At 33.3% G+C, this 72,089-nt stretch overlaps 1 long non-coding RNA gene across 1 annotated transcript; it reads right to left on the bottom strand.

The window, feature by feature from the left end:
* Window positions 1-23,662: 23,662 nt before the first annotated feature.
* LOC132730212 (uncharacterized) lies at window positions 23,663-27,947 on the bottom strand. Its single transcript, XR_009625730.1, has 3 exons — window positions 27,517-27,947; window positions 24,011-24,079; window positions 23,663-23,758 (listed from the first exon to the last, which is right to left on the bottom strand). It is a non-coding gene; the product is annotated as an uncharacterized LOC132730212 (long non-coding RNA).
* Between the last annotated feature and the right edge of the window lie 44,142 nt (window positions 27,948-72,089).

Here is a 72,089-nt window from a genome sequence, read left to right as displayed (position 1 = left end):
AAAAAAATGTTGAAATATGTACGATAGACATGACAAATTTTGATGAAAAAAACTCACCTTTAGTATTTGACAAGGTGTCTAAAGGATATAAAGGGAAAAACCCGGGAAAGCTAAAAATTTATTAAGATAATTAGCTTAAGTGTATTAATTGATCAAAAAAGTGACCCCTAGATATTTTAAAAGGGATTTTTTTCTCCTGTGACCTTGTTTTTTTATCCAGATGACCCCTGTCGAACTCATCAAGAATTACCCAGAAAGCACCCCGACCTTTTTGATTTGAGTCAAAAGTGCTACTAGAGTGTTAACAAGGTTTTTCTTTTTTTAGCTCCCGTGACCCCAGTTTTTATCTGAGATGACCCTGTTCGAACCCCCGAGCTTTTTCAGACAAACCCTGACAAAGTTTCATGAAATTGAGGGAAAAAATTTACTGCTAGGTTTAACAAGGTTTTTTTTATTTTTTGTCCTGTACCCGTTTATCATCCGGATTACCCTGTTCGAACCATCCCCATTACCTATAAAGCATCTGTAAAATTTGTGAAAGATTGAGGGAAAAAATTGAAGCTGAGTGTTTAAGAAAAAAGTGTGGAGGACGACAGATACTACATTCAACAATCCTAAAAGCTCACGCTGAGCAGTAGGTGGCTAAGCAAACAGGGATCCTGGGTAGTGGGAGAAAACAAAAAAAGGGCCAAAAATGGTTCTAGATTGTCACCTGACCCCTCTCATCTGAGCAATTATTAGACAAACATCCTGACATTTTGATGAAAACTGATTCAAAAAAGTGACCAAAAAAGCGTTAACAAGGTTTTTTTTTATTTTGGGGTTTAAATGTGACCATGTTGACCCAGGGAACCCCTATTCAAAACTTGACCTAAAAATCATTGACACATATTTAGACAATATCCCGGATTTTGGGTTAAAAAGAAGGCCCCTAGAGTTTAACAAGATATTTCTTTTTTTTGCTTCTGGACTTTTGTTTTTCATCCAAGTACCATTTTGGAATTATTAAAGCATTTAAATAGACAAAACTCCCACAAATTTGGGGCAATTTGGGCAAAAAAGTGACCAATAGTGTTAAAATGGTTTTTCCTATTTGGCGTGGGGCCTTTTTTTTTTACCCCCGGTGCCCCTATTCAACTTGAGCAAAAATCAAAAAACGTACTTTCAGACCAAAATTTTCCCTGATATTTGGGTCAAAAAGTAGAAACTACGTGTTAAAAAAATTTTCTATTTTTTGTCCCCGAATGACCCCTGTTTAATCATTCTGCATTACCCCGAAAACTTCCTACAAAATTTGATGATGATTGAGGGAAAAAATTTGTGATGTTTAAAAAATGGTCGTTGAATTTCAAAATTTTCACTGAAAATTTAATCCTAAATTTTACGAATGCCGGTTTGGGTTTTCCAAGCTTTTTGCCTTTCATTTTGTAAAACATATTTTTTTTTTATGTGGGGAAAAAATGAAAAATTGCTAATTAGATTTTTTCACATTTTTTTTAGGCTAAGTTGTATGATTACTTATTGGCCGATCAAATTATCATCGCGAAAAAAAAGGTTATTTTTTATTATCTGCGATGTCATTTTTGTAGATTAAAAAGAGCGATCAGTGATCACATTTTCGCCTCATAATGGCAAATTTTATGTGGGGCGTTTTTGTGACAGACAGCGGACAGTGCACAATAACTTGTATGATCTTCCCGTAAAGTTTTTGGATGAAAAATTTCACAGAGATTATGAAGGGTAGTGGGGCAAGCTTTTGTGTATCTGGAACATACAGAAAAAAAACCTTTTTATCAAAGGGCCATAATCGGCCCCAAAATAAAAAACCGAAAAACCTGAAAATAAACAAGGACTTGAGCTACAGATCAAACCTGTAAAGTTTCAAATTTAAATTTCATTGTGGGGATAAGAGAAGTGTCGGACAAACTTTAAAAAAAAAAATTTTTAAAGGGTATAAAACTTCAAAAAATTGAAAACCCAAAAATTTACAAATGCACACAAGATTGGGACTTCATTTCCCGTAAAGTTTGGTGAAAATTTCCCCAGTAGTTTTTTGAGGGTAGTCCGGACAACTTTTTTGTATCTGGGAAACACAAAAAAAAACAAACCCTTTTTTTTCAAAGGGCCATAACCCGCCAAAAAACATTCCCGGAAAAACCTGCAATATGCGCAAAGGGCTTGGCTACGATCAAACCGTAAAGTTTCACTGAAATTGCATTAGTGGTTAAAAAAAAGTATCCCCGGGCAAACTTTAAAAAAAAAAAATTTTTAAAGGCCATAACTCGACAAAAATCTTTTGAACCGGGAAAAGCTAAAAAATAGCCAACAGATTTGGTACGACATTCTTAAATTTTTGGATAAAAATTGCACCGTAGTTTATAGGATACCCGGACAATTTTGGAGGACAAGGGGCGGCAGACAGACGACGGAGAAGTATCCCCGTAGAGGCGACACAAAAAATTTTGGTTCCCTTTGGGGAAAAACCCAGAGTTATGAAGCTAATAGATAAAAGGTTGCCACTTAACTATTTGTTTAATTTTTTCATTAGATTTAAGAATAACCAATGCCAAATTTTCCCCGGAAATCCCTTTATATTTATTTTTGTAGAAAAACGACCAAGAGAAATTTATCAATTTTAAAAAAAGTTTTTTTGGTTGTGTTTTTAAGCATCTTTCACTTTAAATTTTGGGATTAAAGATTTTTTGACAAAAATCCGGCTGTTTTTCATGAAAATACTTTAGACAAGATGGTTCTTATTTTGGCACTACTAATTTTAAAAATAGTTTTTAATATTGATTGGTCAAAAAAAGTAGAACCCTATTTATTTGGGTCACAAGGCAAAATCACAGGGGGCCTCAAATTCAAAGGTGTCTTCTCATTATTTTGGTAACAATCAGGGCAAAGTCTTCATATTTCACATAGATTGGCAAAACTAGTAGATGACCCCTGATATTTGGGGGTCACTGGGTCAATGTTCTAGGTCACGGGGGCCTTAAATGTCTCTTTACTCTTGAAAACTATTTATCACAAAGTCTTCATTTTTTTTCTTTTTTCCATAAATTGAACACTCCATGTACCCATTTAACGCAATTCTACAACAAAATTACCAATTATGTGAGTCACAAACCCATATATTTCACACATTAATTGGTCATAACTAGTAGATGCCCCCTTTAAAAGATTTGGGGTCACCAGGTCAAAGGTCAAGGTCACAGGGTTTTTAAATGGTAAAAATGGTTTCAGCTCTTTAAATTGAAAGAAATTATCACAAAGTCTTCATATTTCACAAGTGTTTGGTCAAAACAACAGATATCCGTTTTGCTTTTGGGTCACTAGATCAAAGGTCAAGGTCACAGGGGCCTTAAGTGTCAGAATGGTTTCCACATAAAATCTTTAAGATTTTTTATCACAAAGTCTTCATATTTCACATACTGATTGGTCATAACTAGTAAGTGACCCTATTGATTTTGGGGTGGCTAGGTCAAAGGTAAAGTTCACAGGGTTCTTGAATGTTAGTATGGTTTCTGCTCATTATCTTGAAAACTATTTATCACAAAGTATTCATATTTCAATATTGATTGGTCCATAACTATTAGATGCCCCCTATTGATTTGGGTCACTAGTTCAAAGTTCTGGTCACAGGTAGAGGTGTAACGCTTCATCGCAAATCTGCCCTGTCCTCGATGTCTGCATCGTAATGAAATTACAAATTCCAATATTTTTGCGATGCAATACATATTTCACCTCCCGAGATCGATATAGGGGGAAAGTATCACAATACACTAACAATATCTTTCCAGAATATAAGGACAAACGTATTTTTTAAAAAAGACTGGGGAAAAGAAAAATAGCTGGGATGAAAACAATGAACAAGGCAACTATTATCATATCATCATTGTCATCTCGTTTCCCCATGTCCGCAATAATTTAAAAGGTAACTAACCAAGTTTAGCAATTCCATATAAATGGGGTTGTGTTCTTTGAAGTTGTTTATAATAAAAAAAATTATTTTAGATCTATGCGTTTTTAAGAAAAAACAACAAACAAACATGAATTTGTAATTTTATCTAGTCGCACTTGATGTCGAATTAAAATAGTGATGATGACGACATTCCCATGTGATATTCGTCATGTATTTATACTTTCACTTTCCCTTGACATCATTTTCCTGTAACAAACAAAAAAAACAAACAAACAGAAAAAAATGTACACTGCAAAATATTTAGTTAATCCTCCCTGGTCATATAATTCACGATTTGGGAACATTGTAGTTTGATAGTTTTTTATAATGTAGAAGACCGGACGTGGAGTCTAAAAGCGTGTCAAAATTAATATGTTTACAGATTAGTCATTTAATGCCCACAATTACATTGCTGATATTTTGAATCTTCAAGAGATTTTTCTTTGATTTTAGCAGCAGCACCACCACAATTTAAGCAGTTTCGATGATAGACTGCAACAAATATCCCACTAGAATCAGTCAACTACTACTTAAAACTACTATTACTATCAAAGTTAATCGCTAGTATGGATCAAACGTGTTAAACTACTGTACACAATTCAATCATTTTGTTATTCTGCGAAAGTATGTGGGATTGAAAGAGAAAGAGATTTGGAAAGCGAATATTAAATGAGGTAAACATTTTAACACAAATGCTATAGATGGTATCTACCTTCTGATGATGACACGAATGCCTGTACAGTCTTTAAACAACTGATATGAAAATTGATACAGGTGCTCAGGTCAATATTCTCTTAAGGTCAATATTCTGATCATTAGGTAAATAAGAATTAGTACTTCCAACACAAAAGTAATAAGCAATTATCTAAGTATAACTATTGCAAGCAATACACCAAAGTCCCCAACAACACTCTGAAGGGCCATGTTCAATCAATAGGCTTCGATCTGAAGGTAACAGTGTTCTTAAAATAGATTTTACCTAATCACCACTCCATCACCTGTACTGACTTTATGACAAGCGATTAGGGAGTAACAATATACATGATGTAAATCAGCGGATATTTGCAACTTTGTTAACATGCAATATTTTAAGAAATTTTATACAATTGTAGAAAGCAAACGAGTTGGAAATAGAATTTAGTGTGAAAAGAAAAGGGACAGCTAAACACTACTTTTAAGTTACATTTAAACATATGTCACGATCTGCTCTGGCCTCTATAGGGTAAACTAATTTTAAGTCGGACGCGATACAGAGTTGGGACTTTTTTACGCTTTTTTTACAGAAATTTTACTCATTTGGATCAAAAACAAAACCTTTCGCGATAAAAAAATTTTCCCGCCCCTTTTCAATACCCGGGAAAACTTTTGGGTTTTTTTTAAAAGAAACACAAAAAACCCACAAAAGCGGGGAAAATTTTGGGAAATCGTTTTCAGGTAAAAATAAAGGGTTTTTAAATCTTTACTTTTACAAAATTTTCCCTATCTTTACAAAAATTTGAAGATAAAACCAGGTATATTTTAAAGTCATTTTTTTTTTTAAAAAAATGACTATATTTACCCAAAATTTCTTTTGGGGCAAAAAAAAGTGGCGTGATTTTTGTTAAAATTATATTAATATTTTAAGGGGACAGCAAAAATTTTAATTTAAAATGCAGAGTGGCACTGCCCGGGTCAACTTTCATTTTTTCATATTTAAAAAAATTTTGATAGTTCAAAAACAAAAAAAATTTAAAGTAATATTTTTTGTTGTCCTATTCCTTGCAAAAATACATAACCCAGATAACTATAAATATAGCCTAGATATATAATCTTGTTTAACGTGACTTGCAAAAATTCGAATTAATGCGTAACACTATTTGAAGCATTTAATTCTATTATAAATTATTTGAAATATTAACTAATACATTTAATTATGATACTAACACTTTATTTAGTTTTGGTCAATGAATGAAGATTTGTTTTTATTGTTTTAAAAACATTAATTACTTTTAGATATGCATTTCCTAAATCAGTCTTCTAATTCTCAGATAAATATGATATTCAGATGTTTACGTAACAAAAAAGTTACTGAAATAATGCGTGTTTATTTATTATTTTTTTTTAATACCGCTGACTTGCGTTTCCGTTGTAAAATTAATATAAATTCAATTATTTTTGTTTTGGCGACATTTGATTTGGAAAATGCTCAAGATACAATGTTGTGGGTTATTATATTTTAAATTTTATGTATCAAAATAAAACTTTTTGAATGTTGCCTATATAAAAATTTAAACTGTTTCTTGTAAGGAGTACTGCGCTTTTTCATATGATAAGAATAATTATGTCGTAAAAGTACGCAACTTTTACTTTATATTTTTCAAATATTTCAGGATGAAGAATGTTATTATCCGTGGTTTATTTACTGTTGGTATGCACCATTGGGGGAGAAAAGAATTAGAAGTCGGGATTCTGTATTATTGCAAAAAGGAAATTGATAATCCAAAAGACCAAAACGCTATTGCCGTGTCAGTGACGTAAACTTGCAGAACAAAGTGGGCTATTTTAATTAAAGAGGATGCATCTAAACGTTGCACCAGTTATGAACCTCATCTCTGGAAAAAAATATATTTAAGAGCAAAATTTGCTGCAGAGAAGTTTTCACGCTTCAAAGGTCCCAAACAAAACTGTAGTATTTTGGATTTAAATGTTTCTGAAAGTATGGCAAACTTTATTGTAGAGAACCCTTGGTCGTACATATGAAGTAAAAGTCTTTTAAATCGATATGTAAATACAATTACACCAGAGTTATCATTGTAAAAGACAATATTCCTTACATGAAGTGATCTTATTGTGAAAAAATGGTTTTAATGATTTTGATTGTTTGCTTATGATTATATACATTTTTTTTTCCAGCAGATATGAGGGACTGGTCTGCGGAAGCTATGTCGTCGGCATTAGCTGCCGTTCGAAATGGTATGTCTTTAGAAAGGCGTCAGAGAAATATCAGGTTCCAAAATCTACGCCTGTATGATAGGTTAATGGGTCTGTCGAGGAAGGAAGTAAAATGGGGCAACGATAGCCATTTTAGTAAAGAGGAAGAAAATGAAATGATAAATGCCGCCGTCAATCGGGCTGAGAAGGCTTGGGGATTTTCGAAGGGTTTCGTTTCTAAGGTTTGTTGGAGTTTATGCTGGGGAGAAGGGAAACCCTTTTAAGAAGGGCAAACCATCAGACATGTGGTGGCGGGCCTTTTAAAGTCAAGACACCCAACCTTTTCCTTTAAGATCTCCTGAAGCTTACCGCAACCAGTCGCCATAATGCCATGACTAGGGAAAGGATTGCAAAGTATTTCAAAGACTTGAAGGAAGTCTATGATCATACAGATTTGCATCATTTCCCTAGTTCCGAATATGGAATATGGATGAAACCGGGATTAATCTTCCCATAAGCCATGTTAAAGTTTTTGGCAACTAAAGGCGCCTAAAACAGTACATGGTAAATCGATGTTTCACGGGAGACGATAACAGTTACTGCCTGTGGAAATGCTGCTGGTCGGGCAAGTCCCACCACACTTCATCATCCCAGGTAAAAACTTCCAAAAAGTTGCATGGGTTTGATATTGGAAAGTGTTGAGTGTCCTGACTCACCTATTAGAGGTTCAAAGTTTTCTGTAAAAGACTCTGGGTGTGACAAAAGTCGGTATAGGGAAACTTTGGTTGAAAAGAACATATTACCAGTGCATTTGGAAATGAACGCCCACACATTGGATTTTTGATGGCATGGATCACACAGTAAGCATAGAATTTATGAAGCTTGCAAGAGAGGAAAATTTATATATTGGGTGAGCTTCCAAGTCATACCAGTAATTGGACACAGCCAATTGACCGTGCTGTCTTCAAGTCATTTTGAAGAAGCATTTGGGAAGCCGAAGTTGATGACTTTGTTGAAGCAGCAGGTATATCTTTAGGTCATGCTCAATTTCCTGCGATATTTGGTAAGGCCTGGAAATCCTCCCATCCCGTTCAGACAAAAGTAAGCGGAATTTAAAGCTACTGGCATTTTCCGTTCAACCCCCTGAAGTATTCCAGAAGCAGCATTTTGCCACCAAGTGACCCCCAAAAATCAACCATCATAAATACATTTTAACACAATCCGGAACCGACTCAGAGGGGAACTGTAGCTGTTTCATCAGCATTCATTACAATCGGTTTTCTCTTTTAACTGAAATCAGGAAGGGCACACCACTTACAAGAAAATTAGCTCGGACTCCGTTCCTCCCCCAGTGTACGATATTAATATTGAAATGAACTTCGAACGAAAAAGCCGTTTCCAAAAATTGATCTCCCATTAACTCTAATCTTTTAAAAACCCGGAGATAAAAGGAAAACATGGGAAATCCAAAAAAAACATTGGGTTTTTGACAAAAAAAAACACTTAAAGTAATTTAAAACGCATTACCCCCGTACATAGCCCAAAAAAGCGCAGCCAATTTAGGGGCATTTCCTTAAAAGCCAAAATTTTAGAAAATTGGAAAAAGTATAAGTCAAAAAATTTAAAAGAAATTGCCCCTAAAGGGCAAACAGCAGTAAACAAGTCATGGAAAATATTTTTCCATTTTCCAAAAACCAGCAAAAAGCAAAAAAAAGCCCCGGGAAAACCAAACTACTGGACAAAAATTTTTTTTAAACCCCCGAAAAAAGTTTTAATGGAAAAAAAATTAACCCGTTTTAAGAAAAAAAAAGAAAAAAAGTTTTTAAAAAAAAAATAGAAAACAAGAAACGTGAAAGAAAGAGATTGCTTAAAGCTATAGACACACACAAAACAAAGCTAAGAATTAACAAATCAATAAAAAAAAATGAAAAGTAATTGTTGTACGACAAACGAAAGTATCAACATTATAGTTCGTCACAAAGTAATTTAAAGTTTTGTTACTTAATTAAGAGTTTGTTAGATAGAGAAAATTATTTGTTTTACTTAAAATGGACTAACTTTTTACTTGGGCGTACTTACATACTGTTACTGTTACAATTTTAGTAAAATGATATAGAAAAATATATGGTTTATAACAAATAAAAGAAATTAAACATTTATATCCATATAAATGTGTTTACTGTTTTCTTTTTTCTTAATTTTTTTAAATTGCTAACAATTATACGATACAAGTAACAATTACATTTTATAAATAAAGTACATGTTTACAGTTAGACCTTTCAAAACTATAGATGAAAGTTTTATAAATACTTGCCCAAATTGCATGTTTCCATTACCAAATCAGTTTATCGAAAGGTTTTGAATGAATTAAGAAATGGTCCATACCAGGTCCGTCGTCATGATTTTGCGATTCGTGCTGCAAATTTGGTGGTTCGAGAGGGTTACGGGGGCATGCTCCCCCGGAAATCTTTTTATTCTAGGATGCTCCCAGGAGCGTTTTCCAGTGTATTTGGCATAGTTTACAGTCTGCCGTAGAACATATTATTTTGGCATATGTCACTGATTTTTACAAAGATGTGCGCGTCGAAAGTTTAAAAGAGTATAAGGTTGACTACCGATCGCATAACTGACGGACAGTTGTATACATAAAATATGAATAATTAATATTTGACAAAAGAAAAATAAACATTACCGGTAATTGATGTTGTTATAATTCTTCATTTTTATCTGATAATTATAAATGAACAAATACAAGAAATATCACATACAGGAACAGAATTTTTAGAATTTTTTACAATATGTTAAAAGCTTTAATTTTAAATTTTTCAGGTATTTGTAAATTTTTTCCCAAAAAAATCGCCGCCCCGTTTTGGAAAAGAAAATAATTTTTTATTTATTTGGGCGATGGAACGGTCGAAAGTTGATAATCTTTTTAAATTTTTAAAATGTTGTTAAAAATTTTTCTAACAAACTTATAAAGGGAAATTTTGGGGGTTTTAAAATTTTTATATAAAAAATAAAAAACGGTTAAAAGTTCCACCCCCTGCCCTTTTTTAAAATAACCCTTAAAACTTTCGTAGGGACCCCGCATTACCTTTTTCAATTAACTTTTTCCCGGGGCCGACTTTTCCCCTAAAAAAAGTCCCCGGGGACCATCAAAGGGGGTACCTGGGAAAAAAACGAATATTTTTTTTTCTTACTTTTTCCCGATTTAAGACTATTTTCGTATTTAAGAAAAAACCTTGGGTGAAAAATTTTCCCGGGAAAAAACCCTTTTGTTTTTAAAAAAAAGATTCCCGGAAAAAACCGGGAAAGGGGCCGACCCGTTTACCTTTTAAAAATGACAAAAAGGGGGAAAAAAGCACCATAATTGTCGAGATTTTTTAAAAAAAAATTTTTTGGAGACAATATCCCAGGGAAAAAAAAAATAAAAAAAAAGGAAAAATTATTTGATTTCTGTGCGCAGGGGCTTTTTAAAGATTTTTTAAAGACCCCGCCGGGGTGTTTAAAAAGTGAAAAACAGTTTTTAATTTAAAAATACCCTGCAACAGCCAAAATTTATCTATTAAAAAAAAGCTAGAATCGGCCCTTTTTTTTAAATAAAAAGGGGAAAAAAAATTTTAAAATTAAAAAAATTAAAATTTTTCGGGCACTTTTTGGGCATCTCTAAAACTACGGGATTTTACATAGAAACAAAATTTCGTACGGTATATCTGGGACAGAAAATACACTTTCATTTTTAGTCCCAAATTCTTAAAATCATACAGTATCATCTCACCATTTCAAATGTTGATAAATAGTGAAACGAAAACAAATTGCCAAGCGCCGGCATTTTTCTCAAATTGACATGCAGGGAAAGTATAATGTCCAAAAGTAGATCTAATTTCTTTTTCACCATTCTTTATTTTCCAGATGTTTTTAAATCATCATCGTAGTTGAACATAAGAATGCTTCTCAATCATGCTTTGCGCAAGTTTAACTCCAAGAACATCATTTTCATTGAGAGAAATGTGAATAAAAGGATTCGTAACCAGTGTCTTGTATAATCTACATGTAGATTAATCCAGATTCTTTATCCGAAACTTACGATATGTGGCTATTTTTAGAACAGGTCTCTTTTCAGTGACGTTTACGACGCTTATCTCAGATCTTTGCCTATTATACTATTGTGGAAGACATAGATGTAAGTTCAAGGGTGGCATAATTTTGGAAATAGTCAAGGCTCAAGCTAGAGTATTGAATCTTCTCATACATGATTTCAGTAATAATAAGAAAAACATACTTGAAGTTTGAAGTACATACCTTCAGAAAGAAAGAATTTATAGAAAACAAGATTTTTTCATGACAAATTCCAAGGACGATAATTCTGATAAATTAACATAGGTGCCTGAATTATGAACACTTGTCGCATATGATGTTGCTGATGGTAAGAAACATATATTTTAAATTTGAACCTAAACCAAAAGGAAAGCTTGCGGCAAGCTTGCTGCAAGCTTGTCACAAGCTTACATTGGCTATTTATGCTTGCTGCAAGCTTGCCAGAAGTCTCGTACAGTATTCTGCAAGCTTGCAAACTTACCATTTCAATGGTAGCCATAACAACGAAACAAGAGGGCCATGATGGCCCTGAGGTCGCACACCTGTATAAAGGCACCCGGAGCGGGGCCGGTTTAAACCCCAGGGCTTTTATTTAAACAAACTTGGAAGACACCCATTAGAAGATGTTTCACGATGTTAAAGCTTTTACTACACACATATAATGAAAAACAACAATCTACCCCCTCCTTCCGCCCCCACCCCCTTGGCAGGGCCAATTTTAACCCAAGGGCTTTTATTTGAACAAACTTGGTAGACACCCATAAGAAGATGTTTCATGCTAAACATCTAAGCTCTAGCTCATTGGGTTTTTTTAAAAGAAGATTTTTTAAGTTTTTACTATACACATATAGTTAAAACCAATGACACGGCTGGGGCCGGGCCAATTTTGACTCAAGGGCTTTTTTTTTTTTAACAAACTTTGTAGACACTCACTAGAAGATTTTTCATGCTTAATATCTAAACTCCAGCTATTTGGGTTTTTTCAAAGAAGATTTTTAAGTTTTTGCTATATACAATATTAGAAGGAAAATCAATGACCCCCTAGGACACGGCCAATTTTGACCCAAGGGCTTTTATTTGAACAAACTTGGTAGACACCCATTAGATAATGTTTTATGCTAAATATCTTAGCTCTAGCTCTTTGTGTTCTTTAAAAGAAGATATTTTAAGTTTTTACTAAATGCATATAGGGAAAATCAAAGACCCCCTGGGGCGGGGCCAATTTTGACCCCAGGGCTTTTATTTGAACAAACTTGGTAGACACTCATTAGAAGATGTTTCATGCCAATTATCTAAGCTCTAGCTCTTGAGGTTTTTTAAGAGAAGATATTTAAAGCTTTTACTACATGCATATAGGGAAAACCAAAGACCCCCTGGGGCGGGGCCAATTTTGACCCAAGGGCTTTTATTTGAACAAACTTGGTAGACACTCACTAGAAAATGTTTCATGCTTAATATCTAAACTCTGGCTATTTGGGTTTTTACAAAGAAGATTTTTAAGTTTTTACTATATGCATATAGGGAAAATGAATGACCCCCTGGGGCGGGGCCAATTTTGACCCCAGGGCTTTTATTTGAACAAACTTGGTAGACACCAATTAGAAGATGTTTCATGCTAAATATCTTAGCTTTAGCTCTTTGGGTTCTTTAAAAGAAGATTTTTTAAGTTTTTACTATATGCATATAGGAAAAATCAAAGACCCCCTGGGGCGGGGCCAATTTTGACCCCCGGGCTTTTATTTGAACAAACTTGGTAGACACTTATTAGAAGATGTTTCATACCAAATATCTAAGCTCTAGCTCTTGGGGTTTTTTAAGAGAAGATATTTAAAGTTTTTTCTTTCGGTTGCCATGCAACCAGAGTTCTGCATGGAATTGAATTCTTTGAACAATTTTTAAAGGTGACCACCAAAGGAACATTCCTGTGAAGTTTGGATGCAATTGGCTTAGTGGTTTATGAGGAGATGTCATTTAAAGTAAAAGTTTACGGACGGACGCCGGACGAAAAGCGATCACAAAAGCTCACCCTGTCACTTTGTGACAGGTGAGCTAAAAATAGAATTAAAAAAAAAAAAATTTGTTTTGCATTTCTGATTTTTAAAGCAGAAGATTACACTTTATAGATTTTAGAAAGTAGTAAGTTTTAATATCATGAAACAAGAGGGCCATGATGGCCCTGAAGTCGCTCACCTGTATATAGGCCCACAGAGCGGGGCCAGTTTAAACCCCAGGGCTTTTATTTGAACAAAATTGGTAGACACCCATTAGAAGATGTTTCATGCTAAACATCTAAGGTCTAGCTCGTTGAGTTTTTTTAAAAAAAAAATTTTTTTAAAGTTTTTACTATACACATATAGTTAAAAGCAATGACATCCCTAGGGCAGGGCCAGTTTTGACCCCAGGGCTTTTATTTGAACAAACTTTGAAGACACTCACTAGAAGATGTTTCATGCTTAATATCTAAACTCTAGCTATTTGTTTTTATTCAAAGAAGATTTTTAAGTTTTTGTTATACACATATACATGTACATGTATAAGGAAAATTAATGTCCCCCGGGGTAGGGCCAATTTTGACCCCAGGGCTTTTATTTGAACAAACTTTTAAGACACTAATTGGAAGACGTTTCATGCTTAATATCTAAACTCTAGCTATTTGGGTTTTTTCAAAAAAGATTTTTTAAAAAGTTTTTGCAATACACATATAAGGAAAATCAATGACCCCCGGGACAGGGCCAATTTTAACCCCAGGGCTCTTATTTGAGCAAATTTGGTAGACACCCATTAGAACATCTTTCGTGCTAAGTATCTTAGGTCTTGCTCTTTGGGTTCTCTAAAAGAAGTTTTTTTTTAAAGTTTTTACTATATGCATATAGGGAAAATCAATGACCCCTGGGGCGGGGCCAATTTTGACCCCAGGGCTTTAATTTGAACGAATTTGATTGACACTCATTAGAAGATGTTTCATGCTAAATATCTTAGCTCTACCTCTTTTGGTTCTTTAAAAGAAACTTTTATAAGTTTTTACTATATTCATATAGGGAAAATCAATGACCCCCTGGGGCGGGGCCAATTTTGACCCCAGGGCTTTTATTTGAACAAAGTTGATAGACACTCATTAGAAGATCTTTCATGCTTAATATCTTAGCTCTAGCTCTTATTGTTTTCTAAAAGAAGATTTTTTAAGTTTTTACTATATGCATATAGAGAAAATCATTGACCCCCGGGGCAGGGCCAATTTCGACCCCAGGGCTTTTATTTGAACAAACTTGATAGACACTCACTAGAAGATGTTTCATGCCAAATATCTAAGCTCTACCTCTTTGGTTTTTTTTAAAAGCAGGTATTTTAAGTTTTTTCTATTGGTTGCCATGGCAACCAGAGTTCTGCATTGAATTAAATTCTTTGAACAATTTTTAAAGGTGACCACCAAAGGAACATTATTGTGAAGTTTGGATGAAATTGGCTCAGCGGTTTATGAGGAGATGTCATTTAAAGTAAAAGTTTAAGGACGCCGGACGGCCGGACGAAAGCGATCACAAAAGCTCACCCTGTCACTTTGTGACAGGTGAGCTAAAAAAATTCTGTCAACCTACATTCTACCTAAAATATCAATATATTTATAAATAATCTTAATGATATGAATTGTATGTTTATATTTAGCACAATATTTATTCAAAACTGTACTTAGTTAAGCATTTCAGTGACTTAAATAAACTTTAAGTGGATGATTAAAATGTAAAATTTTAATAGAAGTTGAAATTTTGAAAATATATGTAAATTCTTGGTCATTAAACAAACAAGAGGGCCATGATGGCCCTGAGGTCGCTCACCTGTATAAAGGCCCCCGGAGCGGGGCCAGTTTAAACCCCAGGGCTTTTATTTGAACAAACTTGAAAGACACTCATTAGAAGATGTTTCACGGTGTTAAGTTTGTTAAGTTTTTACTACACACATATAATGAAAAACAATGATCTCCCCCCCCCTCCAGTAGGGCCAATTTTCACCCGAGGGCTTTTATTTGAACAAACTTGGTAGACACCCATAAGAAGATGTTTCATGCTAAACATCTAACCTCTAGCTCATTTGGTTTTTTAAAAGAAGTTATTTTAAGTTTTTACTATACATATATAGTTAAAACAATGACACCCCTTGGGCGGGCCAGTTAAGACCCCAGGGCTTTTATTTGAACAAACTTTGTAGACACTTACTAGAAGATGTTTCATGCTGAATATCTAAACTCTAGCTATTTGGGTTTTTTCAAAGAAGATTTTTAAGTTTTCGCTATACACATATAAGGAAAATCAATGACCCCCAGGGGCGGGGCCAATTTTGACCCCAGGGCTTTTATTTGAACAAACTTTGTAGACACTCACTAGAACATGTTTCATGCTAAATATCTAAACTCTAGCTATTTGGGTTTTTTGAAAGAAGATTTTTTAAGTTTTTGCTATACACATATAAGGAAAATCAATGACCCCCTGGGGCGGGGCCAATTTGACCCCAGGGCTTTTATTTGAACAAACTTGGTAGACACCCATTAGAACATGTTTCATGCTAAATATCTTAGCTCTAGCTCTTTGAGTTCTTTAAAAGAAGATTTTTTAAGTTTTTACTATATGCATATAGGGAAAATCAATGACCCCCTGGGGCGGGGCCAATTTTGACCCCAGGGCTTTTATTTGAACAAACTTGGTAGACACTCATTAGAAGATGTTTCATGCTAAATATCTTAGCTCTAGCTCTTTGAGTTCTTTAAAACAAGATTTTTTAAGTTTTTACTATATGCATATAGGGAAAATCAATGACCCCCTGGGGTTGGGCCAATTTTGACCCCAGGGATTTTATTTTGAACAAACTTGGTAGATACTCATTAGAAGATGTTTCATGCCAAATATCTAAGCTCTAGCTCTTAGGGTTTTTTTAAAAGAAGATATTTAAAGTTTTTTCTTTTGGTTGCCATGGCAACCAGAGTTCTGCATGGAATTAAATCCTTTGAACAAATTCTAAAGGTGACCACCAAAGGAACATTCCTGTGAAGTTTGGATGAAATTGGCTTAGTGGTTTATGAGGAGATGTCATTTAAAGTAAAAGTATACGGACGGACGATGGACGGACGATGGACGAAAAGCGATCACAAAAGCTCACCCTGTCACTTTGTGACAGGTGAGCTAAAAATGAAAGAGACTGGTTTAAATTTGACCAACATATTAATAAATATTACAATATTATTTGATAAATACTGAAGAAGTATACTTTGGGGGAAAAATACATGCCCATCTGCTTATATATAATTTTTATGTTTGAATATGTCAATTTCTCAATTACTGTCAAATGTGTTTACTTGAAACTGGACCTTTGAATTCATATTTATTACAAACAAGAGCAATCAGTGATCACATGTGTCGCCTCATGATGGCCAATTTCATGTTGGGACAAATTTTGTGACAGACAGACAGTGCACAACTAGACTTGGTACTGATCATTCCTGTAAAGTTTGGATAAAATTGCACCAGTAGTTTATGAGGAGTAGTGCGGACAAGCTTTTGCGTATCTGGCAACACACAGAAAAAACACCTTTTTATCAAAGGGCCATCACTCAACCAAAAATCATTCAACCAGAAAACCCGTGCAATATGCGCAAGGACTTGAGCTACCGATCAATCCTGTAAAGTTTCATTGAAATTGCATTAGTGGTATAAGAGAAGTAGTCCGTACAAACTTTAAAAATAAAAATTATTAAAGGGCCATAACTCTAACAAAAATCATTGAACCGGAAAATGCTGACAATATGCACAACTAGACTTGGTACTGATCATTCCTGTAAAGTTTGGATGAAATTGCACCAGCAGTTTATGAGGAGTAGTCCGGACAAGCTTTTGTGTATCTGGCAACACACAGAAAAAAACACCTTTTTATCAAAGGGCCATAACTCGGCCAAAAATCATTCAACCAGAAAACCTGTGCAATATGCGCAAGGACTTGAGCTACGGATCAATCCTGTAAAGTTTCATTGAAATTGCATTAGTGGTATAAGAGAAGTAGTCCGGACAAACTTTAAAATTAAAAATTATTAAAGGGCCATAACTCTGACAAAAATCATTGAACCGGAAAATGCTGACAATATGCACAACTAGACTTGGTACTGATCATTCCTGTAAAGTTTGGATGAAATTGCACCAGTAGTTTATGAGGAGTAGTCCAGACAAGTTTTGTGACGGACGGACAGACAGACGGACAGACAGACGACGGAGAAGTGATCCCTATATGTCGCCACTACTCCGTAGAGGCGACACAAAAATAGATGAGAGGTCAAAAAATCATTTGCCTTGATTATTTTTTAATGTCAAACATTACATGTAGTTAATTAACCATCTGAAAAAAATCATCGTAAAAAAATCAAAACCATAAATGAATACATAAATTTTCTATCCTACTGATATGTGATGTAAGATAAGTTCAAATAATAAACCTACTTCTGTCACGGTTTGATAATGAGATCCTTGTTCTTGAGATCCTTCAATAGCGCATATGTATATACTGCCCGATCACCATTAAATTTGACATTGAACCAAGATGGATATCCTGCTACCTGAAATATGCAGATGGAAAGTTAAAATTAACATGAATGGATACAATGTTTTTGAAATGCTATAAATAATAAAAAAGAATGGATAATAAAATTTGACTTAAAATTAATTAAAAGAGTGTAGAAAAAACCCAAATAGGTAAAATTATCATTGTTATTTCCAGTTATTATCTATGACTATAGATAATTGTATTTCCATCTCAATTTTCATTATGCATTACAATTATAATATTATTCATAAATGATTCTTAAATGGATAACCATGCAATATATGAAAACAATTATGTGCAAAGTAAGTGAACATATGTATATTAGTGTGATGTCTTTTTATCATAAACATGTTGCATTCATTAAAAATGCCACTTCAATTAATCAGTTCATTATAGTCTATCATAAAACTTGTTAGTATTTGTGAAGTTTTTTCAAACACCATCATCATTGTGAGTTTCTTCCAATCACCTGTGCCACAAAAATTGTCATTTGGTTTGTTTTCCATGATACCACTGAAACTGTGATTTTAAGGTCATTTATGTCCCTTTTACATATTATATTTAATCACACTGCATTCTATAAGATGTTGGGTGTATAATTTGATGCTTTTTTCTTCTAAATATGTACCTTTGAAATAACATGTTCTTCAAACCACTGTGACTGACCATCATCTAGCAAGAAAGAAGTTCATGGAAATGTTTCTTCCAACAAGCACTACTTCATCACTGTCATTTGATGGCAATGTTAAAGCATGATGGATCAGTGTTTTCACATTCGTAAGCAATTCTGATAGTAAGTGGTTTGCTTTTTCCATTCACTTTTTTTGACAATTTATATACATCTTTGTTTCCAGTGAGTGTTTGATGTAAAACTTTTTGACGAAAATGTAGCTGAGCTTTCAGTGCCTTTTTCTTATCATTCTCGTTTTTACACAAACATAAATTATTGTCTGCCTGTAAGTCTGATTGCCACAATCCGCATTCTATTATGTCTTCTGTGTGTTTTTTCCAATTTTCTAACTTTTCTGAATTTTTCTCCTCTTTCTCTCTTATTTTTTGTTTCATTATTTCTTTCCTTCTCTCTTCAATCTCTTTCCTTCTTTCTTTAAACTTAATCCTCAGTGATTTCATTTCTTTCCTACACTCATTCAAGATTTCTTGTTTTTTCTTCATGTCCATTTCAAGGAGCCAGTCTCATATTTCCGTGGTTCCCATATTTCCAAGGTATTAGGCTTAAACAGTCCAAAGTGCCTCCTAGACTTCACGAACCTGCCAGTAGTTTTACCTTTACTATTTTATTGTATTTTTATAGAAATATTACATTATACGACTGGAAAAAAATATTCTTTTTATTTAGATTCTGAGCAAAAAAATATTCTTTTTATTCAGATTCTGAGCAAAGTACTGTATTCCTAGAAATGTTCACAACGTCGGCATTTTCGCGGAGACAAACTTTTGCGGATTTGCAGTAACCGCAAATTTGCGAATATTAAGTCGCTACGACCTAAATTACGGTTTTTGGTACGACCTAAATTACAGTTTTTGAAGGCTACGTCTTGGATGCATGACCTTGCCTGTTGGGTACTTTTAATTATTTTATTTTTTTTGACAAGTCGCGCTTTAGAGTCGCGCCTAAAGCGCAACGTTACTCGATACCTTTTTATCTATTGACTAGTCGAACACGGACGGTTGTTCCGTGAACACTTTCATATTTCCTTACCTTTTTCACTATGTGATTAAGTAAGATTTAATCAGACCCGTTAGCTTTTATTCTCATTTGAATCATAACTGACTTTATCTTCAAAATGTCGATACGTTTTTTTTACACAGTATCGGACTGTACATCATATTATAACATCATTCATTATAATAACATAACAGCTGTTATCAAAAGTAGCACAAGTGTACTTTTAACAAAGGATTACACCTACTCCAAAATAAAATCCAAGTCATTCAATGTACGCAAACTGTAAATGCGTTTGTCAACGCCGTCACTAGCGAATAACGTCAATAAGCATGATAATTACTAATAATTGATATTTTCTTTTCCAGCGTGCAAACTAGTGTCAAAAATATACATAAATAATTCTTTACACATTTCTATAGCACCTGTGTTTATATGTTTTTGTGTAAGTAGATTATAATAAATATTCTGCACGTTTATGTTATATTTGGTTGAAGCTAAAAATGTTCGCGGTTTTGTTATAGGTGACATATTCGCGGCTATAAAGATTCGCAGAATCATGCCTACCGTGAAAAGCGCTAACTTTAAACGCACGATATCTTTTCTAGGAATACAGTAAATTATTTCACCATTTTACTTTTAGATTTCATACCTTTTAAGACCAAAATGTCTTTGTTAAACAACCATTGAGATATTTGATAAATGCCAAAGAGAAAATCCCCACATTCAGACAAGCCTAGGTAGGTATAGGTGTACTAAAAAATAAATATTACTATTGGGTTTGCTTTTGAAACTATTAAAATGTAATTGCCTTGGAAATATGAGAACACAACTTTACTCACTAGGCAGTAGATGGGTGTTAATTACAATGCTGTATACATAACTGCTTACATGCACACATTAAACGGAATAAACTATGATGCAACTGACATGTCTATCCTACAATATTCAATGTGTTTTTCAGAGTTTTATCCTTTTAACTTTTGTTGTCTGTGTTAAACAGTTAAGTACCAGTATAAATGATATTGTATTACTTTGACTGTCAGTAACAAAGTTAATTTTAATTTCAATGAAATTAATCAGTATCTATAACTGTATTAATATTACGATTTGACGTGATCCTCGATTGCAACGAACCCTCGACTACCATAATACATAGTCGACACGAAGCTTGTCCAGGAATATTCGTCACCAATGCAGACGGTTCTCTCGGTTGATCCGATATTCACATTTACTATGTTCTCTAACCATTTCAAATTAAACTTATTTTTAACATTTTTGTCACAGTCTTTGATCTTAGAAGCGTTGTTGCAGTTAATTGCTGCCATTATTCATGTAAAAAATATTTTCTTGCTAATCGGCCGACATTTTGTTTTGCAGAATGGTCGGTATATTTAAAGCTATCGTTCATTGGCTTACTATAATAGCGACAATAACTGAGCATACCCGAAAAGCGGTACGGTCTAAATATTTACGGTACGGTCTAAACATTTACAATCGGCGGACAATGGACGGTAGCAAACTCGGCAAAAGAGACTCCCACCCCCAAAATTTAATTTTCTCCTCGGATTTACATCGTTCTCAAAAGTGGTTTGAGGACCTCGAAATCCGCGGATACGCGGAAAATTGGCATCCCTGAACATGATGTATGCCTCTTGAGAAATAAATAAAATGTTTGGTTTCTCTCTGAGCAATCTGTCTACATGTCCAAACAATGATTCTGAATATTAGTTGTGCATAGGTACAGCTTTTGTATCAGCCTTTATTTCTGATGAACAGCTTGCCCATTTTCCATCTCCAATGTAGTCAGTAAAAATGTTAACCATTAAATTTAAAATTGCAGGCAACATTGATTGTAGTATTAATGCCACATCACTATCATATTTTGACTGACTTAACAAGTAGTTCAAAATGACATCAGATTTACTTCTATGAATATTTTCCCCCTCTAACATCAATTTACCTTCAATAAAATTATCAACATCTTTTCCTGCATTTTCAATGTAAACACATATTTTGTAAAAAAAACACAACTTTCTATTACATGAACATCCTTTCGTTCAATAAATAACCACAATGGTGACATTATGAAATAATGTATCAACCCTAATGCCTTGACACCAGCAAGAACAAAATCAATATTAACATCATGTTTAACAGATAGAAGTAATCTGTTTGATGCATCAAAGTCAAGGTATTCTTTAATGTTTTCATGCATAAAATACACATAACTTGCATTTTCCAACAGAATATTGAACCTATTCCCATGATACCGTTGTATCGGCACACTTTTTATTTTATTTTCATTCAAGAAATCTTTGCTGAAAGTGGTAAAATGTCCATAAACACCACTCTTGGCATCCCCACCACAAGAAAAAGCTTTGCTGGCAGTGCGAATTAATCTCACTGTTCCAGATTCATGTAATCTAAAAGCTGAATCATATATTGGCACTTCTTTATCAAAATGACCAGTTTCAATGATTTTTAAACTTTCGCTCGCTGTTTCTGCAATATGTACAAGAGCATGGAGTCCACAAAAAAAATTATTAAGAGATGTTAAAGATTTTTGCTCTCCATCATTTAATGAATGCCAGTTTTCTCCCATTTGTTCTTTCAAAATATCTGTCCTATATGATTGTAAAATGTCATTTTCAATATCATTAAGAATATTATTTAGTGCTCCCATAGTGTCCTGTCCTGACTTTGTAACAATTTGTCTTAACCCTAATGTAATGTATTGCTTGTTTTCTGTTCTTACAAGAAAACCTTCAACTTTTCCCCCAAATTTAGACGTTTCGTCTGATAACAGGCACAAATTTTCCTCATGTGGCAGTACTTCTGCCAAATGTTTTTGTGAGGCGATAAGCCTTTCAATATTCATGTTATTAACTGTTGAAACTGAAGGAAGACGATCTGGTTTTATGTTTACTAATTTTAAAACTCTAGAAATCACACGAGAAATATTGCTGCTCGTAACATTCATACTTAAAAGGTCATATGCACACTCTTGTGTTTCAGTTTTAAAACAATTTTTGGAATTATTAAACATGTTTAAAGTCTTTTCATCATTGTTATTTTCTAAATTTTCACAATATGATTGGAGGTTATTGTTATTTTTCTTTAATACACTAATTTCCTTTCTCATAATTTCAATACTTTCCTTTAAATGAGTGTTTTCTTTCTTTACATTTTCATATTTTTGGCTAAGTCCATTCTTTTGTCTTTGTATATATGTTTTTGCAGATCTTAATTGTTTTATTAATCTATTTTTTTCTAATAATTGATTTGAAAGGTATCCTATCCTTTTTTAAAAAAAATTATTTTCTATCACTTTTTGTGCCAGTCTTGATTTTGTATTAAGTCTGATTTTAATATTTTCTTTAAGGTTATGGTTTTCTTTTAGCAATTCATCATTTTCTTTACAACATTTACCAAAATCTTTTGAAAGTCCAATAATGACATTATTTGCAATTTCAAAGTCTTCCGTCTTCAATTTATTTAACTCTAATTCCACACCATTTTGCTTTTTCTGTTTTTGTATCTTTGGAAAATCAAATTTTTGGTTACAGAAATTTTCAAATTTCACAGCATAGAAATGTTTGTTTTTAGATTTTTGCAAGTTCTTGTATTGGTTTATTATCTTCTCTATTTTCTTTTTTAAACTAACTTTAGTTACAGGCTGTTCTGATTTTTCCATTAGCCATTTCAAACAAAAGTCTTTTCCATTTTTTTTTCAAAAAAATTTATGAGGTCACCAACAGTAATTGATATATCCATTGTATTTACCTTTTATTTTGCTACAAGTAACTTTCTATGCACTGTCACTGTTGCTTTGATTTATTTCCTGAAATTTAAAATTTCATTACAACATGCATCATATTTCTCAATATTTAATCTTGTGCTAAACAGTTTGGCCAAGTAATTTTAAAATGCATCAATTAATATATGTTTGCACAAGTGTAATGAAATATGAACTTTGAAGCAGCACCTGTCCAGGTTCATGCTAATTTTCATGAAAATTTGGAAATGTTTTTAAAAGTACAATATTGTAAAGTTACCAAAAGAATGCAATTATCAATTGCACTTACAACCCATGTTAGCTACCATAAAGAGGTCAAAATATATAAAAATCCCCTGACTGGATTAGTAACCCAGTAAAAATATAGTAAGACACACCACACCCTCTTAATGAGCTACACATGTAAGTCATTTCAAAATCAATCATTGCCTGTATTAATTATAATAGGGACAGTCAACTAAAGCAGACAGATAAAATGCTTTTGTGCCAAACAAACAACAAACATTCATGATTATCAATAAAAGAGAATTAAAAAAATTTGTCTTATTTTTTATTAGTATTATATTATAATATTCATTTTCTTGTATAAAATTGTTGCAAATAATAAATCAATAAATATTAATTATGATGTATTATTTTTTACAGTCTGCAGTGCAGATCTTTTGATATATCTTAACGCTCCACAAGATGGACAATATGAATCTGGAACCAAATCTCTGTTTTCAATTTCCTAAGTTTTGAAATTAAAATGAAAAAAGAATTATTAAACATAAATAATGATTTATTTTATCATAATATATGGTATTATATTATATCATTGAACAAATAATTATCTCAAATTTACATACATTGTACATAATATTATATAATTGAAATTTATGTAATAATTTGTTTCTTAAATCATTGTCATAGTTTGTTCTTAAAAGAATCTAATGAGGCTACTTTTTTTGATATATAAAGATTTAAATTTTACGAGTTAAACCTCTTTTGTCAAAGAAACTACAAATATTTCTTCATCATCATCATCCTCATCTGTACTGTATCTATTCAACTGTAATATATAAACAAGAGCTGTCGGTAGGACAGCACGCTCGACTATTCTAAGTGCTTGATAGTAAAAGAGCATTGACAATGTTAAATTTTTTAAGTTTACAAAAGGGCTATTTTTTTTTAATAAATTCATGTTATAGGCCTTAGAGAGAGTCTAATTATACAGTATTGGCTTGACTATTCGGAAGGTAATGTCACAAGGGTGTTTTATTTAGTGTAATAATACTAATTACCTATGAATACATAAATTTGACAGAAAAGGTACAAAGGCTTGTTATTAAGATGATTTATCAAGTAAATCACTGCTTTATTATTATGAATGCATAAAATTGTCCCAAAAAAAGGCACAAACCCTTCAGTAGTTATGGATATAACAGCTAACAAGCAAAACTTTACCATGAATTTCTAAGTTGAAAAGGGGGAGAAAATCAGCCTAAATGCAAGATAAAATTATGGTTCTTTGTCAGTCACCTACAATTATGACCCTAAATGCATATGTGAAGTTTTAAATAAATACCTTTAATAGTTATTGAGATATGTAAAACTTGCATGTAAACATTAACCAAGAGACTAAGTAGAAAAGGGGATATGAATCAGCTTAATGCAAGATAGAGTTATTAAAATTAGGTCAGTGACATACAATTATGACCCTCCAATTATGACCTTAAGTGCATGACTGTGTAAAGTTTCAAGTAAATATCTTTGAAGACCTTTAACCAAAATTTCTAAGTTTCAAAGGGGCAAATAATTCTGCAAATATTACAGACAGAGTTATGCAATTTTGCAAACTGATGTACATTGTTACTATAAAAAGTGTTTTAAATTTCAATTGAATATCTCAAACAGTAAATGAGATATTTGACTATACAAAAAAACTTTAACCAAAATTTCTAAGTTCCAAAGGGGCATAATTCTGTCAATATTGTAGGCAGAGTTATCCATTTTTCAGTCTGATGTACCTTGTTACTATAAATAAGTATTGTAAGTTTCAATTGAATATCTCAAGCAATAATTGAGATATTTGACTATACAAAAAACTTTAACCAACATTTCTTAGTTAAAAAGGGGCATAATTCTGTCAATATTGTAGGCAGAGTTATCCAACTTGTCAGTCTGATGTACATTGTTACTATAGATAAGTATTGTAAGTTTCAATTGAATATCTCAAGCAATAATTGAGATATTTGACATTACAAAAAACTTTAACCAAAATTTCTAAGTTAAAAAGGGGCATAATTCTGTCAATATTGTAGGCAGAGTTATCCAACTTGTCAGTCTGATGTACCTTGTTACTATAAATAAGTATTGTAAGTTTCAATTGAATATCTCAAGCAATAATTGAGATATTTGACTTTACAAAAAACTTTAACCAACGCAGACGCCGACGCCGGGGCGACTACAATAGCTCTCATATTCTTCGAATAGTCGAGCTAAAAAATGGGTCAAAGACAGAAAAGGCCGGGTTGCATATGTATACAAAATATCATGAGGCTGTGATGTTACTTAAATTTTTTTCCACTGTCCTGACCATTGATGTTGAAAATTTAATTTAGTTGGTAAACCGAAAAAGAATGAGCATCAGACCTGAAATGGAATCCCACAATATGGGACCACATGTCAATGCTGTGAACCACATATCAGGAGGCTGTGGTAAGTAGTTGCTGACAAAAACTGTTACGAAAATTTCCTACTATCTATTGATCATTAATTATGTCAAAATTTAAGTCGGCAAACAGGAAGTGGATGAGCAACAGACCTGAAATCGAACCCCACTGTATGGGACCACGTGATAATGCTGTATATCAAATATCAAAAGGCTGTGATAAGTAGTTGCCAAGAAAACTGTAAAGATAATTTCCTACCATTGACCATAAATGATGAAAATTTAACTAAGTCGGCAAACAGGAAATGGATGAGCGAAATACCTGAAATCAAATCCCACATATGAGACCATGTGTTGATGCTGTATACCAAATATCAAAAGGCTGTGATAAGTAGTTGCTGAGAAAACTGTTACGAAAATTTCCTACTATTATCCATTAATGCTGAAAATTTAACTAAGTCGGCAAACAGGAAGTGGATGAGCGACAGACCTGAAATCGAATCCCACATTATGGGACCATGTGTTGATGCTGTATGCCAAATATCAAGAGGCTGTGATAAGTAGTTGCTGAGAAAACTGTTACGAAAATTTCCTACCATTGAGCATTAATGGAGAAAATTTAACTAAGTTGGCAAACAGGAAGTGGATGAGCGACAGACCTGAAATCGAATCCCACGGTATGGGACCATGTGTTGATGCTGTATACCAAATATCAAGAGGCTGTGATAAGTAGTTGTTGAGAAAACTGTAACAAAAATTTCCTACCATTGACCATTAATGTTAAAAATTTAACTAGGTCAGCAAACAGGAAGTAGATTAGCAACAGACCTGAAATCGAATCCCACAGTATGGGACCATGTGTTTATGCTGTATACCAAATATCAAAAGGCTGTGATAAGTAGTTGCTGAGAAAACTGTTACGAAAATTTCCTACTATTGACCATTAATGCTGAAAATTTAACTAGGTCGGCAAACAGGAAGTAGATGAGCGACAGACCTGAAATTGAATCCCACATTATGGGACCATGTGTTGATGCTGTATACCAAATATCAAAAGGCTGTGATAAGTAGTTGCTGAGAAAACTGTTACGAAAATTTCCTACTATTGACCATTAATGCTGAAAATTTAACTAGGTCGGCAAACAGGAAGTAGATGAGCAACAGACCTGAAATTGAATCCCACATTATGGGACCATGTGTTGATGCTGTATACCAAATATCAAAAGGCTGTGATAAGTAGTTGCTGAGAAAACTGTTACGAAAATTTCCTACTATTGACCATTAATGCTGAAAATTTAACTAGGTCGGCAAACAGGAAGTAGATGAGCAACAGACCTGAAATAGAATCCCACAGTATGGGACCATGTGTTGATGCTGTATACCAAATATCAAAAGGCTGTGATAAGTAGTTGCTGAGAAAACTGTTACGAAAATTTTTTCACCCCCCGACCGCCCGCCCGCCGCCCAACATTCACCATACTATAACCCGGGTTTGCACCAGTGCAACCCGGCCAATAATAATTCTATCAACAATATGTAAATATATTAATTTAGACAGCTAAATTCCAATTTTTATTTTATTTATATATAATGAAATTAAGTGCTAGAACATTAAAACCTAATTCAGTGATTATGTTTTGCTAAAAAAAAAACACTTTTACATAGGAACAATAACCTTTGATTTTAATTTTTGCATTTTTTGAGGTTCAAATTGTTTTGCTTTTAGAACTATCTATCATAATTAAAATAATTATAAAGAAATAGTTTTGTGATATGAAAATAATAATGTTCATGAAAATGGCCTACAAAGAAAAAAATAATTGTAAATTAATTACATTATTGTTGATGTCAGTATCTGAAGGTGGCTGTGTGGATATGTTACTGTTTCATAATCTGAAGGTGGCTGGGTTGATATGTCTGAAGGTGGCTGGGTACTGTCGCTTTCTTCTTCATACAAAAAATTTGAAGGCGACTGATTTTTGTTCACACGTTCTACTTTCTTCTGAAAAATATGTAATAGAATATGTAACATTAAGTCATTCAATATTAACTCCTGATTGCAATGGCTGTTTATTGTCATTTGTTTTAATGTAGTTTAACTAAGATTTATATCGTGTACTGTTAAATCAGAGATTTTCAAATTTAAAGTATAAATAGAAATATATTTTTTAAAATTGTTGTATAATGAAACCACCCTTATATAAGATAAATTAAGGCAGAGCCTATGTACAAGGAAGTCAGATAAAAAGTATTGCTCTTTTCTTATTTGATTTTTTGCACCTCATCCATTTTCATTTAGATCACCAAGACAATTATTCTTAAACTGAAAATTTACTTATGTTGCTTTTCCGTAATACTTCTCTGATTATATTTTTAGTTAAATTAAGAATGGCAGAACCCAACTAACAAGAGCGATCAGTAATCACATGTGTCGCCTCATGATGGCCAATTTTATGTTGGGACAAGTTTTGTGACAGACGGACGTACCAAAATTTGATGTTTATGAGGCAAATGAGCTCATAAAAACAAAAAAATGGGTCAAAGACAGAAAAGGTCGGGTTGCATTTGTACACCAAATATCATGAGGCTGCGATGTTACGAAAAAAAATTTCCATTGACCCATTAATGTCGAAAATTTAATTCAGTAGGTAAACAGGAAGTGGATAAGCTACACACCTAAAATCAAATCCCAACAGTATGGGACCATGATGTCATGGCTGTATGCCAAATATCAAGAGGCTGATAAATTTGTGAGTAGTTTCTGAGAAAAATGTTACGAAAATTTCCTGACCATTGACATTAAGTGATACAGGAAGTGGATGAGCTGATAAGACTTGAAATTCAAATCCTCACAAGTATGGGACCATGTGTCAATGGCTGCATGCATATCAAGAGGCTGTGATAAGTAGTTGCTGAGAAAACTGTTTCGAAATTTTTTCCTACCATTGACCACTTAATGTTCGAAAATCTAACTAATTTTAACTGAATGTGGATAAACAGGAAGTGGATGAGCGACAGACCTGAATCAAAATCCAATTATAAGACAATGTGTCAATGCTGTTTATGCCAAATATCAAGAGATTGTGATAAGTAGTGCTGGGAGAAACTGTTACGAAAATTAGGTCCTATGGACATTTGACCATTTTAATTTGTCGTAAAAATCTATACTAATGATTTTACGTAAGTGGATAAATCAGGAAGTGGCGGGTAACTCGAGCGACAGACCTGGATAATCAAATCCCATCAGTATGGGACCAGTGTGATCAATGTTGTATGCCAAATGTGAAGAGGGCTGTTATAAGTAGTTTGTGAGTATAAATACACTCTATATTTGTTTACGGAGATGTTCTCTACATTGTCTCATTTAATGTCTAAAATATTTCTAATATATTTAATAAAGTGGATAACGGAAGTGGATAAATGTGAGCGTGACAGACCTGAATCGTGTAATTCCCATCGGGTGATGTTGTTCTACATGGTCAATGCTGTGTGATATGCCATATCAATTCATGCTTGTTGATATAGTTCTCAGTTGCGTGAGAAAAACTATTACTGAAATTTTTCCTACCATTGGACCAATTAATGTCAAAAGAAATCTATACTAATTTAACTAAGTGGATAAACAGGCAAGTGCATGAGCGACAGACTCTGATAAATCGAAATTCCCACTGTATGGGGTAACCTTGGCTTATTCTGATTATATACCAAATATCAAGATGGACTTAGATGTGATAAGTAGTTGTTGAGAAACTGTTACGAAAAAATTGTTTTCCCCCCTTCGCGCCCACTCGCTCCAGCTCTCCGATTCCGCCCGACATTCACACATACTGTAACCGCGGGTTTGCAGCGCTGTTGCTCAATCCGGCAAAAAATAGCTTCTTATTATTTGAATTTTATGAGGTTTTATGTTTCTTTACATTTAACTCACGAACTGAAGCTCATAAAATCAAACGTTGGCTCGGCAGACAGACGACAGCGCACAACAGACTTCAAGGTACTGATCATTCCTGGTAAGTTTGAGATAAAATTGCACCTCGTAGTTTATGAGTAGTAGTCGGACAACTTTTGTTGTACCCCTGACAATACACAGAAACACCTTTTATCAAAGGGCGAACTCGACCCAAAATATGTCTACAAGAAAAACTTTGCAATATTGCGCTATGGACTTGAGCTACGATCAATCCTGTAAATTTCATTGGAAAATCATTAGTGGTATAGAGAGTAAGTCCGGACAAACTTTAAAAGTAAATTTTAAAGGGCCATTACTCTTAGCAAATCAGGTGTGGAACCTGGAAATTGCTTGACATTGCCACTAGCACTTCGGTACTGATCATATCTGTAAAGTTTGGATGAATTGCACAGTGGTTTATGAGGGTGTCGGACAAATTTTGTGACGACAGACAGAACGACAGCGACGGAGAGTGATCCCTATATGTCGCACTATCCGTAGAGGCGACAAGAGACTGGCACTGGAAGAATTTGAGTGGATCACGGTAAAAGAAGATAAACAATGTATAATATGTTTTTTACATAGTTCTTTCACTTTATTTCCTTTAATATTTTTATGTGTCTTTGTACATGTATTGTTGTTAAGCCTAAGCCTGTGCCTAACCGCCTTGCCCATCGTCCATTTTTGGTTGAGGGCATCTACTCTTCCAGTTATAAGCTTGTACAGGGTTCATTTTCTAATGGAAGAGAGGTTAACAATAGTGATATTACGATGTTCACCCTATTCTACTATACATTAATTTTTTAATAATTGACTGTGAGGGATTTATTTTATGTATCCGTGAGTTCTATTTTCTGATGATATTATTATTACATATACATCAAATTTTGTTCTCTCGTTGTTCACTTCCCGCTTCCTGTATAGATAAAATTTATTTCCATAATGTCATATTTCTCAAATTTTTGTTATTTGTAAGTGTGGTTATTAATATTATTATTTAATCAGTTGTCTTATATATTTTTTCTTACTTTTATTAGAACTCAACTGAACATAGCTTGGCGGGGCTACGTTCACTACCTGAAGTATCTGAATATATACGATATAAAAAATAATAGTGTCATGTACATAAAAAATTTTGATACTGAATGAAACAAATCATATATAAACAATTTCCCAAGTAATTTTATTCGTGTTCCTTCTTAACTAACACTCCGCCTTGACTACTCGATATTCTTTTATTTTTTTTTTTCTCTATTGTGCGGTGTCAAAGATGGTTCAACTCCTCACTACGCTCATGTTTCTCCAAAACATAACTCTTGAAAATCCTTATGCAACGTCTCGACAGGCAACGTTATAAGGTTAACGGAATTTTGCGGAAATTACCCGAAACATTATAAATGTATGTCGCTATTTTGTCGCAAATTTTTCTTGATTTAATTATACTCTGCTACTACCTATTAGTTAAGAAAAGGTGTATTATAGTACTCTCAACAACGGTTTCCATAAATGGTGTTTATCGTTTTAAACATCATTTTTTCAATTTTCAAATCGGTATTTTTGTTTTGGTTTTTAATACGCTCTTTTGAACAGAGTTAATAAAACATGAGACAATTATTATTGTTTTTATCTTCCGGTTGTAATGGTTTAAATAATCTTTTTCTCTGAGCATCTGAACTGTCAATGTATGTAATTTTGGGAAGGGCTTGAGGGTATCTCGTTCGAGAGTCTTGGTTTCATTATTTCGCTTACAAAATCTCTCTTCAGGATTCGTTTTATGTAGTTTTATTGACAACGCAAATGTTTTACATTATCTTCAACAGTTCATCTGAATAATACACAAAGTATACCGGTACATCTTGTAAACCAACCATCAGTCTACATATCATTATAAGCATGTGAAACAAGTAGGGCACTGAAATAGTAAATAGTAACAATCCTTACAAATGATTGGGAGATTCTTATAAGTCATATAAAGAGTTATCTCTCTTTTATATCATTCATAATAAATATACATTTTACCTGGAGTAGGTAAAATACCCAACTAACTCATGGTTCAAATCCACAGCTATTTATACATCTCCAATTATATCAATAACATATCCCCGTACTGCCACTTTCCGATCAGCTAACAGATTTTTGCTATAATAACTGACAGTGAAATTATAAAATAAAAATTTCTTTTACAATTCTGCAAATATTATCATTTCAAGCTAATAAATGCAACAACTTTTTAAAATTTTACCTGAATTATTATTATGAATCGAGGACAAATCATTACTGACCCCATTTTCCTGTTCTTCAAAATTTCACAACCACTTTTCAATCAGTTAACAAAATATAAAACTGTACCACATAAAAAATTGTCATACAATGTTTAAATATAATCATTTATGAATTATGGAGAAATTTTTTGACAAACTCAACTTCAGACAAATGGTATAATCAATTTTAACCTATTTATAATGCCATTTTTCAATCGTGATATCTTTTTTGCAGTAGTAAAGCTGTCACAATTGGGGTACGGATGTACATCACAATGTGCATAACAGAAAAAAGCATGTTCTTGTGAAATTTTTAGAATCTAAGGGTCTATATGACCCCATTCTAGTGACAGCTTTCTGAAAAGTTATCAGACAGAATGTTTTTCCTTGGTTAAGTGACTATTAGTTTACTGACGTATAACCTTCCAATTAAGAATTGTAAGGACCTAAAATAGGTACATATTAAAATTATAGCTTTTGAAGTGCAGCATACATAACGACTTAATGATATTGAAACAGTTGTCCAACTTAATAACCATTTCTGCAGACAGACAAAAACCTGAGTCTGTAAATCAATTATTTTTAGAAAATTATTGCGATTTTTAACTGGGTAAACAAGCAATTATCATAGTATTGCAAGCAATCCATAGGTCCACTACCGGTAAGAGCCCAAGCAACATTCTGAAGGGCCATTGGCCATTCACTTTTATGTTTCTATTTTAAGTAAATTTATTGAAAAAGTTCTTTAAAAGTGATCACAGGAAACAGTTTTTATGTACAGACAGACAGACGGACTGAAAAGACACTCTAAAGTTATTTTTTAAAACATCCCTGTTATCAAAATATAACATTTTTAAAAGCAAAAATTTTTAAAAAGGAGATAACAATGTCATACATGATGTGAGTGTAACAAAGAACAATTAGTATTATGAAGGTATGAATATTGAAATGTTTATTTTGAATTTGAAGTAAAATTAATGAAAGTTAAAAGAACGAATAGGAAAATTAAAGTTTAAGGAGGAGATAATTCTGAAAATATGGATGCTAGATTTATAAACCTTGTCATATTATTATAATGTGGGAGTTTGAAAAAATCCTATCATGATTGAAGAAGTTGGAGTAAAAATTACCAATTTCTCAAAAAAAGTGTAAGTTCAAAAGGGGCATAATCCTGGAAATAGTCTTGCTAGAGTATTGAACACTCACAAATGTTGAGTGATAATAAGAAACATTTATATGATGTTTGAAGTAGATACATTCAGAGAAACAGAAGTTATTAAAAAAAACAATGTTTTTTTCATGAAAATTTTAAGTTCAAGGGAGGTAATTCTGATAAATTTTGTGCTAGAGTTGTAAACCTTGTCACATATGATGTTGTTGATGACTAGCAACTTATATTTAAAGTTTGAAGAAAATACCTTAAGAAATAAAGAACTTATAGTGAAAAAACTTAAAAACTAGAATCAGAAATCTTGAAATTCAGTCTATTTGTTGCCATAGCAACCAGAAATTTCAACATAGGAAGATACGAAAAGGATGTGCATAATTTCAATACTGCCATCTACCCTTATGTCAAGTTTCATAAAAATATTTTCAGTACTTTTTGCGTTATCACTGGATCCAGGTTATGTGTAAAATTTGCCATATTTTCAGTCTATTTGTTGCCATAGCAACCAGAATTTTCAGCACAGGAAAAAAAGAAAACGACGTGCATAATTTCCATACTGCCATCTATCCATATATCAAGTTTCATAAAAATATTTTCAGTACTTTTTGCGTTATCACTGGATCCAGGTTATGTGTAAAATTTTGCCATATTTTCAGTCTATTTGTTGCCATAGCAACCAGAATTTTCAACATAGGAAGAAAAGAAAAAGACGTGCATGATCTCCATACTGCCATCTATCCATATATCAAGTTTCATAAAAATATTGTCAGTACTTTTTGCGTTAATATCGCGGGATCCAGTTTTGTGGACGGACGGACTGACAGACGGACTGACGGACGGACAGACAGACGGAGGGTAAACCTAAAGTCCCCTCCGGTAAACCGGTAGAGGACTAATAAAGGATTTGTGGAAAACACAAATTTTACATATTTTGAACTAAAATTCTGTTATTTTCTTTTTTAATGCCACAATTGACATTGCTGCTGATAAATGTAGTCAAGGTAAATACAAGATGTTCTTACAGTTTGGTTACATGGCAAATAAGGTCAAAAAGAAAGAATTTCCAGGGATGATTGAAAAGTGGTTGTGATTGAAAACTGGCAGTATGTGGATAGTTCATAGCTAAGTTCATAGTCCTTAATAATAGCAGTCCATTACTCAATGATACAGTGGTCCCTGTGCTTACACTTAGTTGTAACAATGCAAAAGTTATTAGAATTCAATAATTTATCAAAGTACCTAATATATATAAAACATTACTCTCATAGACAATAAAATATCAACTTACAGATCTGTAGAGTCAGTGTACCCGGAGTCGTACACTTTTTTAAGTAAAAATAAGAAAATTATCTTATAGTTAAAAATTCTTCTTATAATTGATATTATTTTGAAAATTACATCCTTTGCCCATAAAAACTGATGACCAAAACGTTTCTATCTTAAGTATGTCATACTACTAGGCGCACTTGATTTTAAGCAACAGGAATGGGCCAAATATCGGTTCCGCACACAAGGCCATTTTAATACTGAAAGGTTATTGTACATCTTAAACATGTGTTATAAATTATTCAACATCTCAAAGTCCAGATAAGTTATATTTTTTTTGCAAATTTTCAGGACTTTTCAAATAAATTTAATGCACATTCTTACTACAGTATACAAACATTTATTTCCAAGCATTGTAGCACAAAGGAAACATGTAACAGCAATTGAAAATATACTTTTTACCACTTGTAGGTAGTAAAGACAGACATAAAACATTATTTATTGAAGTTTTTTTCATCTGTTTAGTTATGATTGTTGGATTAAGAGTTTGGTATCATTTTAAACAAAACAATCAAGGTGAAATGACTTTAGTTTGGTAGTTTGGGAGAAGTTAATTCATGTGCATATATTTCATAACTAACAGCAAATTTGGCCATAACAAAAACATACATTTCTTTTCAAATATATATTTTATAATGACCTTAACATTTAAAATAGAAATTAGCATGGTTTAATTGCTGAATAAGTTGTTTTTTATGTGTGACATACACAGCCAGACATTTTAGTCTGCACTGTCTAGGGAGAGGCTGGGGTGCAAGATCCCAGATTATGTCATATCCTGTTTAGGGATTAAACTCGATGATCGAGTATAATCGAAAATTGATTGTTAATAGAACCGATCAGCGATGATCGATTGCAAAGTTTAATAATCGATTATCGGTAATTTATTTTCTTGCTGTTACTTATGTGACTCACTGTATTATAAAAACACTGAATTAAAGCCAGTTTTGGTTGAAACAATAATTTTCATTCAATTGAATATGAAAGTATACTGGTGACCATGGAGTTAATAGTTGACAGTGAGGCATGCTAGTTTAAAGGTATACTATGCTCAAATTTGACATTAGAAAATATTTAAAATTGCTACACAGTCTTTTTGTAAATATAAAGTAAATATGTTTTGACCTCACTGTCACACAAAGAAGATATGTTATAAAATTATTCTACACACTAAAGGTGGTTGCAATATCAATATTTAGTGTCATTAAAAAAATGGCAGTTTTGTAAAGAAAGGACCAACTTAACTTGTTCCCATACATAGTTTATTCATTGCTTTTTAGAAAAAGTGACAAATAATAATTTCATAGATTTTAATGAATTTATTTGATAAAAATATTTTATTCAAGGATGAGCTTAGTATATCTTTAAACTTATTTATTTCAGTTGATAAAGTGGTGGTTACATGCATGGAAATGGAATTCTTATATAGGGTTAACGCATGCTAAATAAATCTAAGCGGAATTTGATGGCCATTTCCCGCTTAACTACGATTATTTACGTAGAAATTTTGGTTTAAATCATTCAAGAAGACTGGCCCACTATGAACAAAACCTAGAATTCAGGTAGACTTCATTCTATGAGTGCATAATTTGAGACAATCGAATCGGTAAAATTTTGGAGCTTTGGTAGCGTTTACCTTTCGGAACGGAATTCGTAAAAATTACCGCTGCCACCAATATAGAACTGTCGCAATTGATTAAAAAGGGATTGACGATACAATAAATCGACTTACCTTCCATGTCTGGATGTAGCCAAGCTAGGATTCTTAGTTATTTTCTATACTAATATGGCGCCCAAAGTTGATGGCGCCTAAGGGGCAGGGGACATATTCAAATGATATTTCTCTGTCATTGTAACAATATATGTTTAAATCAAACGCTTACAACGGACTTTTTCAATTTTATTAAATGTAAAATGAGATGCATGTATCTGACATTTATAAAATGTCAGGCGACTACACTTGTTTTGCACATTTTGCACGTGAAGATTGCATTTCAGCATTGCAAAAATGTGTACAACGGTTAACAGGACTGGTTAATGCATTGTTTATGCAATGTTTTACAATTCTATTTATCTTTCGTGTATAACACTGAATAAGTATTGATAAATCGTGGTACACAATAACACAGCATATATTTTGTGTAGGCAACCTTCCAAAAATGCAAATTACCATAGCGATTTTCAGGTCTATTCACCGACTGTTTTTAAATTGATGGTTCAGCCATTTGTACTGGTAAATTTACAGACATTATTAAAAGGCACATTATATCTCAGAAACCATCCTTTGGAAAGGGCTCAGAAACACTCCTTTGGAAAGGACAAACATGAATTTTTGGCATTCCTTATGGAATGAAATCAGATTTTGTGAAAGGGCGACAGCAACTTCTCGAGCCTTATAGTCGGTCATAATAAAAGCCGATCATTCCGATCGGTATATGAGGGTGCTTGATTTAAAAAAATGTCTCGGTATGTACATTGAATAGCGAACTGGAGAATTTTGCAATGCATGAAATAACCTTTTCCGCCTCTTCTTTTTTTTTATTTATCATTTTGTAGTACACAGTGGGTTATATAGAATGATGAGTTGATGACCTAAACATTCCGAAAATCTATTTATAGAGGGGTGTACTATCGGTAATTCCCGGTCTCTCCCGGTCTATTTTGACCGGGATTTACTAGTGACCGGCGAATAGTATCACACGTTTATTGTCCGGTCTCTCCCGGTTTTGGAGTAGATGTTTGATATCGTTACAGAACAGAACACTGATATTTTACAGATAAATAAGCTTTTTTTCCAAAACGAATGTTTGTCACTTAGTTTGGTTACAATAATAAATAAACATAGATCACCTCTCAAATTTATTGATTATTATTATACATAAACATACAATTCGAAAAAACCCCAACAACAACAACAATAGCATGTTTCATTTTATCTATATGAGATAAAAACAATAAATATGTACAATAATTGAGAAAAAGGTACATTTTTATGGTATAAATATATGACACTATCAACTTTGAAACATTTTATTTATTTTGTTATTCGTGTTTAGTAAAGATGCCCAGGAATTATTCAAAGTTACAAATTAGATTTTATGAATTATTCAATTGATTGATAATTTAAAAAAATGATAAAGAAAATACAAATGTACATGGTTTAAGAATAAGCAATATTATATATTGAAAGATTAAGCATAATTTTATTCATCTTCACTTTCTGCATTTCTTGCTTGGACGCCCTTTGATGCTTTGCATCAATGCTTTTCTTGTATAATGTTTAAATAAGATTTAAGAGCATTTTAGATGCCCAGTCATAAAAGTATCAAAATGTAAACAAGGTAGTCTTTTGACTTTCATACAATTTATAAATCGTTATTAGATAGATCTAGTTCTGAGTAACATTTTAAAGATTATAAAATTACACCAAAAATAAAAATGAAAACATGTACAAATAAAACTAAAGCATTTGTTGTGCATAATGGGCCTTTAAAAAAAAGGTAGGCAAAATGTAGTAAAATTCAAATCCCCATGTAAAAATGGATAAGGTTTCTGGTTTTATGATTAAATGTTACTGTATGATAAGTTTTCAGAACAATTTCATGACTGTCAATTTTCACTTTCTCACCGTAGGGAACGTGTTACAGTATCGCGTTTTTCGGTTACAGTATAGAATTTTCAAGATGGAGGATTATTTATGGGAAGAGAGGTAGGTGATTTTTATTCAGGTCCATACTACTAGTAGTGTAGTTTCTAAAAGATGTTTTTGTGCTTTGCTTGTAAGGAACAGAATCCGGTATCTAGTCATATATTTCTTCAGACCCTGTACCGCAGATTTATCTCTTTATTGTCTCATAAATTTGCAGATTTGACGGTTTAAAAATTTGAATCGAGAGACCAACGCATTTTTCTCCCATTCCGACATTATTTAAGCATGCCTAGATAAAGTAAATCTACAAAACGTTAGTCCTTTATGTTTAGAAACGTTTATAAAAGTAAATGACCAGTTTGAACCTATTTTCCTGTTGGTAAAATGCGTTTAAAAAAAATAAACAATGTTACAGTATAGAGCGAGGTTAATTTTGAATGGTTACAGCATAGACCTAGCGACTTTGATCCAATTTTGTTACAGTTTATACCCAGATTTCGGTTACAGTTTAGATACTTGCCAAATTTTCAAACAAAGTTCGTGTATCCATTATTTTTATGAAATAACTCATACCTTTCTATTTAATACATCCTTGAAATGTTGTATTACTTTTTTTCTTCAGCAGAAAAGTGATAGTTTGTTATTTTTCTTACTTTAAGTTTCAGATCGAGACTTTTTGCAGAATAAGTAATGTCCTAAGTAAGGACTGTTTTCACGACAACAACAGTAACTTTTATCGAATTGTAATGAGAGAAGAAAGATTATTGCTTGATTTCATTACACATTATAACAATGCCTATTAGTAATAAAATAGAGAAAAAGAATCCTTAACAGAAGTCCAACACGGAAAACATGAAAATGTTGCAGGCTCAGTTTTGACTAAACCTGTTCATGGACGGTAGTGGTAACTGCAAGCTACCGTTCACGCCTCCTAGCACCGGTTTCAGCAGAATTCACATTAAACATGAACTGGTACACTTCAGATTTTTTAACATCTGTGAATGTGTTCATATGGCGGTTATCATGGAACCTTCAATGTGACACGTTATTGCCATTCTATGAAAAGCGGCATATTACCCCCAGGTTAAAAAATTGCGTGTGTCATAAACGAGAATACAATGAGTGAAACTAAACAAAATGAAATTTTGAGAGGGGATAGGCGGTTATGAAGCCTGCATACCATAGATAAGCTGTCAAAAGACACAATTAACAATCAGGCAATACCCTAAGAATGATTAAACAGTATTCAAGTAAGCAATACTGCAACCTTAAATTCTATTTAAGTTGGAATTTCCACCTACCATAATGTATTTTATAAGTATTTAAAAGGGTTTATGAACATTTTTAATTTTGTTGTGTTGGAATTTCTTTAGGGATTCTGATTAATTCTATTTTGTTACGTTTGGCTTTCTTGGATTTAAAGTTTCAACGACACTGAGGTCATGTGAAAACATTCCTGCTTTAGTGTAAAGAAAGACCCCAGATACCCTTTGTGAAACATTCCAGACACGAGCGCCTGACTAGAACCACCGACCTTCCGTAAATTAGCTTGATAGATTCCTCACATACAAAGAATCCAAAGTCATGATTGGATTTCAACTACAGCAATAAATGAAAGATGATTTGAAGTCGACGGCCTTATCCCGACTCTGCCACTATTATGTACCCCCATCACTAGAGAAGATATTGTAATTGTCTGACCTTAATTTATACTCTATAACTTTCCATATTATTTTCTTTTTCAGAAACATGAAAACTCCTATACAGGATGTCTGAAATAAAAAAAAAACGACTTTTAATTTAATAATGACAAAATAATCGTAACTTCAACAAAGAAGCATTCGAAATGACGCCATGATCATGATTTGATTTGAATGCTTTTGGTTCGAGATGAGAAGGGTCTTTAAACATTGCCTTTTTTTCAAAATCTATGTTTTGGGTTTTCGTATCCCCGATTGCAACCGAAAGCATTTGAACAACTTAATTGGTAGAAAGTCATGTAAATTTCATCACATTTAGTCAAGTAGTTATACTGAGCGGATGAGATTGCACACACATGTGTACGACAGACGGACGAATAGCCATCTTGCCAATAAGCTCACAGAGGTTTAAAGTCTATGTAACATTCATACATTTTAGCTAGTATAATTATATAGAAAATATCGAAGTCTAAACTGTAACCGAAATCTGGGTATAAACTGTAACGAAATCGGATACAAATCGCTAGGTCTATGCTGTAACCCTGCACAAATTACCTCGCTCTATACTGTAACATTGTTTATTTTTTCAAACGCATTTTATCAACAGGAAAATAGGTTCAAACTGGTCATTTACTTTTATAAACGTTTCCTAACATAAAGGACTAACGTTTTTGCAGGTTTACTTTTTCTAGGCATGCATAAATAATGTCGAAATTGCAGAAAAAATGCGTTGGTCTCTCGATTCAAATGTTCAAACTGTCAAATCTGCAAATTTATGAGACACTATAGCGATAAATCTGCGGTGCAGGGTCTGAAGAAATATATGACTAGATACCGGATTCTGTTCCTAACAAGCAAAGCACAAAAACATCTTTTAGAAACTAAACTACTTGTAGTATGGACCGGAATAAAAATCACCTACCTCTCTTCCCAACAAATAATCCTCCATCTTTAAAATTCTATACTGTAACCGAAAAACGCGATACTGTAACACGTTCCCTACGGTGTTTCTGTCCTTGGATTTAAGTTTTTGCAAGTTTTTTGTATTTGCTGCAAAAAATAGCATTTGTCTGCACTAAAATTGACTTTAAACTGGATTTTTCCATTCATGAAATGTGCATAAAACTTTGCAACAGATTGTACTTGGTCTTTAAAAATTGAGCACATTCAAGGTAAATTTTCTTATTGTTATCATTTTTTTTTTGTTTATACATAGATCTGGAATTTTTTATATATTACATTGTAAGCTTTGTTGTTATGTAAATTTTGGCCTACTTTCACTTTGGACCCACTTAGTGAAAACAAACATGGCTGACAAAGCTGAATCACCTTAATCAATTTAGTTTGATCTTAGAAAACGGAAGGCATTCCAGGGTTGGGTCCTACCAGCTAGACCTACGGTACAAACCTTGAAGCCTTCTTTTTATAAAACCATAGCTACGCGCCTGCTTTGTGTACAAGCCAAACGAAAATAAAACTAAACGCATTCAATATTATGTCCTTTTTTTAAATGATGTTGGTAAAAATCTACGCTTTAGGCCTACTTCAAGCTTTAAGCTATTGCATGCTTAACTGCACAATGCATTGTCAGGGACGTAGCCAGCTTTGTTCAACTTGTAGGCACATAAAAGGGGTTCTGGGGGCTTAGCCCTCAGAAGCCAAAAAACAAGTTCAGATTAAAAAGAGCAAAATATACGTTCCAGGAAAATTATCAAAACAATGATTTTAAACTATGAATTTGATTAAATGCAAATTTACTGAGGGTGATAGATCATGCACACACACTTGATTAAAATGAACGGCTTGAACACACTACCAACCTCAGCCTCGCATGTTTTAATTGTTTTTTCTTTTGAACTTTTAAAAATGTCAATTTTTGACCAACTTGTAGGCCCGTGCCTACATGGCCAAATAGTAGCTACGCCACTGATTGTAGCACAGGAACTTAAAATCATAGGAACTCGAGAACGGGACCGCAGATTGCGGCGTATATTTTCGATCGTGTAACGGTTTTTAAAAACGTTTCTGCTACATCTAAATATCTTTTAGTATTATCCGAGTGTATGGACTCAAAAAATATATTATCAATTGAACCCAATCTGTCTCTTTTAAAACTGGTCAAATTTTACGGTATTATAAAAAAAGACAAGGAGTGACATCCGCCATCAAACTCCTCACAGTGATTACCTCATTTGGCAGAATTGTAATCACTGCCTTCAAAGACGTCACATGATGATGAAAGTCACATGACGTAACGTCGAAATTCAAATGTAAATATCGACCGTTACATAGAAAATCTAACGTCATTTTTCTCTTTTTGTTTTATTTTTAACTTTTAGTGCCTACGTTCGATATAGTTTATCAATAAATTATCAAAAGTGTACAAAATAACGAAAAATAAATTCAAAAGCTAAAAAATCTAAAATATCAAAATATTGTCTCGGTAGAAAATATTCTCATAATTTTAAAATTATTTCTAAATATTCATATTATTTATTTATTTATCCATAAACATTGTATAATCAATTAGAAAAAAACTAAACTGATAGATAAAAGCAGTAAATAAAACAATTTTTGAAAAAAATATAGTATATCAGAAATTCTGATATATCGGGACCTTGGTGGCAGAGATCTATGCCGAAGAATTAAGGGGAGATCACTGCGTGGAGATTGATCCGCCATTTGCCGCAACGTTTTCGGCATGAGTTTTCCCCCTTTGGCTACAATTGATTACTATTTTTTCAGAATTTTGTTCCCGTTATTTTTGTCAACTATCAGGTATCGTCCGGATATAACGTTAACGGTTTATTGTTTACACGTGTTGACATGTATCGGCGGCATTATATCGGATGTATTCGTGTTTTGATTTGTTAACATGGAGAAAACAGACACTTTAGTAATATGGTCAAACTGGTTTTGCCTAACTGAAAAAAGGAATATTAAAACATGATCCATAGATAAATATTCTCATCTGGTATTCATTACTAGAAAAATTTAAACAAAAATCAAGCATATCAAGGGGGATAACTTACGCCGAACGTTGCGGTAAATGGCGGATGTCACTCCTTTAATTTCTTTTTGGCTTGCAGCCACGGCTGCAAGCCATTTCATCTGGAAAACTTGTTCCGGTTAGGTGGTTTCCTGCTTACATCTGTTGGTGCATGATTGAACGGGAAACCAGCTGCAATCGTGCCAATAGCAACTTTTCGGCCTTTTCCGTCAGTCTTCGGATTAATGATAATAGCCGATGTAGTTCCGATTGCAATCGTGACAATTCGGGCGATTCCGTCATACTGCGGAGTAATATTACGGAAATCTAAGCTATTTTTGTTACTTCGGTAATCCCAGTTTGTGTATATAAATAGGATTTCTATTTTTACTTGATTTATCGGATCGGTTTAAACAGTAATAAATTATAAACGAAATTGTTCCGTTTCATTTGTTTTTCAAGACGCAAAAGTTAGTTTCTTTTATACTTGTTTTTTTTTTGTCTGTATTAGTTTTATACACAATAGAGAATTATTCCGTCTTCAAAGGGTGGTCCTGCTTACCAAATCACGCATGATCGAGTTATATTTAGATCTACTGAACGCAATTCAACTTCTTGGTGAGGTAATCTAAAAATAGCCCATGCATATCATTAACCTTGCCACGTGCTGATCTATGTATCATAGTTGATACATGCTTATTAATTGGTACCACGTAACGAAGTATTTTAGTGCATTTACTTGTCTATAAAGCAAAGGAATGATTTCGCTGCGAAAAAGGGGAAATGAGATGTGCACACTTGTTTTCCTTCAGTATCACGTTAATGTTAATATTTTTACGATTGATCATTTTCTTTATTAGTTTTATAGAGAATAGATCTAAATCGTTTTGACAAAAAAATATTCGGTTTTCCAAAAAAAAAAAAAAAAAAAAAACTAAATAAACCCTTTATGATATACAAATACCGTAATTCAAAAAAAAAAATGTGATAATAAATTGAAACCCCCCCAAAAAAGAACAATTTTAAAGGGTTGGGATGAAGGCACAACTGTGCAAGCCTTTCCTTTTAAAAGGAAACTTTATTTCAATATACCGTAAATTTGACTGATTTTTAAATTAGCAGATTATATTAAATTGAGATTAGATAATTAAAGACCACCCGCTCGCATAATATGAAAAGATATTCAAAGGTCGGACAAACTAAATGTAAAGCCGGTACGGATTCGGATTTATGCGCCGCAATATGCGGTCCTGTTCCAGAGTTCCTATGCTTAAAATATGATAATATCCAAAATATACCCCCTATACAGTATAAATAATGTAAAATGTTTATTTATACTGTATAGGGGGTATATTTTGGATATTATCATTAATATTGATAGAATTTCAAGTTCCTGTGATTGTAGTAAACAGGTGAAATAATGAATTATAAAAGAAATAAATCTACACACCTCAATATCAGGTACGTCCTTGCTTAACATCGAAGTCATTTTGAATGTTGCTTTCCTTTAATATCCGTCTGTGCATGTGCCAAGCTCTCTCCGGTTTATTTGTACTGATAAAGTCACCGTAGGGAACGTGTTACAGTATCGCGTTTTTCGGTTACAGTATAGAATTTTCAAGATGGAGGATTATTTATGGGAAGAGAGGTAGGTGATTTTTATTCAGGTCCATACTACTAGTAGTGTAGTTTCTAAAAGATGTTTTTGTGCTTTGCTTGTAAGGAACAGAATCCGGTATCTAGTCATATATTTCTTCAGACCCTGCACCGCAGATTTATCTCTTTATTGTCTCATAAATTTGCAGATTTGACGGTTTAAAAATTTGAATCGAGAGACCAACGCATTTTTCTCCCATTCCGACATTATTTAAGCATGCCTAGATAAAGTAAATCTACAAAACGTTAGTCCTTTATGTTTAGAAACGTTTATAAAAGTAAATGACCAGTTGAACCTATTTTCCTGTTGGTAAAATGCGTTTAAAAAAATAAACAATGTTACAGTATAGAGCGAGGTTAATTTTGAATGGTTACAGCATAGACCTAGCGACTTTGATCCAATTTTGTTACAGTTTATACCCAGATTTCGGTTACAGTTTAGATACTTGCCAAATTTCAAACAAAGTTCGTGTATCCATTATTTTTATGAAATAACTCATACCTTTCTATTTAATACATCCTTGAAAGGTTGTATTACTTTTTTTCTTCAGCAGAAAAGTGATAGTTTGTTATTTTTCTTACTTTAAGTTTCAGATCGAGACTTTTTGCAGAATAAGTAATGTCCTAAGTAAGGACTGTTTTCACGACAACAACAGTAACTTTTATCGAATTGTAATGAGAGAAGAAAGATTATTGCTTGATTTCATTACACATTATAACAATGCCTATTAGTAATAAAATAGAGAAAAAGAATCCTTAACAGAAGTCCAACACGGAAAACATGAAAATGTTGCAGGCTCAGTTTGACTAAACCTGTTCATGGACGGTAGTGGTAACTGCAAGCTACCGTTCACGCCTCCTAGCACCGGTTTCAGCAGAATTCACATTAAACATGAACTGGTACACTTCAGATTTTTTAACATCTGTGAATGTGTTCATATGGCGGTTATCATGGAACCTTCAATGTGACACGTTATTGCCATTCTATGAAAAGCGGCATATTACCCCCAGGTTAAAAATTGCGTGTGTCATAAACGAGAATACAATGAGTGAAACTAAACAAAATGAAATTTTGAGAGGGGATCGGCGGTTATGAAGCCTGCATACCATAGATAAGCTGTCAAAAGACACAATTAACAATCAGGCAATACCCTAAGAATGATTAAACAGTATTCAAGTAAGCAATACTGCAACCTTAAATTCTATTTTAAGTTGGAATTTCCACCTACCATAATGTATTTTATAAGTATTTAAAAGGGTTTATGAACATTTTTAATTTTGTTGTGTTGGAATTTCTTTAGGGATTCTGATTAATTCTATTTTGTTACGTTTGGCTTTCTTGGATTTAAAGTTTCAACGACACTGAGGTCATGTGAAAACATTCCTGCTTTAGTGTAAAGAAAGACCCCAGATACCCTTTGTGAAACATTCCAGACACGAGCGCCTGACTAGAACCACCGACCTTCCGTAAATTAGCTTGATAGATTCCTCACATACAAAGAATCCAAAGTCATGATTGGATTTCAACTACAGCAATAAATGAAAGATGATTTGAAGTCGACGGCCTTATCCCGACTCTGCCACTATTATGTACCTCCATCACTAGAGAAGATATTGTAATTGTCTGACCTTAATTTATACTCTATAACTTTCAATATTATTTTCTTTTTCAGAAACATGAAAACTGCTATACAGGATGTCTGAAATAAAAAAAACGACTTTTAATTTAATAATGACAAAATAATCGTAACTTCAACAAAGAAGCATTCGAAATGACGCCATGATCATGATTTGATTTGAATGCTTTTGGTTCGAGATGAGAAGGGTCTTTAAACATTGCCTTTTTTCAAAATCTATGTTTTGGGTTTTCGTATCCCCGATTGCAACCGAAACCATTTGAACAACTTAATTGGTAGAAAGTCATGTAAATTTCATCACATTTAGTCAAGTAGTTATACTGAGCGGATGAGATTGCACACACATGTGTACGACAGACGGACGAATAGCCATCTTGCCAATAAGCTCACAGAGGTTTAAAAGTCTATGTAACATTCATACATTTTAGCTAGTATAATTATATAGAAAATATCGAAGTCTAAACTGTAACCGAAATCTGGGTATAAACTGTAACGAAATCGGATACAAATCGCTAGGTCTATGCTGTAACCCTGCACAAATTACCTCGCTCTATACTGTAACATTGTTTATTTTTTCAAACGCATTTTATCAACAGGAAAATAGGTTCAACTGGTCATTTACTTTTATAAACGTTTCCTAACATAAAGGACTAACGTTTTGCAGATTTACTTTTTCTAGGCATGCATAAATAATGTCGAAATTGCAGAAAAATGCGTTGGTCTCTCGATTCAAATGTTCAAACTGTCAAATCTGCAAATTTATGAGACACTATAGCGATAAATCTGCGGTGCAGGGTCTGAAGAAATATATGACTAGATACCGGATTCTGTTCCTAACAAGCAAAGCACAAAAACATCTTTTAGAAACTAAACTACTTGTAGTATGGACCGGAATAAAAATCACCTACCTCTCTTCCCAACAAATAATCCTCCATCTTTAAAATTCTATACTGTAACCGAAAAACGCGATACTGTAACACGTTCCCTACGGTGGAAAGTGTGTCTTTATGATTATTCACGAGCGAGATAACGCGATGTTTACATGTATATAAAATGACGGTAAAAATGACGCATTGTGTGATCAAAGGGGTACGGCTCATTGAATGTTCACAAAATATGTATTTGATGGTAGAAAACATTTATCCTAAGTCAGAAATGAATTCTAAGTCCATTCCCATTACACTATATACTAATATATAGCAAAGGGGTACGGCTCATTGAATGTTCACAAAATATGTATTTGATGGTAGAAAACATTTATCCTAAGTCAGAAATGAATTCTAAGTCCATTCCCATTACACTATAATATAGTTCCATTTTGGAAATGAATATGATTTTTAAAATGGTATAGTGTCTCATATTTTCATCAATTTAAAAAACAAATTGAAATGGCTTGAAGAGACAATACTCGGCGATAGCTCTTGTGGTAGCAGCAGGCAGTGATTTACGGGATACGGACAAAAGCCCCAACCCCCGACGAAAGCCCCCCCCTCTCCATCTAAAAATGACACGGTGGACAAAAGCCCCCCCCCCCCCCCATGAAATTTACACGTAGGACAAAAGCCCCCCCCCCAGAATCAAAAATACAGGGAGGACAAAGGCTCCCTCCCCCCCCCCCCCGCTTATCAAAGCTTATCAAGGAAATAAATGTGAAAGGCGCATACTTGTTTTAGATTTATTTTGATGTATAAACCAAGTTCTGGAACACTGGGCATGAGAAAAAAGATAGTAATCAGTCTGATAAAGTGTGTATTTATGATTTTTGACGAGCGAGATAACACTGAGTAGCGATGTTTACATGTATCAGTCCTACGCATAAACCCAAGATTTCCAGTTTTTCCCCAAAATTTCTTATCTATGGTCGGTGATGAGCATTTTATTATAATTACACGGCTTGTCACTGTATTACTGATAGCAGCACCCTAGAATGTTTTATGACCCTATCATGTTTCAAGGCTGGGAGACATATAGAGAACATTTTAGATGTAACGAAAAACTAAGATTTAACTTTTTAGTGTAAAGAGATACATACAATTTTTAATAATTATAGTTAAAGACAAAAAAATGGATTACATTAAAAAAGGTTTTTAATCACTTACAGCTCACAATGAAAATACTTGTGTAAATTACTTTCATATTAAAGGCATATCATACCTCGGTGATTTCCATTATTTATCTTTTTTTCAGAAGAAGCAAAATAATGTTTAGTAATAATAATAATTGATTCAAAGCATTATTGAAGCTTATCATTCAATCTAGTAGGAAAAGAGATGAATGTGATTTTTTTTAAAAAAGGTACCAAAATGATACAAGCAAAAAGTAAATACAGCTTTTAAAGTAAACTTCTAAGTTCAAAGAGGAAATATCTCTTGAAATAAGGATGCTAGAGTTATGAACATTGTCATGCATGATGTAAGTAATGACAAAGGACAATTTTCTTAAGTTTAGAGTTGATGTCATTTATAATAACAAAGATAAGTCTTAGAAATACAAATGTATATTAATTTTCAATAAATCCCTAGTTCAAAAATGAAATGGAGATAATTCTAGAAATACAGGACTTGAGTTATAAATCTAATCGCACCTGATATGTGTTGATAAGAAACATTTTTATGCCGCCGAAGGGAGGCATATTAAAATCGTACCGTCCGTCTGTCTGTCTGGACGTCCGTCTGTTTGTGCATCCCCACTTCATTCGTGTCCGGACTATAACTTTGTTATGCATAAAATGATATTAAAATAACTAGGCATTAATGTCTACCACATCAAGACGATGTGTCGCGTCCAAGAATAACGTCCCTACCTCAGAGGTCAAGGTCACACTAACATTTTGAAGTTTCACTTTATCACAATAAAAGTTTATAGGTTCACACATTTGTGTCCGGAATGTAACTTTGTCATGCATGGAAGAATTTTAGAATAACTTGGCATAAATGTCTACCATATCAAGACGATGTGACGCGTCTACTTATCACGCCCCTACCTCAAAGGTCAAGGTCACACTACCATTTTGAAGTTCACTATATCAAAATTAGTGTTTATAGTTACACATATTCGTGTCCGGACTGTTACTTTGTCAGGATTACAAAATAACTAGGCATAAATATCTTCCACATCAAGACAACATGTCGGGACTGAGACCCATGTCCCTACCTTCAAGGTCAAGGTCATACTTATAGTTTGAAGGTACTCATTCTCTCGAGAAGAGTTTGAAGATACACATTAATGTCCGAACTGTAACTTTGTCATGCATGAAAAGATTTTGTAATAACTTGGCACAAATGTCTACCACATCAAGACGATGTATCGCAGCTAAGGCTCTTGTCCGTCTGTCCGTCCGTGTGTCCCCACTTAACACAACAATCATGTTCAGTATGTAACTTTGTCATGCATTGAGGGATTTTGAAATAACTTGGCACAAATGTCTATCTCATGACAACATTCTGTCGCATTCAGGAACCACGTCCCTTCTTCAAAGGTCAAGGTCACACTTATATTTTGAAGGTTCACGCTATCACAATTAGAGATTATAGGTACAATAAATTTTTGGCCGTGTACGTTGACTTTTGTGGTCACGTGACCAAAGTTGCTTACCCACGGTGTTACTTCCGCATTCCTTTATTTCAATACACACGTCAAATTAGGTCACCTAACTTAAATCAATACAGGCAATAAAACTTAAGAAGTAAAGTACGTCCGCTCAACACACACTTTTAGAACCATAAGTGCTTCGCTTATTCGCTTAAACTCAGGTGTGCCATTTCGGACGATGACATAGGGAACGTGTTACGGTATCGCGCTTTCCGGTTTATTTCTTATTTCGGGAAGACAAGTAGGTGATTTTTTTCCGGTAAATTCTACAAGAAATTTACTTTCTTAAAGATTTTTGACATTATTTAAGCATGCCTACATAAAATAAGCCAATAAAACGTTAGACCAGTTGAACCCACATAGGTAAGACGCTTTGATCTGATCTTAAAACTTATCCTCTCCGTCTAGTCCCTATTACAACCCACACAAATATGGCCACATTTAATATTAATACAATAATCATATGACACTATTACACAATTTTCATGATACCTATAGTATTAGTAATACAACAAGGGTAGCAACAGGGCTTTGATTCTGCCCAAGTTTACATTCAATGTCATAACAAAAACACTTGGTCTCGATCAATATTAAGTATTTTGTTTTATACGAACACCGAAACAGATTGTTTGGCAAATGAGTATATAGTAAGCTTTTTATAATTTTGATAGTGGAAAAAATATTGTTCTTATAAACCTTATAAAGCCTTACAGTGTTGATTTTTTTCAGGGTTGTAGTAGGGATCAGGGGCAAGATAGGGGTGGGGTGTCCAAACACTGATACTACCACCTGTACGTTGAACAATATTTATCTATGGATTTGCCATTTCCTTTTATGAACTCAGTAACGCGTTTCAGATGTTCAAATCATAGGTTAAGCGACATTATGGTATTGAGAGATTAGATAGAATATGTCCGTACTGCTTTATTATTGGTAACCCTTTAGCTATTGTAAACGAATATCATGCCTTTTTTATTTGCCCCGAATTTGATAGTATAAGACAACAATATCTGTTTAATTGGTATAAGGGAAGGCAAGCACCAGTAAATTTCTCATACCTAATGAAAACCGAGCATCATCCTACATTAAAAAAAAGTTTAGCATTGTATGAAACAAATTTATGATTAATATAGATAGGAATTGTTTGGTTTCAAGGATCTAATTTTAGACAATTACATAAATGTCTATTGTATATTCTTTCATATTGATAAAAACAAACAAAAGATTTTTCTCCAGAAAATATGCAAATGGAAACAAAAGTTTGATTTATTTTCATGCGTTAATAGTACTGTTTTTTTGTATAGTTTTTTTCAGACCTTGATACTACATGTTTTACATTAACAGATATGGTGATATGTCTTATTCTCTACCTTGTTGTACAATGTTCAATAGTATGGAATATACTACTATTTTGTATTTTATAACTAAGCAGATGTACATGTATTTTTCTGATATTATACAATGTATTGTGAATTTGGGCTGATGACATGGTTTGGAATATGTAATGACGAAATGTTGACGTTTACGAATCGTATCTTAAAATGATTTATTTTCATGAGAAAATGTAAGTTTTGTGACTTTTTAAAAAAAATTGCCGAATCTTATCGGAAAGTGTGGTCATTTTCAATCAAAATTCACGTAAAGTAAAGCTTGTACAGGGCCAGAAATTTGTAAGCATGCTCTTTTTGATGTTGACTATGAATCCATTAAATTGATTTACTCAAACACAGTTGGGATATGTTAAAAATCGATAAATACTTTCCGTCCCTCAATTGTATTTTTTTACATCGACATGTATATACTAGTACGGCTGTCGACGGTTGAGCGGTTGTCTGCCAATTAGATTGTACGGTGTGTTGTAATATTGTATATTTTTGCAAACGCGTTTGACGAATAGGATAAACGGTTCAACATTTTAAAGTTAACCTATAGCTCTTCAGCGCTTCTTATGTAAAATTCTTCCAAGTATAATTTCCAATAACCGTAAATTATACCATACCCAGACTATGGTATAATTTTCAGTTCTGAAGATCGAAGGAGTAAGTGTTTCTGGGCGGAGCTATAGGTTAAAACAGATACACCATTGGTGCGTTGACGATTTCTGGGTTTGCGTAAATTATACCATAATCACGCGACCTTTCTTATGCAACCTTCGTCTCGTGAGGTTAAGGCATAAGAAAGGTCACGTGATTATGGTATCATTTACGCAAACCCAGAAATCGTCAACACAGCAATGGTATATCTATTACATATCTGAACACAAAGGAATAAGGTATTGTAGGTTTAACTTTTGTGCTCTAGTCATGCTTCGAGCAATAATCTAGGCCTCAAAATCTTCAAGCACTACAAAGAACGGGGCCGTCAAACCTACATTTATTAACCTGATGCGCGGTGGATTGACCTTAAAATTTATGTCATAAACTGTTCCAAATATGCATCATAATGTGTGCGTTATTTGATTAATTATAGAGTGTTCATATCAATTACTAGATGTCTGGGCAGTGTCTAATTTAAAAGTGTCTGGTAAGGAATATATGTGATGATATTGCTAAACATGCGCACGAATCACATTTCATGTTCACTTAATATCAAGGCCGCGTAAAATTAATGTACATCTAAATAGTCTTTGCTTGGTTGAGGACTTGACTCAATAGAGTATTATATCCACTTCAAATTAGCAACTTACCATCATATTCCACTTTTAATTCATAATCATATCTCTATATATACTCTCTAGTTACATGAAATATACCACTTGACTAGTGGATGATCAATCACACCGCTAGCCTCGATTAGCACGAACATCTTTCATATTTGATAATAAATAGTACTACCTGTAGCTGGAATATCAAGGTCCAGTTTAGGATTTAAATAGGTGATCTATTGATCATATCATCATACTACTCTGTCTCTCCACGAAACAATGCACTACTACCTCCATCTCTCTTGAAATAATCTTTATATCTATATCCTAGGCCCATAGAGACTGCGCTATTCTTATGTAGAGAGCCAACTTTCTCCTACCTACAGTTATGTTGTAAGCAAAAACCTTTTTTGTAGTGTAAGTGGTTACACTTTTCTGGTGATAACATCCATCCTCTTATTAATCATCTATAAACATTCTATCAAAAATATTTAATTCTAATTGTACTGATTACGTACATTCATTTTCTACTTCATCAAGTCATATTGGCTGATTCCATAAATAAATATATATTATATTCTATAAAAGTATTAATAGGTCGTATATACAATATAATATTTGTTCTGTACATATTATTCAACATTTCTTTGGATGATAAATAAAGATAAACATACATGTTATATTAATTTTTATGCTCTGGTCAATTTTTATGACGCATCGTATTATTAAGAGTCCACTGCATCGCGCAATTATAAGAAGAGGGATAATCTATGTTAGTATTCACTCAGTCGAACAACGCAATACGTGTATAGACAAGTAATCTTAGACAATACGATAAAAGGAATATGATAAAATGCAATCACTAATAATGTTTTATTTGGAGTTCATCTCATTGTCCTTAGTCTTTGCGCCATACACATGAGTGTACCGAGACCTAATGTCTATAACAGTAAGACTGACAGTTTAAGTTAATATATCAGAGTCTAAATTTAGACAGTAAAATAACCGGGTCTATATCTAAGTTAATAAATACCTATCAAATCCATAACCATGCTTTATTTTTACATCAAATAGATAGCTCATCAAACGCTGAGTTTTTTCCAGCCACCAGACTAACTAAATGTTACTGTAAGTTGCAATAAAAAAGACTCATAATGCTGTGCAGCTCGTAAATTGTCCACCGAAAATTCGATTCTACGTAGTGCCTGTATCAGCTAAGGACATGCCTAATACACATCTATTTATTAGTAAAATATTTCATATATTACCAGACCATAAAATACCTTACTGGAGTTCGTAACATACTGATGGTTTTAAATTTTGCGAAAAACTCATATTGTTAAAACCATTGAAATAGTCTAGTTACTAGCAGACATTCAAGCCACATATTGATACATAAAAACAATATCTACCACAAATACAGCATCACAATCGCACGACTCCATCTGAATATACTATATAGCAGGCGATAATGCACCAGTGTTCACTCATAGTTAAACTTTATCATAACATAGACCTAGTTCATCCTTAATGAGAACGTGAGCTGTATTAAATGGTGATAATGGAAGTATTAACCAAATATACTTTGATTTATACCCGCCTAATCTTGCATCTCTTTATTATTTAATAAAGTATTTCAGAGCTAGTTTACGTCAACTAGTTAACCACAACATACGAGCTCAACTTCCATGAATACTAAGATGCCGTTTCAGTGAATATTAAAACATACCTCAAGTATCAATAACGAAAATCTTAATACACGGTCTAATAACTCTTAGTATATTTCGATTATATAACTTAACAAATGAGAGTATCAGAAGAATAAAAACCTTACTGTCTCATCCCTGTGAATATCTGACACACCACTCACCCATCCCGCTGTTCCGCGTTTGTTTGAGTGATGCGACGTTTTGCAACAACCACACAAATGGAATGTATAACTTGTTAAACGCATAGAAACAATATGCATTTTAATCCGTTTCTTTCAAATTCGTCTTTGGGTCCTTGCGTGCGTTATTGAAATGTATATGCACAATTCATCAAAATAAATAAAGTATAAAAGTTGTACCTCCACCAGATGTCAAATTGTTCAAACATGTCTAGACAAATATCTCGACATATGGAGATCTCTCCACACTAGTAAAAAACTACTTACCCCCATGCTACACCTACTACAACTGGTCGATACTGTGCGCTTTATGTTTGCAAAGTGATCCAGGCCATTGCATTTCGATTTGACCTCTTAAACCCGAGACCATAAAAAACAAAGAGTATCTACAGCTTCATATCTCTTCGGAACATCGCGCATTTTTCTTCGTGCGGCTTTAATTAACATTTCATATAAGTAAAAACAGTGCGGAAACAAATTGAAAGGATAACTGATAAGTAACAGTCAGATTTCTACCACGAATCTGTTTCAGATGCTTGTTTATAAGACAGAAACAGAGATAATGTTAATAATCTGGAAGTTGTAATTGATAATATGACATATAATGGTCTTTCCTACTCTTTTTACCCTATGCTATGAAAAATATGTACCTCCGAACAACAATACTTTTGCAATTTATAATAGTGCCGTTGGATTAGTTGGTTTTTTTGAGGAACAATATCTCAGGTGAAATCTACAACCAAAATAATACCCACATGACCAATATAAAATTTATGTATCTGTTGGCTCTTTGTTCCAATATTGCTATTCACTTAAATTTGGTGGCCCTTTGACCTACATATAGTCGGGCACCTATAAATCCTTTCCAAGCCACATACTCCCTAGCCCAGTGTAGAATATTACTATTTGTCTCCACATCCTTAGATTTCTCAGCACGGTAAGGTCTAGACGAAAATAACACGCATACCACAGAACGGGTTCATGTGTGCTATTCATACTATTGTGCGTTCGAGGGTCCTTATCCGAAGGCTGAGCGGAAGGAGCGGTATTTCGGTCTAACCTCACCGCTTAAGAAAAACTAAGAAGTTGCAGATTGCGCACGGTAAAACATGGTCTGTCGTAAATATCAAAACAGAATTTCTGTAAGTATATGCTGAATTGCAAGGCACTTTATAATTCTAATCATCACCACATATAAAACCCTAGAAAAAAGCATCTTAATATGACTTTACTATCGTTATCCCTTTTCCTGAAGTAATAACCCAAGAAAACATGGAACAATGAACGAAACTCTTTTTTGTGCGGTAACTTGAGTGCTGGTCTCTTCAGCAAACGCACAGCAGTGTATGGGTGTCCGATTTTACTTTGACATGTTTTCAAAAGAAAGGTCTTCAAACTAATATATGGTGGCATAATTTCGCCACCAGATAACCATATAACTAACTAGTTAATTAAGAGGTTAACTAGTTACGTAACTAGTTAACCTCTTAATAAACTAGTTAGTTGTGGTTAACTAGTGACGTAACTAGTTAACTTTTTCAATAAATAAAAGATCATAGCGGGAAATAATAACTGGTTAACTACTTACATATTAGCTAGTTAATCACTTAAATAACTAGTTAGTTATGTAGTTAACTAGTTACGTAACTAGTTATCAGTTACCACTTATCCAAAATATTGCTAACTGGTATTTGGTTAACTAGTTACGTAACTAGTAACTTAATATTTAGCTGGTAAAATAATAAAATGATGGCAGTTGTAGGCACTAAAATGCATTTATTTCCCGTTATGATCTTTTATTTATTGAAAAAATTAACTAGTTACGTAACTGTTTAACCACATAACTAGCTAGTTGATTAAGAGGTTAACTAGTTACGTAACTAGTTAACCTCTTAATTAACTAGTTAGTTATATGGTTATCTGGTGGCAGAAATATGCCACCATAATGATACAATCATACTTTAACATTTTAGTTTTTCTATTGTCGTTGTTGAAAAACATTTCCTCTTTCTTAAATGCATGCAGGACTTTTTCATCATAGATAAAATCGCTAAAATTAATATACATGTATGTATTTTATTTCACCAAAAGAAATGTGAAAATGTAACAACATATATATTGCCTTAATAACATATGTTTTATCGACACATAACCTTGGCCCCATTAAAACCTGAACCTCTAATTTTAAAGATCATAGTAGGCAAAAGGAATTCTATAAATGTAGTGATATTGAAAGTTGTTTAAAAAAGGAGTTTGGTAAAGATAATTGACAAGAATGAGCAGGGTCATAAAAATGATGAAATATTAAAAAGCAACTTAAATCTAAACTGGACTGACTTTCGTCCCACGCAGATCACAAAATGTCTCGTGCTCAGAGCGAAAACATGCAATCGGAATATCTCAGTGTAATATTTGATTGTGTATAATGAACGTGTATATTTGACATCCAAAAGAAATTAGAGACTATTACGGTAAAATTATGATTGAAAAATATGTCTTGCAATCCAAATCAATTTAAAAATGCCCACTGATGTAGAACTATTAACAAATACGATATATTGAAATAAACTTAGTCAACAACTTCCATCGTTAAATAATGTAGGTTTGACGGCCCCGTTCTTTGTAGTGCTTGAGATTATTAGAAAGGGCCTAGAATTTGCGATTGCGAAATAACGGCGTCCTTATCCGAAGGTTGACGTAAAGAGTCGAAAAGATTGATTGTTTGGAACAATGGGAACATCTCGGCTATTACCATTAATAACCTCAGACTTCATGCGAATTGATTTTGTACGTTCGGTTTCTACAACGACAATAATAAGTACATGTATATTAAAAGTATACTGTTTACTGTAATGTCTAAAAATTTACTTAATTATGGGAGACTTTAATTCATTAAATTGGGATACTTCCAGCATCATTACAAGGTTTAATTTCTTAGCGTAGGTTATACAGAAATACTGTTCCGAAGTTTTACGGAAAGGACCGAGAAAATGCAATTTTGGGAAAAAACGGGGATTACCCAAAGTATTTTCCAAGAGGCCTGTATTAATCAAGCATATACAATTATTTGAATGTAAGCGTGTTTAAATTTTTAGCTCACCTGTCACAAAGTGACAGTGTGAGCTTTTGTGATCGCTTTTCGTCCGTCGTCCGTCCGTCCGTCGTCCGTTAACTTTTACTTTAAATGACATCTCCTCATAAACCACTAAGCCAATTTCATCCAAACTTGACAGGAATGTTTCTTTGGTGGTCACCTTTGAAAATTGTTCAAAGAATTTAATTCCATGCAGAACTCTGGTTGCCATGGCAACCAAAAGAAAAACTTAAAATATCTTCTTCTAAAAAACCCAAAGAGCTAGAGCTTAGATATTTGGCATGAAACATCTTCTAGTGAGTGTCTACCAAGTTTGTTCAAATAAAAGCCCTGGGGTCAAAATTGGCCCCGCCCCAGGGGGTCATTGATTTTCCCTATATGCATATAGTAAAAACTTTAAAATCTTCTTTTAAAGTACCCAAAGAGCTAGAGCTAAGATATTTAGCATGAAACATATTCTAATGGATGTCTACAAAGTTTGTTCAAATAAGAGCCCTGGGGTCAAAATTGATCCCGCCCCGGGGGTCATTGATTTTCCTTATATGTGCATAGCAAAAACTTAAATATCTTCTTTGAAAAAAACCAAATAGCTAGAGTTTAGATACTAAGCATGAAACATCTTGTAGTGAGTGTCTACCAAGTTTGTTCAAATAAAAGCCCTGGGGTCAAAATTGGCCCCGCCCCGGGGGTCATTCATTTTCCTTATATGTGTATAACAAAAACTTAAAAAATCTTCTTTGAAAAAACTCAAATAGCTAGAGTTTAGATATTAAGCACGAAGCATCTTCTAGTGAGTGTATACAAAGTTTGTTCAAATAAAAGCCCTCGGGTCAAAATAGGCCCCGCCCCGGGGGACATTGATTTTCCTTATATGTGTATAGCAAAAACTTAAAAATCTTCTTTGAAAAAACCCGAATAGCTAGAGTTTAGATATTAAGCATGAATCATTTTCTAGTAAGTGTCTACAATGATTGTTCAAATAAAAGCCCTTGGGTTAAAACTGGCCCTGCCCCAGGTGTGTCATTGTTTTTAACTATATGTGTAAAGAAAAAACTTGACCAGCTAGACCTTAGATGTTTAGCATGAAACATCTTCTAATGGGTGTCTACCAAGTTTGTTCAAATAAAAGCCCGGGGTTTAAACTGGCCCCTTCCGGGGCAGCCTATATACAGGTGAGCGACTTCAGGGCCATTATGGCCCTCTTGTTATTGTGGTGGTAGTGTTGGCAGTTCAAGGCAGCAATCCACTTAGGATTCACCAGAGCATAGTTCAGTCACCGCATCGTAACATTATTTTGGAATTAAGTGAATATTCTTTTTGAAAATTGTTCATTGTTGATGATTGCATTATTTCGTATAAGGAATAACGAAAACATAATCAGGAATTTTATAAGCATGAAACTTTTGCAATAACATGACCTTTCAATTATAAATTACTCAGTAGGGCTGTAAGAAACCGCCAAAATCTACTAACAGATATTCGCCTGCCTTTGTATCGCCTGATTCACTAACTTTTGAATTTCTATTTTTAGAGTAATTTTGAGTTAAATGTCAATATCAAAAACTAAGGTTTTACTTAAAATAAGTAACAAAACACGCCTCTGCAATAGTACTCAGTATATTTTATTGTACGAATAGAAATGTATGTTTATGTTGTATGTGAAGCTAGCAGTGCAATGTATCTCTTTCATTGTTGGGTTTTACGTGGAACCAATCCAGTGTAGGTCATACGGCGACTGGGAAGACCTCAGGTGCCTCAGATTTATTATTTCACGAACGGGCAATTGAGACGAACTACGACGTTCCGTAAACTATCTGAATAGGATCTCACAAGAAAGGTCTTAGGAACCAAAGTCCATGTCTGGCGGTAAGGAGCAAATGGTTTGAAGTCAACGACCTTAACCACTCGACCGCGGACGCCCCTATAAACATTTACTTTTTAAAATACAGCCTGATGTTTAAAATGGATTTGATATCAAATTACCTCTTCAGTAAAGTACAAATGAATGTGCATTTATGGGTATACTAGCTATTGATAGTGACACACTTTCCAACTTATGGAGAGCATTTAAACACTAGGCTATCTAATTTGTATGGGAAGGCCTTTACAAAATGAAACGCCAGTATAAATGTAACCAATGTACGAGCAATCTGAATATGACTTTCTATTATTATCCCTTTCCCTATCGTTAAAATAGACATTTTAAAAGTAAACTGACATTCAACGAACATGATGTAATTTTAGCCCAAACAGTTAGTGCGGTAACTGGAGTGCAGGTATTAGTTATCTGCACTCCAGTTACCGCACTATGCATTTATGAGTATACTATTCGCAAAGTACACCTTCATTTTTTAAAATAGATTTAATATTAAACTTCCTCTTTATTGCAATACATGTGTAAACTAGAAAGGAATAGGTAGAAAAAATACAAAACATCAGACTATTTACATGAATTCCTTCTTGCCGTCCGTAAAACAGGACTGGAGTGAACTTTCCTCCGAAATTCGAAATTTCTCATCAATATCAACTGTTAAATGTAAATTAAAACATAATTTAAAATGTCCAAATTATTTTTACATTGTGAATAGAAAACTGCAAGTTCTACACACACGGATTCACACCGGATATAGTTCACTTAATCACCATCTTTTCAGAGTTTTTTTTCATTCTGAACTATGTTGCTGTGTTGCTTAAACTACACACCATTTCGTTTTCTTTTGCCCACTTTATAATGGAATAAGAGAAAGATTCAGGAAATGCAGCGTGATGTTTAATTTCTTACCCTAAACTCCTCTTTAATTGTTTACTGTCTGAAGTCCACGAATTGCGAAAAAAGTTCTTCCTATCTTGAAGTATATACTGCGATCGATTCAGTTGGTTTCTATTTCCATGAATAGAATTTGCACGAAATGCTCTCTTTAGTCTCAATGTTACCAAGAGTACTTTCTAGTTTATCCAATACTTGTTTCACTGTGGTACCTGTCCCTTATCGTCGAAAAACATCACCTGCATTCCTTTTTTTATACTCTTCTTATTCTCAGAAATATTTGTTTATAACTACTAGCCTTCTCAAAAATTAAAGCTTCAACCTCAAACTTAAACGTAGCCCAACTAACATAACCCTTGTTATTGTCTTCACCTTGAAAACAAGGAAGTTTCGGGAAAGGGAATGATACGGAATACCTTGTCGATTCAGAAACGTCAGCACTAGTAGCAATTCCAGAAACAGAAATGCTTGCAGTAGTTTCAGAAGTAGAAACGCTAGCAATTCTCCAGATGTAGGAGGAATCGGCACCTTTAAACTATAAGTATGTTACAGGGTCTTATTATAGGATTTGATGTAGGGGACAAACACTTGCTGCATAATTTTGCAAAGGGAGAAAAATCCGCCGGTCTTGTCTGATACTTAACAAGAGAGATTACTCTATTGGTTTTACTTATGTTTACATTGATTGGAACTTTGGTCAGTACTGATTGGTTCACGGATGGTTGATTTTAAGGTAATTTTATGTCATGTGATTTCTTGATGAGTCTTTGTTATTGTGAAGAAGAGATGTTGGAGAATAAATGTTTTGTGGTCAAGTTCGTTATTTCTTAAGTTGTTATGTATTTATTCTGACTGCTGCTAAATGCTTTATTGTAAATATTGCATTATTGTGAATCTGTTCTATTTTGGTCCAGTCCATTTATTGTGAAATTTCTATATAAGTATGAGTTTCAGAATGACATGTATCTATCAAGCCACCTTTCTTTTATTCACTATCTATATTTAACCTTGCATTTAACAGTCACTGGTGTGATAGAGAGAAGGTGTAACTTATTAAATTGATGTACCCCACGTGTCCTTGCTTTCTGATTGGTCCATTTTAGATTTTTCTAACTTTGCGGAATATGACGTTTACAAAATAAAAATTTTCTAACTGAGTTAAAAAAGCGGAAGTGACGTAAATAAATAGTTCCTACTGTATGATTTGTTAAAATATATTCTAATTACTGTTTAGCTTCCAAAAAGAAAGTAAGACTGTTCCAGATACATATGTAGTTGTATTTCTTTTCACTTTGTTTGCTCGTATTAAGGTTTTTTTCTAGCCGTGAGAGAAGAACATTAATTTCTATGACGTAATTTTATTTACATAATGAGTATATATATAGACCTTCACTTTATTATTACTGCAAGTTTTGGATTATCCGGTATTAGATGCGTTATTACAAGGTAAGACAATATTATACTTAAGCTAGCATTTCTTTATTTCTTTAAGTTTTACAAAAGGTATATTTTAAATCAAACTTTATCGAAAATAAGTAATTATTATGCACTTATTAAATTACTTCCGCATTCCTTTATTTCAATACACACGTCAAATTAGGTCACCTGATTTAACTTAAATCAATACAGGCAATAAAATAAACAGAATTTTGCTTAAGAAGTAAAGTACGTCCGTTCAACACACACTTTTAGAACCATCAGTGCTTCGCTTATTCGCTTAAACTCAGGTGTGCCATTTCCGGACCATGGCATAGGAAACGTGTTACGGTATCGCGCTTTCCGGTTTATTTCTTTTCGGGAAGACAAGTAGGTGATTTTTTTCTTGGTAAATTCTACAAGAAATTTTTCTTTCTTAAAGATTTTTTTTGTGTGGTTCACTTGTAAGGAACAGGATTAGGCATTTTATCATATATTTCCTCAGACCCTGCACGGCAGCATCCACATAAATGTGCAGAATTGACAGTTTGAAAATTCGAATTGAGACCCAACGCAGTTTTCTCCCATTATGACATTATTTAAGCATGCCTACATAAAATAAGCCAATAAAACGTTAGACCAGTTGAACCCACAGAGGTAAGACGCTTTGATTTGATCTTATACCTTATCCTCTCCGTCTAGTCCTTATTACAACCCACACAAATATGGCCACATTTAATATTCATACAATAATCATATGACACTATTACACAATTTTCATGATACCTATAGTATTAGTTATACGACAAGGGCAGCAACAGGGCTTTGATTCTGCCCAAGTTTACATTCAATGTCATAACAAAAACACTTGGTCTCGATCAAGTTTTATACGAACACCGAAACAGATTGTTTGTCAAATGAGTATATAGTAAGCTTTTCACCTTTCTATAACTATAATTTTGATAGTAGAAAAAATATTGTTCTTATAAACCTTATAGTAAGCCTTACAGTGTTGATTTTTTTCAGGGTTGTAGTAGGGGTCCAGAGGCAGATAGGGGTGGGGTGTCCAAACACTGATACTACCACGTGTACGTTGAACAATATTTATCTATGGATTTGCCATTTCCTTTTATGAACTCAGTAACGCGTTTCAGATTTTCAAATCATACGTTAAGCGACATTATGGTATTGTGGGGATCAGATAGAATATGTCCGTACTGCTTTATTATTTGTAACCCTTTAGTTATTGAAAACGAATATCATGCCTTTTTTATTTGCCCCAAATTTGATAGTATAAGACAAAAATATATGTTTAATTGGTATAAGTGAAGACAAGAACCAGTAAATTTCTCATACCTAATGAAAACCGAACATCATCCTACATTAAGATAAGTTTAGCATTGTATGTAACCAAACTTATGATTAATATAGATAGGAATTGTTTGGTTTCAAAGATCTAATTCTAGACAATTACATAAATGTCTATTGTATAGTGTTTCATATTGATAAAAACAAACCAAAGATTTTTCTCCAGAAAATATGCAAATGTTAACAAAAGTTTGATTTCATGCGTTAATAGTACTGGTTTTTTGTATAGTTCTTTTTTCTGAACTTGATACTACGTGTTTTACATTAACAGATATGGTAATATGTAGTATTCTCTACTATGTTGTACAATGTTCAATAGTATGGAATATACTACTATTTTGTATTTTATAACTAATCAGATGCACATGTATTTTTCTGATATTATACAATGTATTGTGAATTTGGGCTGATGACTTGGTTTGGAATATGTAATGACAAAATGTTGACGTTTACGAATCGTATCTTAAAATGATTTATTTTCATGAGAAAATGTAAGTTTTTGTGACTTTTAATGCCGCATCTTATCGGAAAGTGTGGTCATTTTCAATAAAAATTCACATAAAGTAAAGTTTGCACAGGGCAAGAAATTTGTTAGCATGCTTTCTTGGATGTTGACTATAAATGCATTAAATGGATTTACTCAAACACAGTTGGAATATGTTAAAAATCGATAAATACTTTCCGTCCCTCAATTGTATTTTTTTGCATCGACATGTATATACTAGTACGGCTGTCGACGGTTGAGCGGTTTTCTGTCCATTAGATTGTACGGTGTGTTGTAACATTGTTTATTTTTCCAAACGCGTTTGACGAACAGGATAAACGGTTCAGCTTTATAAAGATATATATCTTAACATAAAGGAATAACGTTTTGTAGGTTTAATTTTTGTAGGCATGCTTAAATAATGTCAGAATAGGAGAGAACTGCGTTGGTCTCTCGATTTGAACTTTCAAACTGTCAAATCTGCAAATTTATGTAGATCCTGCCGTGCAGAGTCGGAAGAAATATATAAGAACATGCCGGATCCATACAAGCGAATATTTATAAAATATCTTATGGACACGATGGTTCAATAGCATTTATTCTTTCCCTTTTTATGTCTTACAAGCTGCATAAAACTTATCCTAAAACATCTTTAAGAATCTAAACTACGTACTTGTAGTATTGACCGAAAAAATACCACCTACCTGTTTTCCCGAAATTAATCCCCTATCTTGAAAATTCTATACTGTAACCGGAGAGCGCGATACTGTAGCACGTTCCCTACGGTGATGTTTTGCAAGTTGTTACCTTTTCTGATGATGTAAATCATTTTTATCAAATATTTTCAAAAAATAATAAATTGCTACTATTACTACATGTGTATTTTCTTTCTCAATTCATTTGAATATATATATATTTATTTTAAAAAGTATAGTACAAAATTCTATAAATAGTGTCGGTCATTTTACCCCTAATTTTGACCAAATTATACTTGTATGAACTGTCGACAACTTCTAGTCAAGTATTAGCATCAAAAAGTAAATGCAACAATATTTATTTATCATCTTTGCCCAGTGATACATGTGTCCGCATGATGCTTACGGTGTGCGTTTTATTCTATCAAATTTGATAGGTAAAATGGCCTTTATATATCAAATCAAACATTTTTTTTTATCAAATTGCACGCTGTTTATCGCCACAGAAATCGAAGTGTGTTGTACTTTGCCCGAAATTCATTCTACTGAGCTGAGAAAATAAAACATATTATATTATTAAAATCATATGATAACAAAATTCTGGTCGAACTATGGTTTTAATTTTGGAAAATGAATGACATCAGTTTTAGAAATCACCATAAAACAACACCACAAATACAGCATCACAAATCGCACACCTAATTAGAAGCGATGCACCAGTGTTCTAATTGTAAGCGTTAAGGTATATTTCAACCACAGTCACTTGGAGTGTGGAGCTTAAAACGCCTTTAAAATCCAAATAAAAAGTATATTTGTCAATCCCAGCACATGTACTGATCATTATATATATATATATATATATATATATATATATATATATATATATATATATATATAAACTTAATATAAGCCGTTTTGAAAACATTTCATATTCCAATATATTACCGAATGGCTCCGCCCATAGCCGACTGGTTCCCATCTTCAAAGCGCAGCGCATTTTCCACACGGCAAAGCTGGGGAGCACGTTTGAATCTATCTAGCAGCTGGGCCTTTACCGTTTTAGGGTAAAACAACACAATATGGTTTTTTGCTAGATATTTATTTTGTGTAGTATATACAATATAAATAACACAAAACAATGGGCCTGAAAGGAAAATAAGGCATTATAAATATATTACAACAATATTATTGTACTTATATTAAGAATTTACATGTACTTATTTAAATGTGATTTATCACTTTTTTATACAAACATTATAAATACAAAGCAATTTTTATTAAGTAAAAATACATATTATTATAATTTACTATTTACATGCATGTACAATATGTATATAACATACACAATAAATACAAAACATCATTATATACCTTGTGAGTGATACAAGTACCCTTTTTTCTATTTATTAATATTTTTTTTACAAACAATTGATTACTTTAACATTTAGTGTATGTGACTTGTGCTGTAAAGTTAAGGTTATATTTATGCAAGGTGTTAAGAATAGGAGAAATAGTATTTTAGATCATCCATTACAAATTATTACACAAAACCCAAAACAACTTAAGAATTAGCCCAAGACAAATAAATTTTATCATACACAGAATAGAATTCAAACTGTTTAATTTAGAGATAGATAACGAACTGTAAACCAAAAAGAATAGATACCTTAGTTTAATTTTTCTTTAAATACTTTAAATATGAAATAAGCTATTAAAGAGCAAAGCAAAAATGTTTACCTTTCTCTAGCTTTAAAACTTTGAAACTACACACCAAACCTGGTAATGTGATTACAATATAACAATACTTTTATTTTATTGGATGAAAACATACACCTGTTAACTTAGTTTATAAATAGTTAAACATGTACAATATTTTGGAATGTGTGAGAAGTTTTTACTAGTATTAAAGACCAATGATGACCTGTAAACATTAAAGGCACATTATAACCAAAAATATAAATATTTTAAAAAATAATTAAATGTTAAAATATTAGCACTGCTACATTTGTAAATGGAGTAAAACGGCGATAATCTTGATGTTTATTTCGACTGTTGCGTTTTTATTTTACCGTTGAAGTTTAAAATTGATCACCATCGTGAAGAATTATATCTTCTGTGTCGATGGACCAAAGGATTATGTGAAAATATTGGAAATGGAATAAAATACATGGTGATGTTGACGGTAGGTGTGCGGATATTTTCCGGCGAACATTTTGATCGTGTGTATTATTATAGACGTTGAAATATGAATTTTGTTTCAAAACGGCTTATATTTAGTTTTTTTGATATATATGTTCAGTACATGTGCTGGGATTGACATTACAAGATACTTCCCTCAACCTATCTACCCTGTACCTACAAAGGTCAACGCTTATTTGTTTGCAGGTTTGCATTGATTGTTGACTTGTACGGAAATAACATTACGCACTATTAATCAGGGGTCGGTGTTTAAGGGGCATTTTTATTTGATACAGGAAGAAAAAACAGAAAACGTAGCCTCGTGTTTCGATGATCTTTCTCTTTTGTGTCAAAGCCAAAAATAAAAACACGCTCCCTATCGTCACAATATAAAACCTTAGAAAAAAGCATCTTAATATGAAATTACTATCGTTAGCCCTTTCCCTGTCGTCACAAAAAGTAATAACCCAAGAAAACATGGAGCAATCAACGAAGCTCTTTTTTGTGAGGTACTTGAGTGCTGGTAAATAACACCTGCTCTTCAGCAAACGTACAGCAATGTATGGGTGTCCGATTTTACTTTGACATGTTTTCAAAAGAAAGGTCTTCAAACTATGGTATATGGTGGCATATGTCTGCCACCAGATAACCATATCACTAACTAGTTAATTAAGAGGTTAACTAGTTGCGTAACTAGTTAACCTCTTAATTAACTAGTTAGTTATCAGGTTAACTAGTTACGTAACTAGTTTTTTTTTCAATAAATAAAATATCATAACGGGAAATAAATGCATGTTAATTAAGAGGTTAACTAGTTACGAAACTAGTTAACCTCTTAATTAACTAGTTAGTCATATGGTTATCTAGTGGCAGAAATATGCCACCATAATGATACAATCATACTTTAACATTTTAGTTTTTCTATTGTCGTTGTTGAAAAACAACTCCTCTTTCTTAAATGCATGCAGGACTTATTCATTTAATTTGTGTTATCATAAATAAAATTGCTAAAATGAATATACATGTTTGTATTTTATTTCACAAAAAGAAATGTGAAAATTTAACAACACAACTTGTATATTGCCTTAATAACATATGTTTGGTATAGATAATTGATTAGAATGAGCAGAGTCATACAAATAATGAAATGTTAAAAAGTAACTTAAATCTTAACTGGACTGACTTTCTTCCCACGCAGATCACAAAATGTCCCGTGCGTAGGTCAAACCGAAATAACGCAATCGAAATATGTCGGCGTAATATTTGATTGTGTATAATGAACGTGTATATTTGACATCCAAAAGAAAATAGAAACTATTCGGTAAAATTATGATTGAAAAATATGTCTGGCAATCCAAATCAATTTTAAAATGCCCACTGATGTAGAATTATTAACAAATACGAGTTAATGTCAACAGGTAGACATTTTGTACTTCCGGTTTCTACAACCATGATAAAAAGTTTAATGTACTGTTTACTTTTTATTTAATTAAGATGGACTTTTACTCGATATATTGAAATAAACTTCCAGGGTTAAATAATGTAGGTTAAACGGCTCTGTTCTGTGTAGTGTTTGAGGGTATTAGAAAGGCCAAGAATTTGCGATTGTGAAATAACGGCGTCCTTATCCGAAGGTTGGCGTAAAGAGTCGAAAAGTTTGATTGTTCGAACAATGTACACAACTCGGCTATTACAAATAATAACGAACTGATTTTGTACTTTCGGTTTCAACAACGACAATAATAAGTACATGTATATTAAAAGTGTACTGTTTACTGTAATGTCTAAAAATTAACTTAATTGAGGTAGACTTTCATTCATTATATTGGGATACTTCGAGCATTATTACAAGGTTTAATTTCTTAGCGTAGGTTATACAGAAATACCGTTCCGAAGTTTTACGGAAAGGACCGAGAAAATGCAATTTTTGGTAAAAAACGGGGATTACCCAAAGTATTTTCCAATCAAGAATATAAAATTATTTGAATGCGAGTGCGTTTAAATTTTTATTGTGGTGGTAGTGTTGGTAGTTCAAGACAGCAATCCACATAGGATTCACCAGAGCATAGTTCAGTCACCGCATCGTAAAATTGTTTTGGAATTAAGTGAATATTCTTTTTGAAAAATCGTTCATTGTTGATGATTGCATTATTTCGTATAAGGAATAACGAGAACATAATCAGGATTTTTTATAAGTATGAAACTTTTGCAATAACATTTAACAAGGGTAATGACCTTTTAATTATAAATTACTCAGTAGGGCTGTAAGAAACCGCCAAAATCTACTAACAGATATTCGCCTGCCCTTGTATCGCCTGATTCACTAACTTTTGAATTTCTATTTTTAGAGTAATTTTGAGTTAAATTTCAATATTAAAAACTTAGGTTTTACTTAAAATAAGTAACAATACACGCCTCTTCAATAGTACTCAGTATATTTTATTGTAGGAATAGAAATGTATGTTTATGTTGTATGTGAAGCTATCAGTATTATAATTTATCTCTTTCATTGTTGGGTTTTACGTCGAACCAATCCAGTGTAGGTCATATGGCGATTGGGAAGACCTCAGGTGCCTCAGGTTTATTATTTCACGAACGGGCAATTGAGACGAACTACGTACGACGTTCCGTAAACTATCTGAATAGTATCTCACAAGAAAGGTCCTACCAAAGTCCATGTCTGGCGGTAAAGAGCAAATGGTTTGAAGTCAACGACCTTAACCACACGGCCACGGACGACCCCTAAAATTATTAAATTTTAAAAATACACCCTGATTTTTAAAATGGATTTGATATCAAATTACCTCTTCATTGCAATAAATGTGTAAAGTACAAATGAATGTGCATTTATGGGTATACTAGCTATTTGATACTGACACACTTTCCAAATTATGGAGAGCATTTAAACACTAGGCTATCTGATTTGTATGAGGAGGCCTTTACAAAATGAAACGCCAGTATAAATGTAACCAATGTACGAGCAATCTGAATATGACCTTTCTATTATTATCCCTTTCCCTATCGTTAAAATAGACATTTTAAAAGTAAACAGACATTTAACGAACATGATGTAATTTTAGCCCAAACAGATAGTGCGTTAACTGGGGTGCATGTAACTAATACCTGCACCCCAGTTAACGCACTATGCATTTATGGGTATTATATTCGCAAAGTACACCTTATTTTTTAAAAAAGATTTAATATTAAACTTCCTCTTTATTGCTATACATGTGTAAAGTAGAAAGGAATGTGTAGAAAAAATACAAAACTTCGGAATATTTACATATATTATTAAATCATCTCTGTTCATTGATCGTAATGGGATGTAGTTTAGAAATTAACTCTTGCGGAATCTTATATTATATCTACTAGCCTGTGTGTCATGCATTCCTTAATAATAATAATAATTGATACTATTAGCGAGAATGATGACTATATAAATAAATTACTGTTGGTTAATTTCATAATGCAAGTCAATACATTGTCAAGGGTGTTGCGCAAACCGATCCTGTATCTCGAAACGTATGGTGTCGCTTCTTGTGACCACAGGGAAAGTTTTATTGTTTTTGACGATGATACAAAAGAGAGAAAAACGTCCAAACACTCGACAATCCATTTGCACTCGGCGGCAACTGAATTCAGTTAACGCAGTAAATTTACAGATATGTAGAACAGTAGACACATTTTTTTTATACTGGTTGTAGAAACCGAAATTAAAAATTATCAACCTGCTGACATCTATTGAGATACATCAGTGAGCATTATGAAATTAAATATTGCCTGACATATGATCATAATAGTCTTTGTTTTCCATGGATGTCAAATATATACATTCGTTATACAAATATCAAAGACTACACGCTTTGTTTTTGTTTACATCTAAAACCACGTGTTAGAACTACTTTTAATCCGTATTAAGACGATTGTATCATAGTTTTGGGACCTTTCTGTTGAAAATGTGTCAGAGTTAAATCGTATACATATACATGCACAGTGCGTTAACTGGAGTACAGTTATTAGTTACCCGCACTCAAGAGCATGTCCATTGATTGGCTCATTTTTGCTGGGGTTTACTTATTGTGACGGCAGGGAAAGGGAAAGCGATAGAAGTATCATATTCAGATTCTCGTTAATTGGTTACTTTTTTCTGGGGTATCATATTGTGACAACAGGGAACGTGTTTTTTAAGTTTGACTATGATACAAAAGAGAGAAAAAACATCAAAACACTCGGCTATCTGATTAATACTCGTGGGCTACGCTCATCCTTACAAATAAGATTTTGTCTTGTGTTTCGATGCTCTTTCTATTACTAAGAGCCCAGATGTTCCGATTGGTATTAGTTACCCGCACTCCAGTTACCGCACTATCTGTCAGGAATATGAATGGAGCATGCTCGTTGATTGGCGGATTATTATTATTTTTTTTTTATTTATTTTTTTTTTTTTTGGGGGGGGACGTAAGGAACAGGGATAACGATAGAAAAGTCATATTAAGATGCCCCTACATTAGTTACATTTTTCTGGAATTTCATATTGTGACGACAGTTAACTTTTCTTCTTCTTTTTTGCCAATGATACAATAGAGAAAATACTTAAAACACTTGGCAATCTGACTGGGGCCTCCTGTCTATTACTTGCCCCCTTTTGTATTGTTAACATATAAAACCTCGTGCTAGAACTACTTTCAGTGCGTTATAAATCCGAGATAATCATGAATAATAGCCGAGGTGTTCCAATTGTTGTTGATCGTGATCGCCAACCGAAGTGATGTTTTGATCAATAGATTTTTTCTCGATTCAAATTACCTTAATTATGAGCAGCTTGAATTGTTTTAACATTTTTTAACCAGGTTTTCCGAAGGAAAAAACTGGTTATTAGATTGAGGTATGTCGGCGGGCGGGCGTTCGGGCGGGCGTAAACAATTTCTTCTGTGCGCAACTCCTTCTAAATATCTCAACGGATTTTGACCAAACTTTCACAGAAGCTTTGTCATCAAGTGCCCTGGCGCATATTTTCGGGGTTTTGCGATTGGATAATATTTGCCTAATTATGGCCCTTTGTTTTTTTCCTTATATAGAATATATAGTGAACAATTTCTTCTGTGCGCAACTCCTCCTACATTTCTCAACGGATTTTGACCAAACTTTCACAGAAGCTTTGTCATCAAGTGCCCTGGGGCATATTGTCAGGGTTTTGGGATTGGATAATATTTGACCTAATTACGGCCTTTTGTTTTTTTTCCTTATACAGAATATATAGTGAGCAATTTCTTCTGTGCGCATCTCCTCCTACATTTATTCACGGATTTTGACCAAACTTTCACAGAAGCTTTGTCACCAAGTGCCCTGGGGCATAATGTCGGGGTTTTGCGATTGGATTATATTTGACCTAATTATTGCCCTTTGGTTTTTTTTCCTTATATAGAATATATAGTGAACAATTTCTTCTGTGCTGAACTCCCTCTACAATTCTCAACGGATTTTGTTCAAACTTTCACAGAAGCTTTGTCATCAAGTGCCCTGGCGCATATTGTCAGGGCTTTGTGATTTGATAATATTTGACCTAATTATGGTCCTTTGTTTTTTTCCTTATACAGAATATATAGTGAACAATTTCTATCGTGCTCAACTTCTCCTACATTTCTCAACGGATTTTGACCAAACTTTCACAGAAGCTTTGTTATCAAGTGCCCTGGGGCATGTTGTTGGGGTTTTGTGATTGGATAATATTTGACCTAATTATGGCCCTTTGTTTTTTTCCTTTTACAGAATTATCAATATATAGTGAACAAATTCTTCTGTGCTGAACTCGTCCTACATTTCTCAACGGATTTTGTTCAAACTTTCACAGAAGCTTTGTCATCAAGTGCCCTGGCACATATTGTCGGGGTTTTGTGATACCTAATTATGGCCCTTTGTTTTTTTCTTTATACAGAATATATATTTAA

Source organism: Ruditapes philippinarum, unplaced genomic scaffold (genome assembly GCF_026571515.1).
Source record: "Ruditapes philippinarum isolate M1 unplaced genomic scaffold, ASM2657151v2 ctg3847_1_1_1_1, whole genome shotgun sequence".
Taxonomy (NCBI): Eukaryota; Metazoa; Mollusca; class Bivalvia; order Venerida; family Veneridae; genus Ruditapes; species Ruditapes philippinarum.
The sequence above is the reverse complement of the archived record's forward strand: the minus strand, read 5'-3'. Positions and strand labels throughout refer to the sequence as shown.